The sequence below is a fragment of the Poecilia latipinna genome, unplaced genomic scaffold, assembly GCF_001443285.1.
Source record: "Poecilia latipinna isolate Pla-1442-1.1 unplaced genomic scaffold, P_latipinna-1.0 Scaffold34, whole genome shotgun sequence".
Taxonomy (NCBI): domain Eukaryota; kingdom Metazoa; phylum Chordata; class Actinopteri; order Cyprinodontiformes; family Poeciliidae; genus Poecilia; species Poecilia latipinna.
In genome coordinates, this window is record NW_015112650.1 from 459,033 (window position 1) to 521,937 (window position 62,905).

Here is a 62,905-nt window from a genome sequence, read left to right on the forward strand (position 1 = left end):
ACAATTTTGAAGAGCAATTTTGTTTTCAGAAACATCATAATAATTTTTTTAATGGTTTCACATGTGTGATTGTTTTTTGTTTTTTTTTCATTTTTATTTATTGTTTTTGGTTGTTGTTTTATTTTGGGGTGTTTAAAATGTCTTCCAGTCCCAGTGCCAAGTGACCTTTACAAAATGAAAATGTATTCGTCTTTGAGAGAGGGCGAACTTGCATTACTTTTCCCATTTATCAATAATTTACTCAAAAAAGTTGTCAAAACAACAATATTATCGTTTATCGCAATTTATCACCCAGCAAAATGTTTTATCAAGTCTAACTGTAGCGGTGAAAACGAAGCATGTGCCGTTTTCACTCCACATGCTCCGTCATTCGTTAAGATTGTTTTAGTTTTAGGTGTCCGCTAAGCGTGTCACCGTGTAAATAATCATCTCGCTTTTATTTCAGCTGACTGCCAAAAACATCCAGTGCATGAGGACGCTGCTGAACCTGGCTCACTGCCACGGCGCCGTGCTGGGGACGTCGTGGCAGCTGGTGCTGGCGACCCTCCAGGTACGACACACCTCGCCACTCGTGTAATTTGATTAGGGAGTTGAGGGCTTTACATACCTTACACTTGTACAAATAAAAGAATGGAGACATACATCTCCATTGTTTTATTTCATGAATCTGCTCTGTGATGGATGGCGTCGGATCAACTTTGACAGCTTTTTCTTTCTCTCCCAGCATCTAGTTTGGATCCTGGGACTAAAGCCTGCGGTGGGCGGAGCCCTGAAACCGGGGCGAGCCGTGGAGGGACCGAGTACGGTGAGTTTTGTTTCTGTCTTTTTCACATAGGGAAATTTTTCTTTGCTGCCACCTTTTACGTTGAGCTAACTGACTGAATGTGAACAGGTGCTGACCACAGCAGTCATGACGGATCTGCCCGTCATCTCCAACATCCTGTCCCGACTCTTTGAAAGCTCACAGTAAGAATTTTTCAATCTTCAATGCTGTCAAATTTAGTATTGATTTTAGTATAAGTTTAATATGTTTTCAGCTAATCAGCATCACATTTAGGCGATATGGACTTAAAGTTTAGCACAATATTTAGTGGTACTATTGTGATATCAATAAAAGTGACGAAAAGAACTATTTATTTTTAGGTAACTGTGTGGTTGTGACTGCGTGTCACAGCAATTCTAGCCCCACAAACACAAATACTGCTCTTGAAAAACGTTCCCATTTGCTTCTTTAGGATACCAGTAACACAAAGAAATGTGATTTATATCAGCTACATGAATATTGTAACTGTTTTTAGTCAGATTTTAAAATTTATTGGCATTTACTGAACAAACAGTGTGGAAAAAATAGTAAAATTAACAATTCAGACAGTTTTCGGGGATTTTAAACAATTAATTGGAATTTATTGTGACAACAATAAGTCAAAATTCTTATCATAATTCATTTATCACAATAAATGATAAACAATACGATAAATGTTCACCCCTACTCACATTTATAGTTACAGTTTACCTTTTACTATTAAAGTAAAACAATTTTAAAATATGTATTTTTTTTATTAGGTACCTGGATGACGTGTCTTTGCATCACTTAATCAATGCGCTCTGTTCCCTCTCTCTGGAGGCCATGGAAATGGCTTATGGAAATAATAAGGTAAGAAAAGTTTTCAAACTCACCAATATTTTCTCTTTTTGAGTTTCCACTGGTTAAAATCCAATCTTACATCTGCATTGCCTCACATGTCGTTTCACGCTACTTCCAATACTTTCATACGTCTTGTTTTCTGGCCGTTGTTCAGGAGCCGTCTCTGTTCGCCGTCGCTAAGCTGCTGGAGACTGGCCTCGTCAACATGGACCGCATCGAGATCCTGTGGAGACCCCTGACAGGACACCTGTTAGAGGTAACCTTTACCTGTGTTAAACCCGCCCACTAATGACGGCTAAAAATAGGCCGAGACGCTTAGTGGGAAACAGTTGTTGGAAACATTTCATTATTCCCCCCACAAATATGCCAAATGAAACACCATCTTATGGTATGTTTGCACAAACGGATATTAGAAAGTGATTCTGCAGAAAGCTCAATTACTGTTTACTTAAAATGCCCTGTTTACATTGACAGACTGGAAGGCTGCTAGGACTTGTATACATTTTGCTGATGTATGTCAGCGCCAACATCGTTATTGGCCGATTTTAGTCATTTTTTTGTACCTGGGCAGATATTGATAACCGTTGTTTCTGCCTTCTTTTTCACATCAGTGTAAGTGTTTGAGGTAATTTTGGGGTTGTTTTTCTGTGGCTGTGTGATAATGAGGCAGAATTATTGACTTTTTAGCAATGTCAGCAGTGTGGTGTTTTTATTTTATTTTATTTTATTTTTTATTGAAATGTAATTTAAATATACATGATATATAAAATATTGGATATCGTCCATAACCGCTACATTAATATCGGATGTCGGTATTTGCCCAAATTTTCAGATCCCTACTTGCATGTCAATAAATCTTTACATTTTTTCAAATATTTTCAAACCTAATGTAAACCCATAATAGCCTTTATGCTCTGCCCTGTGAAATAATGCAGGGAGTGTCAATAAAAAGTGAAAAAGTTTTCATACTCGTTGAATTTTTCCACAGTGTGTCCCGGTAAAACCATGATCTTTAATGACCTCTGTTGAGATTTTATGTTAAAGACAAAGTAGAGTTACCTGTGAAGTGGAACAAAGGTGATATATGGTTTTAAAATAGTTTTTTGTTTTCATTTTTGAAGAAAGCACAGTTAACATACACATATCAGTAATCTGCATTAAAGTTTATAGTTGTACCGTGACAAAATATGTCAGAAGTGTTGAGTAACATTTCTACATTTGGACATCTGTCTCAGAGTGTTGAAAGGTTTCTTTACATCTTCCTTATCTCCCCCTCTCTTTTGCACACGTTTGTTTTGCAGAAGGTAAGCTATTATTTTTTTGAACCACTTCTTTTTCTCGTTTATTTTTTCCCCTCATGTCTCTCTCTTCCTCTCTCTCTCGCTGTCCAACATAAACTTGTTGGATCCGAGACGGCGCTGAATGTCAGAATGTGTCCGCAGTTTGTTTGCCGTGTTAATCTGACTCATCACACAGCAAGAATCTAAATGTGCACCTTCAAAGTCTGCCTATCTGAAATCTTTCCCTGCGCGCTTATTCAAATTCCTTCATAGTTTAAAGAAACTATGCTACGATTCATACTTTTACCATGTTTTTTTTTAATTATTATTATTTTCCAAATGCAGATTGTGATTAAAATGTTGAGCTTTATGTGGACACAAAATGATACACATGGATCATCTGGATTCTGAATTTGTCATTTCATTTCTAAAATGTCTACCTGTTTACAATTACAGAGGTAGATCCAGCTGTGTATTTGTTCTGCTACTCATCCAGGCCTCTCCATGTGTATCCACACTCCCAACATTGCCTCGTCTGTAACAACCTAATCTACAGCTGCAGGTTGATCTTTTATGCGTCTGGTGTTTTCGTGTCTCTTGTAGGTCTGCCAGCACCCAAACTCCAGAATGAGAGAGTGGGGGGCCGAGGCCCTGACGGCGCTAATCAAAGCCGGGCTCTCCTATAAACACAACCCTCCGCTCGCCCAAAATCAGGTAGGCTTGATCACGCACTCAAAAGACGCTCTTTTTTTCTTCTTTTCTTGTTTTTGCGCTAAATAATGTCAAACTTTATGGAGAAATATAAAAAATAATTTAAAAAAACAATTTTCCTAGACTTTCCTAATGCACTTTTTTTCTGCATTTGTCCTTCAAATTGGCTGTTTGTGATGCTGACATTTAGAAAGTCTCCGCTGTCACGTAGTAACCATGACGAGCACGCGTCTGCCAACTGCAAGAAAACGAGATAAGATATGTCACCGTCATCTTGTGCTGTGAGACTTGGTGACCTTTACCTCGCTGAAGCAGATACAGGCGACACCATTAAGGCCGGACACAACTGTGCAAAAGAATAGATCTGCAAAACTCAGAGAAAAACATATCAATATTAGTAGTCGATGTGCATGGGTGCATTTCACCGTCATAGATATACATTGCATTTATATTTTAGGCTGATTCTGTAAGACGTTTATGCCCATTTTTGTGGATTTTTCGTAATTTGTGGAGATTTATTCTGTAAACTTAATATGTCAACACTCGTTAATGTAATATTTTGACAAAAATAAGCAAGATTTTCAATTGAAAAACTTTTTGTTGCAGTTATTGAAAAGACAACAAAGATTTTTATGTTTTTAATCTGTTATTTTCATTAGTTTGGTTATTAGTTTAGCTTTCCAGGGTTCAGGAACCTCTGATCATTCTTGTAACCTCTGTCACATTCCTCAGGCCGGCCGTTCAAATGTATTCATTACTTTGAATGAGCCCAATCCTCAATGTTATTATTTGCATCATCATCTTCTAATACCTGTATATCTTATTTCTGAGGGACATGGGGAAATAATTTTGTGGCGTTGCTATGACTGCACCTGCCAGCTTTTAAATTGCAGATTTGCAAATCAAGAACCGATTTTCATGTGCAGGGCTGCAAATAACGATTATTTTAGTAATTGATTATTCTACAGAATGTTTTAACGATTAATCGGATAAGAAAACTTGGCACATTCTGCAGATTTCCCATATAACCTATAAAGTATTCCCCTTAATATGTTGTTTTTGCCAGCAAATGGCTTTTTGAGTCTTTATATTCAATTTATAGATTAATCGATTGCTAAATTAGTTAATGATTATTTGAATAATGAATTAATCGCGATTAATCGGGTTAATCGTTTCAGCCCTAGTCATGTTCTTCCTCTCCCCAAAGCGGCTGCAGCTGCTGCTGCTGAACCCCCTGAAGGAGCTGTCCAACGTGTTACACGCCGACATTCGGCAGAAACAGCTGGAGTGCGTCCTTCAGATCCTGCAGAGTCAGGGCGACAGCCTCGGCCCCGCCTGGCCCCTCGTGTTGGGTGTCATCGGCGCTATCCGCAACGATCAAGGGTAAGAACAATGGACGCGGCGGCGGTCGGCTGCTGGCGTTTTACTAACACGGACCTTTGATTCCTGTTGTTTTCTCAGCGAATCGTTGATCCGAACAGCCTTCCAGTGCCTGCAGTTGGTGGTGACCGACTTCCTCCCCACAATGCCTTGCACGTGCCTCCAGATTGTGGTGGATGTGGCCGGCAGCTTCGGCCTTCAGAACCAGGAGCTCAACATCAGCCTTACTTCCATCGGCCTGCTGGTGAACTTTCACTCGTCATTTCCCACAGTCATGTTCAGTGAACGATGCGCTAACTCGTGTCGTGACGAGGAGATAAATCCCCCTTTTTGTCCTCCGTTCCATGTTCATCCACAGTGGAACATTTCCGATTACTTCTTCCAAAGAGGGGAGGCCATCACCCAGGAGCTGGAGAGAGAGGAGGAGGCTCTGCAGAAGCAGGCGCTGGAGAAGGGCGAGACGCTGAACAGGCCGTTCCACCCTGCCCCTCCCTTCGACTGCCTGTGGTTGTGTTTGTACGCCAAGCTGGGTGAGCTGTGCGTCGACCCGCGGCCCGCCGTACGCAAAAGCGCAGGCCAGACGTTGTTCTCCACCATTGCCGCCCACGGGACCCTGCTGCAGCAGCCGACGTGGCACATCGTGGTCTGGAAGGTAGCGTGCCGCAGGGTTTCCCCCAGTGTATTATAAGCCTTTGTGTGTTTTTGTTTTTATTAAAAAGCAAACATCTCTGCACAGAGAACAGGACAACTCATCCCATGAAGCTCGAGGAACCAAATCAGTCTCTGTGGCGCTTATTAAAAACTCAGTAGACACGAAACGAAAGAGCTACTAAAGCCTCATAAATTTAATTTATCTATGCTGAAACAATTAGATCAAATTTAAGAGCATTGATATTCTCTTAGTTCATTTATACCTTGAAGAAGTATTTGACCTTGAATTTGAAGCAAACAGAGTTTTTCCTTTAATTGCCTCCTCTTTGGCATCTTTCTTTGGTATTTTAGGTTTTGTTCCAGCTACTGGACTGTGTGAGGACGTCCTCCACCACAGCGGACAAGGAGAAGATCGAGTCTGGGGGCGGGAACATCCTCATCCACCACTCTCGTGACACTGCCGAAAAGCAGTGGGCAGAGACCTGGGTGCTGACACTGGCCGGTGTGGCTCGCATTTTCAACACGAGGCGGTATCTCCTCCAGCAACTAGGTGAGCCTGCAACAGATGCTACGCGTTTCACAAAAGCTTCATATGAAAGCGTTGATCATCTTCAGAGGTGTCACTTCTGATACGATACCAATATTGGAGCTTTGCGTATCGACCGATACCGATATTGACCCGATACGATATCAACACAAATCAGATATTTTTTGTTACTTATTTTGTAGTGTGGAACATTAGAAATCTAGTGATGTTACTTAAACGGAGAACAATAGTTTTAGAATAAGTGACCTATTTATTGTTAACCAATGGGTCTGGATGCAGGACGATGTAACTTTTCTTATGGCTGATGTCGGATCAGGACACCCCTAGTAATCACAGCCACTTCTTGTTGGTTCTGACCGTCTCGCCATGTTTCCGCAGGGGATTTCTTTGAGGCCTGGGAGGTTCTGTTGAACCACATCCAGTCGGCCGCCCTCAGTAAAAACAACGAGGTCTCGCTAGCCGCTCTCAAGAGCTTCCAAGAAATCCTGCAGATCGTCACGCCGGTCAAAGACTCGGACAAAGCTGGGGACGCGCTCGCCGCCATGGGCGTGCCCCCCGTCCTGATCGACCCGCTCTCCGCCTCCGGCCCCGGCAGACCCCTGGTGCGCTCAGACTCGCTGGTCGAGAGGCTGACGAGGTACAACGGCGCAGAGCTGCAGGCGCAGCCGCCGGGGGAGGAGTCCGCACTGGAGGACTCGACGCTGTGGTGGTCCGCGTGGAACACGTGGTACCGAGCGGGAACGGAGAGCACCAGGCCCCCCAGCGGCCCGGCCGAGAAGCTGGCCTTCATCCCGAGCCAGCCCTTCCTCACGGCACTGATCCAGATTTTCCCGGCGCTCTACCAGCACATCAAAGCGAACTTCAGCATGGACGACCTGAAGAAGCTGGGAGTGATCCTCCACGGCGCCGTGTCTGTGCCGATAAGCAGCGACGCCTCGCCCTTCATCCTGCCTTCCTACACAGAAGCCACGCTCACTAGCCTGCAGGAAGCTGTGCTCACCGCTCTGGATGTGTTGCAGAAGGTAGGGCGGCGCGCAGCTGGGGCGCTGCGGAATATCGTGATGAAGGGGTTAATTGTGGGAAATTTGAATCTTTTCTGTTCTTTCATGAAAATGTCCCCACGATGCTTTGCATCTCCACAGCTAAACGTCAGTGTTGGGGAATATGGATTTCTAATTTTATCACGATGTTTTATGGTGCTATTGTGAAAACACTAGAGATTGTGATTAAAAAACAAACAAACTACTTATTACGTATTTTGTGGAGAACTGGTTGGTTGTGACTGCAGACACAGCATTCATAGCGCCACAAACACAAGTACAACTCCTGAAAATTATTCCGATTTACAGAGGCATTTACTTTAAAAAGTCTGATTTGTAAATACTGCACACAACAAGTGCATTAAATCATGATTTTGATGCTTTTGTGGAACAAACGGTGGAGAAAATGGTAAAAATAACATTTCCGATTTTATGGTCAATTTTTAAATTTTTTTTATCTACCATCAGGAACTGAAATTTATAATGATAAATCAAAATTCTTATAAGAAATTTTTCACGATAAATGATAAATGACACAATAAATGCCCACCCTCTACTAAACATGTACATCTGGTTTGGACGTGTAGGGAATTCAAAGTATATCAAAAACACCAAAAATACTCAGAGCATGCAGAATTTGTAAATAAAATGTATAATTTTGCTTATTTATTTTGTTGTACATTTATGTCTGCATGGAAAAAGATAACTCAGTATGGCTACTATTTTTTATGAGGGAGCCATGGCCCCCCCTGACCCCCCAATTGTGGTCGCCACTGGAGTCAGCCATGTTGTTTTTGTTTGGACATCCAGTCAGCGATTCAATGATTTTGGGAGTGTTTAACTAAATTAGAGGGGCAATATAAGCTGTGTAGTTGTGTTTTTTTTTGTTTTGTTTTGTTTCAAGTTGGCTATGCAATTATTGATCATTGTAAATATCAGTAATCATCTATAACAGCAATGTTAGTGTTAGAGAGTGATATTCGCTCAAAATGTTCCCATCAGTGCATCCCTAATTGAATCCAAGCAGGCCATTGTTACTGCAACACTCCAAATTGTGCAGCCCTAATTATGGGTTATTATATGATTTATTTTACCTCATATGTCAAGGATTAAAAAAACAATGGTTAAAAGCTCTCTGAGTCAAAAAAGTAATGATATAAATGGTTTCAGCAGGACAGATTTTCAGAGCTGCTTCGGGGGAAGATTGTTTGTTTGCATCATCGAATATGCAGTCCTGCGGTGAATGTCAGCGGTGTTTGTTCCTCTCCTCCCTCCCCGCTGCAGGCCATCTGTGTGGGCCCTGAGAACCTGCAGGTCATGTACCCGGCCATCTTTGAGCAGCTGCTGCTTTTCGTGGAGTTTTCCTGTAAGCCTCCTCAGTACGGCCGGGTGGAAACCAAACACGTGGCCAACGCTAAGTACAACCAGGTACGACCTCCGACTCACCATGCCACCTCCACGCAGGTGTTCTGGATGTTTTGTTTGTTTGTTACATCAAAGGAGGCTGAATATAATCCAACCTCCTATCCAATCAAACTATTCCTCACATGCTTATGGAGTTGTTTTAGAAGCTGCAAGCTATTTCTTTCTGAAAATCCCTCCCTCCTGCATAGATTTGGCTCCCAACATGCACATAGTTTAGCTTGTGTTGTCACTTTTCTTTAGTCTTTGAATTATTGTGAGAGAGATTGCAGTAGTTACAAAACATCTAACTACAGCATCTTTGTTTGCACGCTGGGAAATGACAATTTCTTCAGTCAACAAGTTCTCAGACCTGAGAGACGCCGCGCGTTATCTGCACAGAATGATGCCAACCGCTGAGATTTAAAACCCAAACAAAATGTCGAGAAAAATGCTCGCAGAAAATAATGTGCTGTGTGTTATCCACCAGATTCACGACCGGGTTCAGAAAAATAAGGGCCTCCGGGTTGGAGCCAGTTTTGATGCCCAGTCCCCCTGCCAAACAATAAACAAATACAATATTTTACTCATGCAAAGCTACACATTAGGATGTATGAATTGATGGATGGCTGATTTGAAACATTTGGCAGATGGCTTCATGAAAGATATGCTATGATGTCATCATTTTTTGAGTGGTGTTAAAATTTTGAAAATCCAACAATATTGAAGAAAAAAAAAACGCCACATGTGAAAGGAGCCAGAGAGTTTAATTACATGCATAATACCCCAAAAATAAATTGCTTTTTCTTGTGGGCCGCCCCAAAACCTGGGGCCCTGGGCGACTGCCAGTTTCTAAATTCTAACCCAGATGTTGATGAGAGATGTTCAGATATCTAACTCTACACACAAAAGTATTCTCTTCTGCAAAAGTATTCACGTCACTGTTATCTTTTCGATATTTTGTCCTACTAAGATCAAATCCTTCATAGATTCTGTGTGATTAAGTAACACATCAGTGCATGATGTGTTTTTCACATTTTTACACACAAAACAAACAAGCAGGCAGAGCTGCAATGAATGGTTTAGGTTATAGGTGTCAAAACTGAGGCACATGGGCCAAATTTGGCCTGTTGTTTAAATATATTTGGCCCACTGGTTTAATAAGAGATTCTACCAGCCAGCCACCAGATGGCAGAAGTGTTGCTAATACTACAAATCCCAGAATGCTCTGCTGGTGCCACAGATTTTACTTTTGATTCCATTTGTGTGTAAAGTATCAAACGTTGCTTACTCCAGCATCGATGGGTAAGCAAACTGAAGGATTTTTTTTTTTTTTATGTTTACACTTTTGACAGTTGTGGTTACATCTGAAGAGAAGGGAAAACTTATGCACAGTGAGGTCGTCCATACTAGCTTACCCTTGAAGGGTTGCGTGATGCCTGGCGCTTGATGTTATTTATTTTGACCCTTAGACATAAATTAAGGGTTTCAAACAAAAAGTCTAGACTGAAATATTTTTGCTCTCTTACATAAAATTCCAACTAAATAACTTTGACGGTTTTGGTTGTAAAGCAGCAAAGTTTCGAAAAGACAGTGGACGTTAATTCCTCACGTCTGATTGGCTCAATTATCCCTGACTTATTCTCCCCCCCAACAAAAAAATATATATATAAAATAAAAAAATCATAACAGTTAATTTTCTGCAAAGTCAGCTCCTCTGCTTCAAAGCAGCCGGTTAATCTCAGTCTTTTTCTCATTCTGTTTCTCGGACCCGCTCACCGCGGATAACCAATTTTAGATCCAGCTGTTTGCACCGGTGAGTTTCGCTATCTGCCTCAAGCCCCGCCCCCTCCACCCTCCTCCACCCCGCCCCCTCCCTCATCTATAGTGGCACTAAGCTGATCGGTGATGAGCTCCCCTCTGCGGCAGACGAGGAATCGGTCCGCTCGGTGTTTTCTCTCGTGTCTCATCTGCGTCTCACACTCACTCCATCCCTCCTCCTCCTGCACCCTTCCACCCCTCTCTGCCTGCCACTAACTGGTCGTTGCGCCTCTGTGTGCACCGTCCTTGTGGAGTTCATTTTTTAGTTGACTTTGTGATTTTTGGTGATCCTTTTATTTATTTATTAATTTATTTATTTTTTACACGAGTGTGGCTCTCTTTGTTTCTTAAAGGCACACTTTGATGGTTTGACTCTAACATCATGGGGCAAAACTTATAGCAGCGGTAAAGTTTCTTCCTTCCTGCTTTAAAGTGTGCCTTTAAATCACGCTTTCAGTGTTGCCAGATTTTGAAGAGGGAATCTTTTCTTTCTGATTTTTAGATTTTCAGGTTAATGTAAAATGTTTTTTTTGGGGGGGTTTGCCTCCACAGGCAGAGTGGGTTGCCTTAAACTACGTGCCCTTTGCTGAGCGGTCCTTGGAGGTGGTGGTGGACCTTTACCATAAAACGGCGTGCCACAAAGCTGTCATCAACGAGAAGGTTCTGCAGAATATCATCAAGGTATTTATGCTGAGTAAATATGAGCTAAAATGTGAATTTTAAGAAGCGTAGTCAAAGAAATTCATTCATAAAATCCATGGAGAGTTTTACAAGTTCTGACTTCTGACAGGAACAATAACAAAGCCGTTTTCATCATGTTTGCCTATGATAAATGCTACTATTTAGCCTCAGAGTACATTTCTTTTAAGATTATTATGCAGAATATTTTCAGTAAGGAGGACGTTTAGTTTTGTACCAGATCTGATGCCGTTAAGTCGTCTTTGCTCGTGATTCTTTCTAGTTTTACGTTTGTCATTTCTGTGGGATTACAGTAACTTGCCAGTTTGTGCAGACATAAAGTTTCAAAAAGAACTGATTTGTTATTAACCAACACGTTCAACACAACGTCTGCAGGCAGAATCTGGACTTTAATGTTGAAGCATCCAACATTTGAAAAGTGTCTCGTTGTTTTCTCGGTTCTGATTTGCAAAGATTAAAATAAATTTTTCTCTTCAGAACTCGCTGCTGTCCTGCTGCAAACCAAAGAAATAAAGTTTAAACTAGTTCTCCAATGTCTCAGGAAACATTTTTCTGCCTTAATCGAATCTAATTTTAATGAAAAGGGGAAAAAAGGAAAGAAAAACAAAATGACACTTTTAAAAATTATTTTCAACATGTTTTTTTTTTTAAATCAAAATAAGGAAACAGTCTAGCTACACTTTGCTAAGACAATGAAAAGTTGGTAGCTCCATTGTCCTTTACTTACTCAAAAATAAAATCACTATTGTCTTTTAAGAACCCTAAAAGTCTTTTGTGCATAAAATAGTTTTTCCACAGGCAGTTTCATCCGTTGCCATTCTGTCCATTTTCTTACAGTATGGTGGTTTAATGAAGTCACTAAGTCCGTTTTTATTTTTTTTTCTTTCTTGTCCTCTATGTTCATTTTGAAAAAATATGTTGCATGTGAAACTAGACATGGATGAGTAAATAAATAATTAGATAAACGGTCCTTGTTTTCACATCCTACATGCTTTTGAGATGCTAATCAGTTGCTCCCAGTTGTAAAAAAATAAAAATACCTTGTTGCCACGGTTATGCATCATAATCAACTATCTGCAAGTACAAACATAAGAGCAAAAATCCTGACAGTTGCACAGCATCCAAAACCCATAAAGAGCAACCAAAAAAAAGACTAACATCAGAACAAACGCAGCAGAGCTGCTCTAAGTTTTATACATTTTGTTATTATAGTTCTTCAAACAATGTTCATAAGATTAAAATTGCGCTCTTTTTTTTTCTTTTCCCTTTTTCAAGACTTTAAGAATGCCGCTGGGTTTGAAGTACGCCTGTCCGTCGGAGAGCACCTGGAAGCTCGCCGTGTCGTCTCTGCTCAAGGTGCTGTCCATCGGGTTGCCTGTTGCTCGCCAACATGCCTCGTCTGGGAAGTTCGACACCATGTGGCCGGAGTTGGCCAACGCCTTTGAAGACTTTCTTTTCACCAAAAGGTATGTTTTCCCCTCAAACCTCGTTGACGCGTACGGACGGTTTCAGAATGCTCTCGTGGTGCGCTAACCTTTTTTTTTTTTTTCTTCAGCTCTCCCCCTGATAATCTGTCCATTCAGGAGTTTCAGCAGAACGAATCGATCGATGTTGAGGTATTTTATCCGTTCAAGCGTCCAGTGACGTATCTCAGAAACGTTTTCGCTTCTTTTCTTTCCCCTTACATCATAATGGTCTCCTTCCGTTCAGGTGGTCCAGTTGATCAGCACAGAGATTTTACCATTTGCCAATTTCATCCCCAAAGACTTTGTTGGTCAGATCATGGCTATGCTCAACAAGGGCTCCATTCACTCCCAAGCTCCCTCGTTCACAGGTAAAATTAAGGCTGTCTTCACACCTGGTAGTCCGATAGACTCGGTTCGTTTGGGGACCAAAAGTGCAACATTTATTACATTTTCAGCTGCGATTCGCTTTCATGCTGCACTGTGTAAAATGAACCAAGCACTTTCAAAAACCTGAGGCATCAAGAGGTACTGAAGGAAACGACACAAAGAAAAATGGAGTGGTGTCGGATTTTAGCTGGTGTAGCATTGCTCTTTTGTCTTTGGTAAAAGACCACGAGGCATTTCTCCCACTAGCACTAAACTTGTGCATTGGATTGGTTGTATTTACCCAGAATGCCTTGCACTATAGTCCACATCCTGCTTTTGGAGCGGTCTCCGGTCCGCTAGGTGTTCAGATATGCATTCGAACCACACCAAAGTTCACTTGAATCAAACCAAGACCTAGCTTTTTAGGTGGACTAGCGTTTGCTTTTTTTAGCCTCCATCAGAGTTTGATCGCGCGTTCACACCTCCCCAAACAAACCCGACTTTCCAGACAAACAAACTAGAGTCGAATGAAAGTGGCAGCAGCGACCGCTGAAGTGTCGCAAAAGGATAGCGGTCGGTTTAACTCTATAGATACCAATGTGGTTTTTCTTTCCTCAGAGGCTGAGATAGACGTGCGGATGCGGGAAGAGTTTTCGAAGGTGTGCTTCGAGACGCTGCTCCAGTTTTCCTTCAGCAACAAGGTGTCCACCCCTCAGGAGGGCTACATCTCTCGCATGGCGCTCTCCGTGCTCCTCAAGAGGGCCCAGGACGTCCTCCGACGCTACGTGGAGGACGAGCGGTTGAGCGGACGCTGTCCGTTACCGAGGTATGTCCGTACGCTTTGTCGCAGCCGCCACGTTTCCATCGACCATAAAGTTGTGCAAATTGGAAGTACAGAAATAAATTTGCTTAATGGAGATGCACCCATTTTTTTAAAAAAACATTCAGCCAATCACAAACTTCGGGGTATTTTATTCGGATTTATCAACTAGACCAGCAGTAACTTTTTTCACACTCACATGAAAACGGCATCAACAAAAGAATATCATAAATTTACTTTGCTGTCTTACTCGTGTTTTTTTTTTTTTTGCTTCTTATGATTTTCAGGCAGCAAGTGACGGAGATTATCTTCGTTTTGAAAGCTATAAGCACTTTGATGGACTCGCTTAAAAAGACTCTGCCAGAAAACGGTATTTTCCTCACCGTGCCTGAAGACATCCTTCCACTTTCTGCCTATTAATCTTTCTTCTTTTTCCCTTCATGCAGTGGATGGCAACACGTGGGCTCAGGTGATCGCTCTGTACCCCACGTTAGTACAGTGCATCACCTGCTCCTCGTCCGAGGTGAGCGCAGCCCTGAAGGAGGCCCTGGGGCCCTTTAAAGACTTTATGCAGCCGCCCATCTCCAAAGTCCAGAACGGAGAGTCCTGACCGGACTTACTCTCACACTCCCTGTTTTTATAATAATGAAGAAATCTTGAATCTGGATTCTTATCCCGGGGTGCTTCACAAGTGCTTGGACATTGAACTCCATTTACGACGACGCGAAGCAGCTCCCCCCACCCCGCAGAGAAGGCCGGACGACTCCAGACTTAACATGCATCATTGTGTGCTTTTCATATGAGCTAATGACACTTAAACCCCTCCGCCTCCATTCACCTTCAGGCTGGCTGCAGTTGCCTGTCGACTACAAAAATAAAAGAGAAAGTTGCAGTGTTGCTCTTGGGTTTGGTTTGTTTCATTCTTGCGAAGACGCCGCATTGATGTACAGTGATTATGTTCTTAAGGAAAAGAAAGGCAGAAACTGATAGTACAAATGAAAAACCCAGATTTCTTTTTGGGGTTTTTTCACCATTTCCAGCAATGAAGTTCTTGCAAAATTTTATGCAAATAAAAAAAAACCATCCCCAAATCTTTTAACATTCCATGTCGCCTTCAGCCAGCCGTGTGAAAAGGGATGTACATGACTGTACAATAAACGGGACATTTCTCCAATCGGCTGTCTGCTTCATTACAAGGCATGTTCAGGGGAAACACTTCATCTGTTTCCTACACATTTCTTCTTTTTATTTTTTACTATGATGTGAACCAGAAGGATGAATATACAGTGTTGACAAAGTATTTAAGTAAATTAAAGCTGCAGTGCTTAGCTGCTGGGGCCTAAAAAAGGACCTTAATTTGGTATCTCATGCCTGATGTGATGTCATCGGGGGCATGTAGGTATGAAAGTTTTTTTTTTTTTAATTTTTTTTTTTATGGTGATTTAAATTAAGGGAAACAAGACATCCAAACCAACATGGTACTATGTGAAAACATAATTATCCAATTGCTAGATTACGAATTAGCTTTGGTGTAACCACATTTTTTGTGAGAAGGAGTTGCAGAATCATGGAACCACTTGAAATACAAACCTGTCAGACATGAACATGAAATAGGCTCAAATATTTTAAAACCAAACGCGTTAATCTACAGATTTTCTAAAGTGGATCGTCAATTGGTTCGTCATTTCGCAACCAGAACATTTAGGTTTCAGGTAGCTGGTATGACGAGATAGACTGCATTCATTCATCTTCTTAGGTATTTAATTTAAACCAATACACTGAATATCAATGGGTGTGGTGATCCCCTTTTCGCCACACAAGCATGGGGGGGGGATTAACATACATTTTGAAGAGAAAGCACGTTTGCAGCTTCATGGCCTCCTCTGAACTCTGGCAGCCGTAGCTCGGTCTCCCATCGACAGGTCACATGAGGGGAAGTGAGGATGAGGGCAGGTCTGCTTGGGCGGGGTTTCCCTCCCAGTTCAAGTGTGCGGCTCAGTAGAGGACAGAGGCAGGAGTGCACGGACATCTTCGACTGCAAGGGATTTTCGAAACTGCTCGACTTTTTTTTTTTCTTCTTCTTTTCCTTCTTAAATTTTTTACGGCGTCCAGCTTTTCGTCCGCCTTTAGGCCACGTTACTGGCTGAGGTAGTAGTTTGTGCTGTTGGTTGGGTTGAGACACTGCCCGCTATGGAGATGACTGCGCAAGCTACTGCCTTGCCAGTGCTGGTGCCTCCGCTTCAGCCGAAGGACGAACAGAAAGTCCCCGCATCTTGTAACGCGGTCAGCGGCTCTCCCAGGTAACACACCCCGCTGAAACTCACAGGGGTTTTAATTCATGTAAAAATAAGGAATGTAACTGCTTTTGTGTTGTTTTTTTTCCCTCTAAACAATCTCAGAACTGTGTCGTGTTTCTCACTGTGTTACGTGTTTATTAATAATAAAAAAAAAGTACGAAAAAAAACAAACCACAAGAGCTCTGTCTTATGTAGTTTTTCATCTTTCCTCGTGTAAATTCAAGTATTTTTTCTAAATGTAATATTACTGTGGGAGTATTTGTTCTGGTTTGCAGCCCCACGCGCGGCGGCTGGACCGTGTGGGAACGAGGCATGTAGGTCAGCAGGGCTGTTGCTATGTGGAGAGCCGTGACGTGGCTCGCGCTTCCCACTGAGGTGTCCCACAATACATCTGCTCTCCCCGGGTGTCCTTTGTTGTCAGCGCTGCTGCATACCATCACCATCAGGGCAGAGTGAGCGGCGCTCATTCACTAAATCCACTCTGACTCCCAGAACAACCCGCTCAGATCTGAACGCGTCTTGCCTCGGCGGATCTCCCTTAATCCCCACCACCCCAAAAAGAAAAAGCCCAAAGCTCTCCAGTACAGTGACCTGACCCCACCTATTCCCCCTCAGTTGAGCAGGAAGCAGCTCCGCTGTTAACCTCTGGGACCCTCCCTTTGCTGCCCAGCAGCATCCAGCCGCTCATTGGTCCGCTGACGGGGGTGGGGAGCGGGACGTGTGAGGAGCTTTGATTGGCTGGAAGCCTGGGTCGATGATTCCTGGAAAGGGGGGCCCCCTGCTTTCTTGAGTAAAAGGACCCTCGCAGAGGAAGAATGATTCCTGCTTTGACCTTCCAAAAGGAGCAACTGTGAAATATTTATGAGTCGTGTTCGTCCAGCGTCTCTGTGCTCTAATTGCACAATAAATCCTACAGTAAGGAGCTCATGCTTGCTGCAATCTGTAGCTACGTTTTCTGCTTCTGTTTTTTTGGTCTATGATTGCAGCTCTCCGGTTTAAGAATAAGACTGGATGTCATTAGTGATGTTGCGTAAAGCTCCAACAGGTTTCTCTCATGTGAGTAATGCAGGCTCTCTGGGTGTGGGTGTCATATTCCAGCTGTAGAGAGACGCAGCCAATGGATCACTGAGCTGCACCTGAGCCGTGCTGCACATAAATCACACATATGTACGTGTTATGACAAGAGACGTTGTGTATTTTACTTAGATTTCACGTGAATGACCAACACAAAGTGGTCAAGTGGGGGGGGAAAAATGTTTTTCAGCAACTAACTAAAAACATTAAGGGTGTGTTTTTATACGAAGCCTCCTTCATCATGACTAAATAAAATAAAGAGCATTCATATTCATTAAAGTAGAATATGTGCACACTGATGAGTCTCGGATTGAAAGTAACCCGCTAGCAGAGAAACACTTTTCGATAAGTCCAAATTTCTGTGGAAAAATAATCATACAACAAATACAGATTTTCAAACCTGTGTGAAATTAGTCTACATCATGTTTCACTTTGATAAAGTTCATTTAAAAAAATTGGCTTTTCAATCGCATTTTTAATTTATTAAATTAGTCTGTACAGTCATTTCTCTTCAGATGTCACCTAATTAACAGCCTTCAGGTTGACTGATGCTTGTTTTTCTGCTACTGATATTTGAAATTGAGTGGCAGGTTTGTTATTTAACCTTTTTTTTTACATTATTACTACCACTAAAAAATTACATTTAAACAGTGCAGCAGTAGGCTGAACTGTTGAAGCAGTGGCTCCTTCTGTTACTACTAGTCTGCTGGCAAAGACATTAAATGTGGCTCACTGTAGTTTCTTACAGTCAAGAAAGTAAAGCTTTCAAGAATTGCTTTGGTAAATGTGAATAAATTTGGATGTTTGCTGGTTCTCTGCACTTTCCTAATTATTTGTAAAACAGTTTCCTTCCCCTTCAGCAATCCTGTGTTTATCTGTTCTAAACCGTCACATAAAATAAATAAGATACAATAGAGTTTGTGGGTCGAAGTCAAAGGGATGGGAACACTTTTGCAAGGAACTGCAAATTGGAAATTGTGCCTTCTGAAGGAGTCGGACCATTTTCCCCAGATGGGACCACCGCCAGCCCACGCCCATCATGTCCAGGGCCGGACGTAGAAGGATGGGGGCCCCAGGACCGGAGACGGTTTTGGTGCCCCATCCACCAAAAACGTATTTAACACATACAAATTACAGAAAAGTCGACCAACACGTCGGTGTGTACTAATCAATGCGTTATGCTATATGGTGGACTAGGAATTTATATTCTTCCAATACTATTGATTTAATATTGTGCTAATAAAATCCAACAATTTTTAAACACCTAGCTTCATACGGGTTTGTGAGTTTTCTATGAGTTTACTCAAACTATGAACTCATAAAAAAAAAAAATAAAAATAAAAAACTGACACCCCAAAATCCTTGGCATCCTGGGCTACTGCCCCTGCCATGTGTGCTCACACACAGGCGGCTGCAGATTCCCTAAAGTTTTAGTCTGTGGCAAAAACCAAATTGAATCCTGGGTTGAAAAACATGATTGGAAAAAAAAAAAAAAACGCAGTGAGGTAATGCTTTGCTTCTTCATGTAAAATCAATAAACGTCTCACTCTAGGGAGTGAAACGCTTATCCCCCACTCTCCATCTCACTTCAGATGCGTACATGGGTGGGGTGGGAGTGCTGTGACCTTGGAAAAAATAAGCCACCCACAGCAGTGACTGTGTCATCGCTGCCGTCATCCAATCTGGACCACACACACACACACCTACACACACGTTGAGAGTAGGAGTAGAGTGCCAGATCAGTGCTGGTCTGACTGCAGGCGGATGTGGCGCTGGTTCTGACGGGACCAGATGGTCCTTGGAGCTCCTGCAGAGAAGCCGTGAACGTGTGAGAGTTAAGTGAGGCGGGCCGAACACAAACCCAAACGACAGCAGAACCCAACAAGCTCCTGTCCACCAGCAACTCATCTGTTGAGACTGCAAAACACCAAAGAACCAGAACAATTTGTTTTATTGAGATTTTTTTTTTAATTTGTTGAACCTTTTTTTTTTTTTTTTTTAAACTTTCCTCTGATTTTAAAAATCTTACAAACTGCATGTTTTGGTTCGTCAACAGAAGAGCGTCAGCTGGAGTTTTTATTTACATTTGAATGAATCGACACCGTTTCTGCGTTTTACACCAACGTACACAGCGGCTAACACCAAGACGAGATCTAAACACAAAACAATAAAATAAAAATATGGAGGAAAAAAAACAAAACACAAACACTGGTGCTACACAGTACTATTCACACCCTTTGAACTTCTTTTTTCACATTTGGTCACATTTCAAACACAAACTTAATATATCAAACATGTTTTTCGATATGTTTTACTCTCCATAAGCCAAAATGAAACTTAAGCAGCCACCGACTAGCTTCAGAAGCAATTTGCTGTCGGCGTAAATAAATAAAAAATATTCGACATGCTCAACAATGGCAAAACGAACACGAACAGTTTAAGACTTGAGACTGGAGCTAGCACGACCTAGTCAAAGTCCAGACCTAAATATTAGTGGGAATACGTGGCAAGAGGTGAAAATTTATGTCCACATATCCTCTGATATGTGATGATTTAGCACACACATACAAAAAAAAATAATAAAAATCACCATTAAACACAGTGAAGTTTGTGTGACTGTAACATTTCAAAAAGGTTCAAGGGGTGTGAATACTTTTGCAAGGCACTTTAGTTGAAGTTCCTCTGTACTGCGTTGCACTCACAAGACTCAGCCTGGACAAAAACACGGAAAAACCACAGGATCTGACAACATAGTGATTGTAGAGACATGGAAGGTGATTGTCCACTCAGCTGTCAGCGTCTATGGGCGTCATGTAGAAGTAGTTTATGAAAAACAAAGAAAACATTTGATCAATTCGTGTCGGAGGCACCTGTTAGTCAAAGGAATGAGGAAGAGGAAGACAGAAAGTTCTCAAAGTGCAACACAAAGAGGCCTTTTGTTCTTTTTTTGATTAGAGTCGAACCCGGGCTGGGAATTGTAGTTCTGCTAAGTCTAGTTCACCAAAACGCTAACTGAGGCCTGGCTGACGGAGTCCGTATCATTTGACATTTTATTTTTCTCCATTTCAGTGCCAAGACCTTTTTTTTTTTTTTTTTTTTTTCTTTCCTCGTGCATCATACAAATATTCCACAAATCCCACTTTTGTCAAACGCTGTGCTGGTATTTACACGCATCACATTTATAAATACTGTGCATCGTGAAGTAATAGCGGTCCTGAGACGCACGTCACTGCACCGTCCGCCAGAGAGTCCAAGTTAAAGATGGCTTCTTCGAGACTTAAAAAAGAAAAAAAATAATAATAATTAAAGTCATCAGCAGTTCCTTTCATTGTCTGGTTTCTCGTTTTCTTCTTTACACCAAAGAGAAATCCAAGTTCGGAGAAGAAGAAACGGTTCGGATCCTCCCGGAAATCTGCACGTCTTTACAACAACAACAACAAAAAAAAGACGAAAAAAAAAAAAAGAGGAAAACTTTTGGGTTGCAGTTCTTGTTCCTCTGCTAGTTCTGCTTGTTCCCGTACATGAGGGGGATGATGTAGACGGAGATGTCGTCTCCGGAGCCCAGTCTGTCGTTGGTTATCCTCCAGCCGCGGTCCTTCAGCTCCCCACGCGCCCTCATGACCAGGTCCTGAGCGGCCATTGTGTACCTGTCAAAGCAGACGCGATTAGTGAAGCGCTGCGTAGTCACGCCGTGAGGCAGGTGTGTCAAACTCAAGGCCCGAGGGCCAACATCCGGCCCGCCGTAGCGTCTGACGTGGCCCTCCAGACTTGGGCGGGACGCGCAGATGGAACCTTCCAGATAATGTGTGAGCTTAAATATGATCTTATCAATCAAATCATTGTGGTTTTTATCCGTTTACTGCCAAATTTCATCAATCCGACTGTTTGTTGCGATTCTGTGACAGCAGAAATTCACTCAAAATCGACAGATCCTCACACTGTTTCGCACCAATGGATGATTGCAAGTTTATCGTAGATTTTACACAAAAACGGTGTGTCTGATGACGTTTTGGTTAAAACAAGCTTGTTCTTTATTTGGTGGAGTTTCTCGCAATCCAGACATTTTACTCAAATAGGAGTAGCGTTATCTTGTAATTAAATTACTCAAGTAAAAATAAAAAGCACTTTTAAACTACTCCTGAAAGAGCTATTTTGCCAAAAAGTTACTGGAGTAAATGTAACCAAGTTAATGCCAAACTCTGCACACTCCCACCTGCAGGTGGCAGTATTTCTTACTTCTACTAGTCTGCTGTCTCGGCCTTATTCAATCGATACGGGGTGATTGCATTAGCGCAATCACCACCCCAAAACTAGCGACTTTGATTATAGAAAATATTGCAAAAAACAATCGGAAAATCTTACAGGAACAAAAAAAAAAATACTGTCTAATTGTACGAATGCGGACATCTATTTAATAATATTGTAACAGTTTGTTAACTGGTTTTTATCAATATTCTCTAGCAAAACCAGTCCGTTAAGAAAATTCATGATCTTGATGTGGCCAAAAATGAAAAAGAGTTTGACATCTAAGGTGATATCCTGTTAAAAATATAAAAATACAATTGTTTTACAAAATAAATAAATACAAAAATCACATTGAATACTAAAAAAATAAGTTAAAAGGGCAAAGCTAAGCTTAGAGGAGTAGTCTAAAAAGATGGCAGAGAAATGTTTTTTGAGTGAGCAGGAGTTCAGGCCTGACTGGCTGCAGCTGCGCTCGCGTCAGGTCGGGTCGGGCCGGGACAGGACGGGGCACGGAGGGGAGGGGTGGAAGAACGTGCCTGTGCTGGTCGTCTGGGTCGCAGTTTGCCAGGAAACCGGTGACCGCTTCAGCCACTTCCTGGTTAGAGAGGACGTCCCACAGGCCGTCGGTTCCCAGAATCAGAACGTCATCTGCTCCGTGCTCGAACTGCGATAAGGGGTAAACTCTGACCTGGAGGCAGACGAGGGGGGGAAAGGCAAGAGTGGAGATTGAGCAGTTTTATAACAAAACTCAATAGAAATACAGTAAACAAGCTCAAGATTATGTTATTTCCCGTAGTAATAACATAACCTGAGTGGATTTCCTTCCCATATTATGTCCGGTGGAGATATTGTCTTAAATTTGGCTCAAACCACCAAACAACAACGCATGCTTCTAATGCCTACTGATGCATGTTGAAGTCATGAAAAATGATTTACAGGTCAGATTGTCTTCAGAAACAGTTGCTGTGTTTAGTCCAAGGTTGCTTTTGAGGAAAAAAAAAAAAACTGGAAAAAATAAATAAATAGATAAAAATCACTGGATGTTTGTGCACCAGTCTACTAATACATTAAGTGAAAAATATTCTTGCGTTTTCAATTTTAAGAGTTAAATTTGTCAGTGAAAATTTCCAAAGCCCCCACAAAAAAAAATAAAAAAATAAATAAAAAAATTAAATAATTTCCTAAATTGTAGAAGGCTGCACAAAATCACTCCAAGATCTGCAAAAGGGCCCAGGAGCCACACTTTGGACATCCCTGGTAAAAGGTTTAAAGTGTCAATGTTTTTTAATTTTAAAATGATAAAAACTAAAAGACCTTTGGGGGATCCTACTGCATACAAGTATCATATTTAGCATGCTGCACAGCTTCCAAACACCTCTGAATTCAGTTTATGAATTCATGTATGGGAAATAATGGGAGCCTTATAAAAAAAAAAGAAAATGATTTTAACTCTGTAAACTTTCTGCCCACATGACCTTTGTCCCTCTGATACAGTGGGAGGGTCACAGCAGACAGATGACCTTGCAGCCGAGGCTGCTGGGAAAAGAGCCACTGTGAGGATAACTAAAGAAATCCGACGGCCCTCTGTCTGGGTTACACAGTAAACCTCATGACTTCAGTCAGGCTTCCCAGAACAAAACACAGATGACCCAATAATTCCTGGATTTCTCAATACGGCAGCAGAATGCTCTCTGGAAGAGTCAGATTGAATTTTATACTCAAATATAAAAAAAACATTAACAATTTAAGGTCAACCTGAACACTTTATGCTGACTGTTTTTAAGTGCCAATTAAAACGTTATTCTGATTCTTCAGAACGACCTCCCTCACTAAAGCGTCTCAACTTGTCGCAGATGAACGAGGCGTGACCTGCGCCTGAACCCGGCAGCAGTGCAGCGAGGACGGCGAGAGTTCACAACGTTGGTGACTAATGCGGTCATGTGCAGTCGTTGCTACGAGGGGAGAGGACTGTGGGGAGGGTTAGAGTCCGTCTCCCAGAATGCACTCTTCAATACAAAAGGGCCTTTTTAATTGGTACTTATGGAGCTACTTTGGAGCCACAGATTTTGTAAAAAAAAAAAAAATGTTGAAAGTGAAAAAAAATTTGAAATTTAAAAATATTTTAAAACAAAAAACAGTTAACCCTCCTGTTGTACTCGGCTCATTTTGACCCGAGGACAGGAGGGTTAAACAAAAGTTCCAAAAATACTTTTCAGATTCAAGTTTTGGTTCTTCTTCTTTTTTTTTTAACCAATTTTCTGGTCTCAGTGTAGCTCCGTAGTTACCTTGGGTATTATGTTTCATCAAATGAGTGCACATCCTGTCAGTACAGTATTGTTTTTCAAAAATCTGAAAAATTGAATCTGAGAATTTGATAACAGACACTCAGAGAACAGCTAAAGCACCAAAACATGAAGTCACAAGGATTCATGACAGACAGTATTAATGTTATTATGTAAGTTAATATTATCATAATGAAAAAAAATCTGTTTTCATTATGAGACTGGTTGGTTACAATTTTACCTTGACACAAGTTTTATTTTTAAAGGAATGGGGCTACAAAAAAAAAAGAAGAAAATTCTGATTTTAATTTGTCACACACAAAAGTAAAAAATAAAAAATTTAATCCAACATGTTCCTCCAGTAAGTTGATTTCTTCCACAGTCACAGCGGTAGTTACAAACTGATGAGGTGATTCATCGGCCTGACTCTACAGGTTGCTAACGCGCTCTAAATGATAAGAGACGTGGGAAATCGGCATACCTCTGGGCAGCAGGACAGGAAGGGCTTGATGTAAATGTTGGAGTCGTGAACTCTCAGGTTGTGATCCCCGAAGCCTCTCGTGACGCCGATGGTCGCCAACACTCGAGCCTGCAAAAGGATCAGAGATGTACGTTACTTGGCCACGTTCTGGGATTCGTTTCCTTAATCTCCTCATATTACGGCCTCTTTCTGAGGGAAAAAATTTAAAACTTAAAACACCTCAGAGCCATCTCTACTGTCAGAGAAAGGCTCACCCGTCCAGGAAACGTTTTACTCGTGAACTGATTATCAAAGCTTTGGATCTGGTTTTTGACGGTCAGGATAAATTACGCGGAAAAAAGAACAGACCACAAAGTTAGGAACTAAGTCGCCAGTGGTCGTTTATTATTTAGGAATATTAAATTTTAAACAAATTCTTCGAGAATACAAATGTAAACTTATCATATACTATATGGCTATTTTTTGTGGTCTTTCAAAGCAGCGGCTAAAGCAGCAGATTCACATTTGTCTCGTCTGGCTTTGACCTTTTCAACACATCTCAAACATGACGCTGCACTGTACTCACAACGTCACAGCCTGAAGGGAAAACCAACGGGGAATGAACAATGTTATGATCACATGACTATGTTTTTTTAATCTCTGTGCCAAAGTACCGATAAAATTGCTCAATACTTTTGTTATTTAAGGTTTTCTTTCTAGTAGCGCTGCAACAAAAATCTTCTTAGGGGTGACAAGTAAAAATCTTAGGCTCACACAAGTAAAATAAATAAATAAATAAATATACTTATAAGTGAAATAAACTGCCGGTGGAAGTAGTACTTTTCAGTCAATGCTAAGGGATTATTTTTCAATATATTTATGTATATTTTGTTTTAAATATTGGGTATTATATTGATGTATTGATTGATCAACATGACTCTCTATGCCTTTGAATGAACTTAACATGGCAAGTGAGGTAGGCAGCTTTTTTTTTTCAGTGGGGCTCTGGCCCCCTTTTACCCACCTTTTGGGGACACCACTGTCATATTCCAATAAACCTAAAATCCCTGGGTCATTTTGTTGATCAAAATTTCCTAAAAAAAAAAACCTGTCCTTACAAAACTTTTTATAGGAAGATTAGATTAAACGCAGGCTGACAACATTTACTAATTAAATCTCTTCAAAAATGAAGTAGTTGGAGTTTATTTAGGTGCTTCAGAACAAAGTGGTGGTTCTGCAAATCATCGACAAAGCAGGACTGAACACAAGATTTAAGATTTTGAAAAAAAAAAAAAACAACTATCTTTTCTTGAACTTCCGAATTATGGCATAAAATCCGAAAACAAATTGATTAAAGTTTTCGGCTGTGATTTGACAAAAAGTTCAAATGGCCTAGATGCATGTATAAACCCACATAGGCGAAACATAAGTCACATTTCTCAAATTTCATTGGTTTTTCTCTGCAGTACACATGAAAGTCCTCTCATTCTGGCTCTCTTCCAGTTACATTATTCCCAAGTAAATAAACACTGTCCTGTCAGGTGGCAACTGATGTTGGGAAAACAGGCCCACTAATGAGTCCTGCTGCCCCGTACAGTGGCAGGATGGGGGCTGACTGAGAGGTTTGATTACAGACGAGGCTTTCACGGCCGCGGAAGTAACTGTCAGCGAGTGGCTGCCGAGCAACGCTTACCTTCTTCCCCTCGCCGTAGATCAGAGGGAACTTCAGGTCATCGTCTTCTATGGTTTTATACGCCCTGAGCAGGAGAAAGACGACACGTTAATGGCTTTCTTATGGTTTACGGCAGGGGCGTGCTTATAGGCTGAGGACGCGTTGATTCCAGCTCTAGAATCACGACTGCCCGGGTGGACGCAGGATAAGAAACTAGCATAACCACCTTTTCTTTTTTACAATAAATGTTCATGCTAGCTAACACGCTATTGTTAGGTAACACAAGGAAGTTACTTCATCTACTTATACTAACAACTGGCTAAAACGTAGCATGTCAAAATGTACAACACTAACACAAGCTAAAACGCTAACATTAGCTAAAATAATAACATTAGCATGTCGGCTAACTGCTTAAGCTAAGGCCTGTCACCTGAGAGAACCCAACTAGGGGTTGAATTAGCTTTATGTTAGCTTTGACATTAAGCGCATTGTTATCCAAGTCACTTTGGATAAAAGCATCTGCTAAACAACATAACATAAAGATAATCGGCAATACAAGCCAGTAAAAATGTATTCTTTCCATTTCACATATTAAATACAACAGGAACATGTTGAAATGTGAGTGAGTAAGAATCATTTGTTTGGGAACCCTGTGGATTCTCAAAAAGCTAGAGTGGATCACTGTGGCTCAATTGCTTAGCAACCAGAGCAACCCACGTTTTTTTTCTTTTCTGAAAAATGAGCATAATGCGACCAAAAACTTGAAGAGGGATGTTGAGAAAACTGTAAAAGATATGAAAAATCTGAATCATGCAGTAGTAGCCAAAGAGCACGACTACATTAAAAACTTTGAATGCTGTTTCTAATTTAAAGTATGTGGAAGCAGCTCAGCTGTAAAAGAGCACAAAGCTCTGGCACAATTTATGAGATGTGCCATTTATTTCTAATGATCAAAGAAAGCTTAATATATCATTGAACGTAGCGGATATCAATACCAAAAGTCAGAGGCAGAATTTTCTGAACGAGCAGAACGTTTTAGAAATATAAAAATCGCTAAAAGTCCAAAAATTAGCAACCAGAAAAATCCGATGCCTCACAGCATTCACATAATAAAAGCAACATGTCGATCATAATCGAGTCGTCGTCGTACCAGTTTTTAACCGCCTCGGCAAAAATGCATTTACGCTTGAGCAAGACTCTGGGTCATTCCAGTTTTTTGGGTCAAAAGAAGCTGGAAAGTTTGGGCCTCGCTGTTATAAAGAAACTACACCGTGCCGTAGCCTCCCCCCTCCCCATACCGAATGCATTTCAGCTGCTCAGAAACACAAGACCGGGATGGTTTTCACATCACTGCTGGTTTCACTCAGAGAGGCCATATGTTTCCACCTCAGGCGAGCGCTAAAAACGCTGCACTCAGCAGTTCTTGGAGCGGCGCAGGCCATCAAGGCGAACGCAACAGACTGAGACTGCTCCGAGCAAAAAAGGAAAAAGTATACGTTACGTAAGGCTGACATTATCTACTTTAAAAGGACCGAATTTTTCCACTTAAACGTGTCAGTTTCATACAGACTCCCTCAACGAGGAGCTTCCCTGGAGAGCTTTTTGAGGACGGCGTCCTGTTTGAGACGTGGGTCCTGCGAGATGAACCCTGACAATCCCTTCACCGAGCGGAAAACCAGCAGCACAAGTTGCTGAGCAGCTGGGGAGTCAGTCCGACCACAACACCGAGCGTTTTCACACCCCACGGGCCACAGCAGCGCGTAACTAACCAAGAGGTGGGCTGAGTGGGGAGGAGGGCTGACCGTCTCCTCGGTGGGCGACTTCGGGCCGGAGGGAGAGAGGATTACATCTAGTTAAAATCTACTCCATTATAATTACCGTTCCATCTTACAGTGCCATGTCTGTTCGACGTTTCCGTTTAAGAAGCACAAACTCGACGCACATCTGCCAAGTTTGCGGCAGAATACGACACAAAGCGTTCAAAGGCGGCCTCTACCATCGGGAGATTAGATCAGTTTAGCTATTGACTGATTAATCTGTGGATTATTCTAGTGATTAATTGGATTTTTAAAAATTGGATTGGATTTTTCATCTAAACCTTTTTATGTAATATTAGAAATAAGTTTTTAAAAAGTGCAAATAATGAAATAATTAAATTACTTGTTTTTATATGAAAGAAACATTTTTGCCTAAAATACAGTGAAGTAGGGTTCGTTTAAACTTGATCATTTGTAACATTAACGTTCTAACATGAACATATATAAAACTAAATAAATAAATAAATCAGCTTTTCCTGCTTGATTTGATATCAATACAGTCCACAACTGATCTGGTTAATTTATGGATTAGAATATTAACCCATAATAATCCACCTTTTACCATTTAATTACTACTAGTAATGTTTTTCTTTCAGTGTTTTTTTGCGTTAACGAGTTAATCAATAACAAATTAGTTGATGATTATTTCAATAAGCGACTCAACACGATTAATCCGATTCATCATTTCGGCCCTGCTAGAGGTAGAAACTTTCTGCCTCCACAGCAAAATGGCTCCAGCTCTTCTTGACCCGTTTGCTGTGTTTTTTGGTCTTCATGATGCTCTCTAATGTTCTCCAAACGCACAACACCTGTATCATACCGAGTATCTGTCAAGTCTCCCATTTTGGCCGGGAACATTAAGTCCCACCATGCTCCTGTATCCTTATTTTCCCGTAAATATTTAGGAATCCACTTGTGAGTTTGACTGTGACCTCACAGATGAGACATTTATATGTCATTGGGGTAATTTTGACAGCCCATGAAGGTATCAAAATTCTTGGAGTAATTTGAGTCCAAATTGCTCTACACGTGACTTTTTGTTGACCTTTCCAGACTGATTAACATCAGCCATGCTGTTTCTCATCAGTTCCTGAATTTGTTTGATCAGGACATTTTGCATTTTGAGCAGTTTTAGCCTCCGTCATGTTGTCAGACCGGTTACATTTGAATGATTTCTGAATTTACAAATCTGGCAGTAATCAGGGTTGAGTGAAATTGAGTACAAAAATATTCTTTAATCACAGGAAATTCATGATTTAGCAAAGGCCATGTTTTCTTCTCCCCCAGAGTCAGGTTGGCTAGGAGTGCTTCTTTCTCCCTTTATGAATGAAAGGATCATTTAAAAGCTGAGGAAACTCAAAAATGGAAGAGATCTTTCATCAATCATTTGCGTTTCTGGTTATTTTTTTCCAGGGACCCCTTTTAAAGTCAAGTCAAGTTTATTCGTAAAGCGCGTTTCAGCAACCAGAAAGTTCAAAGCGCCTTACGTGATGAAATCATAAGACAGTCACCAATCACGAAACAAGCAACACGCAAGAATAATTGTCATCGGATTTGCTGAGTAACGTTATAGTTTTGAATAATCCACATCTAAACAAGTCTTGGCTTAAAGGAAGTCGGCGTTTCGGTAGTTCTGTAGTTTTCTGGAAGTTTGTTCCAGATTTGTGGCGCGTAAAAACCGAACAGAACCTCTTCATGTTCTGGTTCTTGTTCTGCAGTCTTGAACCAGAAGCTCACCTAACTCCACCTGAGCCGTCATTCTGCTGACATTTCTTTACTCCTCTTTCTTTTCTGTGGGTTGTTTCTGTGGCCTCCCCGGTCTCACTCGGACTCCAGACTAATCCCGTCAACGATCTCCGACTCTCCTCCTTCCTCTGAGTGCCTTGATCTCCAGCTTTACATTTGTCCGTCTTTGGAGATTGATTCAACCCACTCACTTCTTCGCGTTTTGGTTTCCTTCGCTCTCTCCTCCCCGTGTTTTCTTTCTACCCGACGCCTCGCCTCGGCCGACCGGTCAACGTCCATCATTCTGTGCAAACGAAACCGCCCGGTTCCTGTGTCAGCAACAACCGTTAAAAGTCTCCACCGCCAGATTTTTACCCCTCTGGCCCGACTGGCAGAGATGGAGGAGGCGTAGAGAGTGAGCGAGGACGTCTGCAGGTCAGTGAGGTTTCGCTAAAGTGGAGATCTGACCGTCCAGGCGTTAGAGGAGAGCAGCGCACATCCAGAGACAAAAAGCTTCACAGTCATTAGGAGGAACTGAGCCTGTGGGGGATAAACAGCGAAGCCTCTTACACATCAAAGCAATCAACCTCGCTAGCTTACGGGGGTTTTAAAGTCGAAGCCCAGACCGAATCTGGGCGAAGCTGCGGCAGAACTGGGTCGAGGGAAGAGCCTGATTAAAAATACATCACAAAACGTCTGTGCTGCGGAGACGACGAGCAGGCGGAGAGCTCTGGGCCCGGCAACGCTGACCTACATGAGGCGAAGCCAAGCCACGGAACGGGAGCGGCGAAGAGAAGGGGCCGGAAATAATCCCGCTCATCTCCCGTCATCTCCTCCGTTCTGCCGCGGAGTGTGTTCCTGCAGGGGGAACACACTCCGCGGTCTTTGTTTGTCTGCATTTTCACATCTGTGTCTCACTTTTTACAGAAAGCACTAAAAAAAATTTGTATCACTCCTCCAGAAAAGCGAGCAAAGATGAACGAAGTTTTGTCTTCCTGGTGTCCTCACCTTGAAAACACCGTATATTATGGAAGGATTTTTACTGCATCTAACTACACAATTCTAGTGCATATAAAAGGCCTTGTTAGCATGAATCACAAGTGGAAAAGGAGCCGGCCCACAGCATCACAAGTTCTCCGCTGTACTTAACAGGGTGGAAAAAGTTTGTATCCGCATATTCATCTTTTGTTTTGCACAATATCCGAAAAGTTTAATCATAGTTTCATCTGACAAAACGTGTTTTGCAATCGACCTATGAGCAGTCAGAGTTCCTACACTCACTCTGACCTTTCCAGAATCTGAATCACTCGGTTCAGTTTCTCAAAGTATCAAAGTTCACAGAGAATTTGCTGCCAAGGTCAAGATGGAAGAAAAAAGGGGACGAGCAAAAAGAAATGACCAAGGAAGAAAACAGGAATAAAGAAAAGCAATGTGGACGGAAAGTAAAAGATGGAAAGATGGAAGGAATGGAATAAAGAAGAACAGGAGGAAGGAAAAAGAGAAAAGAAAAAGCAGGGAAGGAAAGACAAAAGTAGAAAATGAAGCAAAGAAAGGAAGGATAGAAGGGGCAAAAGGAGGTGAAAAGGAGAGAAGAAAAGTACAAAGGGAAGATAGAAAAAAGGAATGAGGAAAAAGAATCACTGACGGAATGACAAAAAAGGAAAGACCTGGCAGAAAGGAAGGGCAGAATGGGAGGAAGTATTGCAGAAAAGAAGGAAGAAAATCTAGAAATAAAAAACTCTCCAACTTATCCAGATCCTGGAAATTATTCCAATTCTAGGTTTTTCTTGCCTGCGTTAAGCAGAGATTAGGCTCCTCACATCCATCTCTGTGGCTTTTTCCTCCCAAAAAAAAAAAAAAAAAAAACAGATGGCACGGCATAAAAATAGCATCTAATATCCATTATGGAAACCCCAGGATGCCTTCAGCGCCTCGTCCTCCTGACTGGACGGAGGCCAGACGAACGAGCGTCTGCATTGTGCTCCGTCCTTCTAATTTTATATACGAAGTAACGGATCCTTAAATGGTCGGAGAAAAATGAACCGACTTGAGAAAAATAAAAGCAGGAATTTAAACTAATTCGGATTTATCTCACATTTGAATAAATGTACTCAAATTCTGCACATCCTCATCGAAGTGTAAGCTAGCTCTTCTGAGGAACAATCATTATATGGGCGAGTCTTTAAGCAAACCCACCATCCCGACATGGTGAAGTCCCGGTACAGCATCCTCTTCCCCACCTCCTTCCTCTGCACCCGCCGTGGGAACTCCAGGTGTGTGAACTCGTTCCCCAGCAAGTGTGGCTGCATGTACGCCTTCAAAACGAGAGGAGAGAAAAGCTTTAGAGAGCGGAAGACGCACCGGGGACAGGAAAAACTTTTAGAGTCTCCTTGAAGATGATTCAGCGAATGAGGACGCATCGGAGGAGACCGCAAAACCTGATTTGTTTGAACTGTTTTGATTCAGTTGAGCTTTCAGAGACGGTAGCTTCATCTAAACCTTCAGCCTGTATGCCGTAGCCGATCGATGCCTTTGATTAGATCTCAGATTTTAGATATGATTTATCTAAACACATACTTTTCACAATCAAGATATCTTAATACATTACAATCTTCCTCTGTTGTCTACAAATATTTGTCCAACAGATTCGACTTCGGTCACGTAAATGATAAATGTACATTTAGATTCCCGCGTTACTTGTGGAGTACCACAGGGTTCAGTGCTTGGTCCATTTCCTTTTCCTGACCATTCTATGTTCTCCTACTACTGTCTAATTTTTCGATCTTTTTTTTTCTTCTTTTTGCTGTTATTTCAGGGTGCAGGTCAAAAAAGCAGGAACTGGACAATAGTTCAGGGGATTCTGGGTAAATACAACCAAAATAATCGCGAGAGCCTAGCACTGGCGGGAGGAATGGCTTCTGATCTTTTAGGAAAGACAAAAAAAGAAATCAAACATCCGCTAAAATCTGCCGCTTCTGTATTTTCGTCTACATTTTGAGAAGAAGGAAGTTGAGATCATGTCTTCTTCAGAGGTTTTTATGTCCTTTCTTGGAGCAGCGCCACCGCAGGCAAGGATGTGAACAGGTGAAGGGTTTGGTTTGGTTGACACAGTGAGGTGGGAACGCGAACCGCACCAGCTGAAAATGTAACAAACGTTGCAATTTTTCGTCTCCGGTCTAGCAGCTGTGAAAACACTCTCAGATTTTAACTTTTTGTTTTGAACTCTTCATAGAACAAACATCTGTTTACCTGCAACACCTTCCTGAAGGGGGGAGATTAGCTAACACTGTGCTGCCAACAACTCCTTCCACAGATGACACACTGTATCCCGTCTTTCAGTGTTTAACCCTCCTCTCTCCTAGGCAAAGCTATTGGCCGAACCTTTACTGCGACTAACTATATATACTCTTTCATTCTGCTGCTTTTAAAACCAGCTCGGAGCTTTTTCTGTTTAGCTGTGTCGCTCAGCTACATGAAGCCACTAATGGAGCTGACTGTTGGATTAGTGCGTCTGCGTGTGTGTGTTTTTGTGTGTGTGCGCGCTCTTTGTATTCCAATCTCCAGTTGGTTGTAGCAGACGGCCACAACACAACGCAAATGATTCTCTCTTGACCGCAACACGCTCGTCCAGGAGGAGTGAAAGCCGAACGTTGGTGACTCTGGTGGGTTTTCTTTGATAAAGAACTTGTGCTGTAATTGCTAGAAAGTAGCTTGGGTCGGTTCCTTCTTACCAGAAACTGCAGCCGCTGTCTCTCTGACTCCGGCGTGAACTCTGAGGACATGGGAATGACTTCCCCGGCTCGCACAATGATCGCTCTGAGGGAGAGAAGCAGACATAGTTCTGTTCAGCCGGACGGACGGAGACATGGCTGGGTGAAGTGCAAGCAAACATGAGCGCTCGTCGTGGTTTGTCGGAGGGCGTGAGTCGCACCTGCTGTCCCCTGCGTTGCCGACGTACAGCTTCCCCTGCAGACAGGCGACCATTAGAGCGGTGCAGCCTCCTGAGATGTTGAAGGACGCCTTCTCCTTCTCGATCTGCACGTCCTGACACACCATCACAGACACAATGTGAGCTCATCATTTGGACAAGTTTCCCTGTTTTATGCTAAACATTCATTTTTCAGACAAAGAGAGTGAAGAATTAAAGCTGAACAATCAACATTCTGTGTCAGCATTTCTACAGTTTCTGTCAAAACTCCATGATGGATGGACGGACGAAATCCAACCTCTCCTAGACTGTGTAGGAACCCAGCTGTTGTAAAATTAAAACTACCTCTATGCGTTTATCATGTAATTAATTTATTCATTCGTTCATTTATTCATCAGTCTCAGTCAAGCAGCAACAGAATAAAGGGAATCCAGAGACTGAGAGTTTACATAAAGTGCTGCTTATTCCAGCAGTTAATTAGTCTTTATCAATATGATGCTAATTAATCCCAAAATAATTTTAAAAACACACATACGATCAGTCTATTAATTAGAACTATAATTGCCCTGCCATTGGTCTAATCAAAACACTGGCACATATCTGAGCCACAGCTACCTCGTCAGCCCTCACTGACGCCTTAATCATTCCCAAACAGAAGCAGAGAGACGTCCCAGGAATATAATTGGGCCCCCGGGGCGTTTCTGTCCCGTCTCTCTGTCACTATCGGCAGTTTGAGAAGGACTGAAAATGCTTCGGAGAGCAGGTGACGGCACTGCCGTGTTTCTCCCACGACACAGTTAGAGCGAACCGCCCTCTGAACCTCTGGTAGATGAGGAGTGTGTCACGGCACATTAACGTTCCCCCGGATACGGAGGCCGTCTGTGTGTTTTGGTTCCACCGTACTGACAAAAACTCCACCGCCTGGGGGGTTAGAGGTCGGCAGGAGGTGGTGGTGGTTTGGTGAACGAGTGTGTCCTTCAGCCCGGGTGAATTATGGATCCACGGTGAGCCATACATATTTATCTTCGCTGTATCCCAGCACCAGCACCTCTTGCTGCAGGCGAGGCTTTCATAATGGAAACGGCTGCACAGACATCCACACCTTTATCCTCACAAGTTCAGCCAGGAACAATTTGACAGCAGAGACAAATAACCAAGAGGGACAGCTCTCACACACACACACACACACACACACACACACACACACACACACACACACACACACACACAGTATTTTGCAGCATCCTTTGCTAAAAATGATCAAGCGTTCACTAAAGACTCACTCTGTTGCATTTTAGGCAACAGAATGTTTATTTATTTTCTTGTGTAAAAAAAAAGAATCGAAGGTATTCATTTGCATGTTTTAATGTATTTCTAATAAGAAAAATTTTAAGTGGTTGAATGAAAAATCTACAGAATGTAGCAAATCTTTAAAACTGATTAATCGATTAGCCGTCTGATGGTAACAAAGTCAGGCTTTACAAATATTCAGCCTGCTTCAAGTGTCAAGTTGTTCCTGTGAAAAATAAACTGGGTATGGGGATTTATCATCTGCATTTATTATGCTGTTCCCAATCGCAATATACAAAAATAGTCTGCAAACTGCAATATTACAGATCACAAGTCATGTGGCAAACATGCAACAGAAGCACATCACTCTGAACCCGGCATCCCCACTGCTAAACACGGTGGTGGCAACATCATACTGTGGAGATGCTTTTTCTTCTGTCTCCCTGTGACATTGTAAACAACTGGATCCATGTGGGAGGTAGGAAGCGTTGCACTTCCCCAGATCCTGATGTGAGAGGCCCCCTAGTGGCCAAAGAAGCTCACTGCGCTTTAAGAAGGCAGGAGTCCAACAGAGACGCTCCGGATCATGAAGTACTCCCAGAAAACTCCACTTTTATCCATCTACTGGCTCATAACCTGCCTGCATCATGGTTTATTAATACAGGGACGAACTGAGATTTTGAAACATTGAGAAAAAGAACATCCCAGCTCTCAGAGAAAAAAAAAGACCCTGAACTTGAGGAACATACAAAAAGCATTTAGGATTATGAACTGATTTCCACCAATTAGTTAGCAGTGACTGATGTTGGCAAATTTTCTCTGTTGATTTGCTTTCACAACTTAAACACTGAACATTTTGATTCTTTTTCTCCTGCTCATTAAATGCAAAAAGTTTTCCAACTCGGTATCAGGAGGCAAAACCCTGATCCGGGCATTTCTATGTTAAATGGAACATTTTCATAGTAATCCAATCATGAGCTGATCTGATATTTCATAGTTTGTTGATTCTACATTAAGGTGGGATTTTGTACCCTCAAAGGAACGTTTAAGCCATTTTCTTTCTGTCTGAAGCTTTGATAGAAACCCAAAAGCTGCGAGCCCCAAAAGCAGGAAATGGAAAGAAATGTCACGTAAAGGCGAGAAACAGCTGTCAGTAAATGATGGAAAACCCAGGCGGCGGACAGAGTGGCAGGTAATTAACTGAATTAATCATTTTTTCACTAATTAGTCAAAGTTGAGACATAACACAGGCAAGACAGACGGCCCCGAGGAAAGTCTGGTGGAAAACTGGAAAATGCCAGATTATTAAAGGCTGCTAAAATAACACAGACATCAGATCCGACCTGAGGGTCTGAACATAGCCAGACCGCTGAATTAACATGTTTGCTTTTCGGTCAGCTTTCCAAGTTTACCCAATTTTTCAGTGGTTTTATTTGTGGAAAAAAAATAAATAAATGAATTAGGGCTCTTTATCATTCTCCCTCCACTTTGCAATTATGAAATATTATTTTTTGGTCCATCACATAAACTCCAAATAAAACGCTGATTGGTAAAAAGGCCAGAAATCATCTTCATTCTGCTTTTTAGGTTTACTTTTCTCAGCGCTTATCAAATCAAATTACATAGATTAAAGTATGAGTTAGAGGTGAATCTTGCACAGAAACTTGAGAGCTGTGGAGAAAACCCCAAAACTGTGCCGATACATTCCCTTGCACTTATTGCCTCTTTAAAATATGTTTAAAATACTGAAGTTAAAATGCTTTGTTTCCAGCCAAAATAACTTAAATTTAGCCTGAAGCTGCCTGGAATTCTGAAACTAAAATGTAAAACCTAATAACAGCGAGGGGAGAATTGATGTCTCCCGACATGGAGAACACAGGAAGCAAAACGACAGAAACTGAAAGAAAGACAGCATGCTAAATGCCTATTTATTTGACTGTACTTCTTTAAATTATGACATTACTGCACTATAGATTAATATATTTTGAGCAAATTATATCAAAATCATCCTCGCAAACACAAACAAACCAATCAACCCAGTTTTTTAGTTCTCATTTTCAACAAGCACGAAGAATTAATTCGTCATCTTCGTCAATCTTGTTCTGAACTACCGGTTCGGTAAAACGTTACTGTGCACTGCCATCTAGTGGCCAAAACAAAGAAGCACATCTTTCTGCTCCTGGAGGCCAGAAGAACTCGATCTACTGCTGTAGGGGTTTATAAGTGCAGCTGGAATATCGAAATGTAGTATTTGCCCTTCGAGTCGGCGCACCTTAAAACATATTTATTGATACTTTTAAATCCATAGGCAACAAAATATCACCTGAAAGTTACACTGTATCGGAAATCCATCCGAAAGCCAGGTGTCGGACTTCAACGTGCAACACTAGAAATATGTAATTACTTAACCCTTGTGTTTACAAATTGGGTCCAACTGACCCCACACCTGTATCACTTGTATCATTTGCCTCAGTCCTCGCACGCACAAGAGTTAAGCAGAAAAATCAGACAAACAGCTAAACTTCCAATATGTTGTTTAAGTGGTCGCAGCTGCAGATGTGCACATGAAAGATGTTTGAAATGGTTTTGCGAAATTAGCTGGCAAAAAATATTGACATGGTATTTTTCAGAGGCATTTCCCATACGGGAAAAACAATTCTGCTTTATCAAGATCTGACCTGCAGATCATCAGTTATATTGGCTCAAACTAACTTGTCAATTCCAATCATAGTGATTGGGACATCACTCATTCCTTTAAAGTAATCAGTAAATTAAATACCTGACTTCCTACTCACGACGAGGAAAACTCCACTAGCAGGACCACAACATGCATTTGTCATCAACCTGTAAACTCACCATGTCTTTGAAGGCGTTCTCTATGGCTCCGATAACCAGGCTTTCTTGCGAAACTTTCTTCTCGGTGAAGAAGCGCGTTGGTGGCGGGGCGCTGGGCGAACCCGGGGCGCCCGCGGCTCCTCGTAGCGACGCAGCCCTGGACAGGGCGCGGTTGGACGTTGCGGACAGGAGGTGATTGACGGGCTCCTCGTCCAGGCAAGTGGGCGGCTGCAGGTTGGGTGTGCACAGAATCTCCATCACCTCTTGAAGGTGCAGCGCAATGTGGTGATGGAGAAGACGAGACGCCATGACGGCAGCCCCAGAACCAGCGTGGCCGTCGAACAGCGCCCAGTAGTGAAAGGTAAGATCCTCTGAGCCATCCTGGAGGCAAGGAAGAACAATGATCGTCACATCAGTGATAATTTAGCATTTAAATCTTGTAATCGTCAATCTTTCATTCCACAGACCTACTGGAGAGATCTGGAGGTTTTGGGCAGGATTTTGGCTGATTTTTTTTTTAAATAACATGCTTGGTAAGGTGTTGTTGTTAGCTCTCTTTAAATAACTTGTTTCTGTTTCTTTAAGATATTTTGTGTCACACATCAGCTGCCGTCAAGTTCAAGTGCAATCGACCTCATCAGAGGATACAGAACTTTACAAATTTTACCTCATAAAGTCCCAACAAGGAAAAGTACTTCTCATAGAAACAGCTGGCTCAGTTAATGCAGTTTGTTTCTTTTTTATTATTATTTGAAAAGAAATTGGCCAAACTTTCAGAACTCCAGACTTATTAAAGAAAAACAAATTAAATTGAAAGACCTTCAGAAATGGTCCTGAATCGGTTGGTCAGTTTTTCAACTACTCTGCCTCCCACATAAGGTTTGAACAGAGTCTCCTGTGCGATGCGGCTCACTCATGTTACCCTTTGAGTCGGCCGTCTTCACAGAACACAGTAAATCTAAGATCTTCTGACACAAACTCTTCTGTTTCCGCATCAGTTCTGGTACAGACCAGCCTCTGAAATGAAGTCGCCTGGCGCTACACAGCCCTCAAAGACAGAACATGACTTTGCACCGCAGAGTGCTCTAGCCGTAGTTTGAGTTTTATGCTCTGTGTTTATCCACAGAGCAAAAAGCAGGGTTTTCTAAATATAGCACAGGCAGATTCTACAGCATGATTCCAGGAGGCAAAGAGAGGCTCTACAGTTCTCATATCGGTCCGCAGGCACTGCAGGAGTGAGTCATGAGAGGCTCTTACATGCATTTGCTGTTGGCTTCTGGCGATCTCGTGTGAAGTAAGGACAGACTGAGAGAAAATGTAACGCAGGGCTACTTTTCTGTTGCTACAAAACCAGACAAACTGAAGAACAGAGACTGCGTCAACTCAAGTCAATGAATATCTGTCAAAGCTGCTCCACAAAAACAAACAGCAAGGACTGTCTAGTGCAGGATGATACACATCTTTTTGGAGTTCTGTCCACAATGCACCTCTGACTGCAACGAGATCAGACTTCAGGGCTGATTCGCATGCAAGAGCTGCTGACCGCTGATGGGATGTGGAAAGGACGTGTTGGTCTACGCTCCAATGAACTGCGTGTTGGACTGATTGAGGGGACAGTCGGGCCTGCGGACCGGTTTCACTCCCACTGATATATGGATGTCATGCCAGCCACTTCTTTTATGTACTTCCTGTAGCTTTCAACCCTCTTACACTCACATTGCAATAGCCAGAATTGACTTGCTATGCGTCCAATCTGAGTCAAATTGCTACTGATTTTTGGGACATGTTACGAGATTCTGTGGCGTGTGCGTCACGACTCGGAGATATTTACACCACTGCTTTGAAAGGAATGTGACTGCTATCCAGTTACTGCAGTAACGACTGAAAAATAACATGTTTTAGGGTTTTTTCACACCCAGTAATCTGGTAACCTTTGTTTGACTGCGGACCAAAATTGCAACATTTGTTACATTTTCAGCTGGTGCGGTTCACTTCCACACTGCACTGAGGCAAATGATCCAAACCCTTTGTAAAACAAACTCTGCACCAAGAACCACTGAAGGAAACGACATTAAAACCTCAGAAGAAGACATGAGCACAACTTCCTTGTTTGAAAAATGTGAACAAAAATGGAGTAGCATAAAATTTTACCAGTTTTTTCTGGAGCAAAAGACCATGGTCTTTTTCACCCACAAGCGCAAATGTTTTGGTTGCATTTACCCAGAATTCCCTACGCTACAATCCACTTCCTGCTTTTGGAGCAGCCTCCTGTCCGCTTGGCATTCACATATGCATTCAAATCATGCCAGTTTACTTCGAACCAAGCCGAACCGAGACCGAGGTTTTTAGTTGGACCAGTTCGCTTTTTTGGTCCGCGTCAGAGCGGATCACTTGAGATCACTTTCACAGACTACAGAACTCTGAACTTTTATCTTGAGACTTTGTGTGACATATTAGAGATCTCTGTTCGTCTCACTCACGCTGCCGTCCCGGAGGCCGAGGCCCTCTCCGTTGGGCAGGGAAGACCTCCGACGGGCTGCGGGGTTTCGGTTTGGCCCTGAGCTCCCCAGAGGCCTCCGTTTGAGCATGAGCACCTCGCAGCAGGCCTGGTCCTCGTTTAAGGTGCTCTTCCCAGCATTGATCACCCTACATGGAGACAGAAGAAGGAAGGGAAGACAGTGCTTTAGGACACCATGATGGTCAAACACACATGAACAATAAAAACTCAGCAGAAGCAAGGATGTAAGAATATATGTGATGGAACTCCTTTAAATAAAACATTTACTCTTTTAGAATTGTTTAGCACTAGCCAGAACAAAACCTATCAATAAATACATTCATAAAATGTAATTATATTTTATATGGTACATTTGGAAAACATATAGTCAGACTTTTTGAATTTCCATGATATCCAACAGCCATATCTGCAGGTAGCGAAGCATTGTTATACATTAAATTGCTCCATTGTACCAATCAAACAATTCACACAATTGTGCTTTTTCCCCCAAGATCAACACTGACAGAAAAAGGGTTATGCAAACTTTTAATGACCAAATTTGGCTTCAATTATTATTTCCTTATTTTAATTTTTATTTAGATAGAAATGCTATTTTCTGTCTAAGGAGGCCCCTTGTCATGTCCTGCAATCCACAAAACTCACCCAAACATAATCTGAGCCTTTATTATTGTTCTTCACACAAGAAGCGACACAATCTTAGAAAAAGAAGAGAAATTTCACTTACAAAACATTCCCACTCATGCAGGACAAAGGAAACAGAAACCTCAAACACTGCAGACTGTGAACAGCTGGCAGATGCTGCAGCTGACTACAGCTGGGATCTGCTGCTGCAGCCATGGAAAAGCACTGGGTCACAGTAACTCTGCATTCCTGCTGGATCTGTAAATATGCTGTAGCGGCTTTTCAAACTGGTTCACCAGGAGCTGAAAGAACAAAACTTTACGAATCAGTATCTGATTTCATTTTCTTAAATTTAGCTCGACTCCAGATAATCAGTCTTTATCTTTAGGACTATATTAAATTATTGTGATATGAAATAGCAACCATGCACTGCAAAAACACAAACTCTTAACAAGTATTTTCTGTCTAGTTTCTGGTGCAAATACCTTAGTGCACATGGAATGAGACAAAACTAACTTGCAAGTAACTTTTCAGCAAGATACGGGGCATTAATATTGACTAAAAAGTACTATTTCCATTGGCAGATTACCTCACTTATAATAAGACATTTTTCCGATGTTATAAGTGAAATCTGCCTGTGGACACCAACAATTTTGTAAGATTTTCAGGTGTTTTTTTTTTTTTTTGCAGTGTATGGATATGTGATAGTCAAATGTTATCGTGGCAACAGAAATGTTAAGCATTGTTTGCACAAATCGAATTTAAGCATTCATTAGCGGCCGTAAGGATAAGATCCAATGAGTGGACATTCTCTGTCTGCAGCTGAGAAAACACTCCGGGTCATCAACCTAACGGAAAAATTGCTGCGCTGCCCTTTCTGTCAGTAAAACTGATTTTAATTGGTGTCAGAGTCATGGCAGCTTAGAAATGATTCACTTCCCTTTGTTGTAACAACTAACACGGTAAACTAACACCTGAAAAAACAACTTATGATGCACATTGTGTTTTGTCTAATAGTAACCCATGTTTCTTTAGGATAATCTCTCAGCTTTTCGCCTCAGTGCAGAATGAAGATCAGGACGAACTCCTGACAGCCTTTTATAACAAATTATAAATTCAGAACTATTCCTTGAGAGCATGCAGTTATAATACAATAGGAAACACGAAGCCGTGTCGTAGCCAGGAAAAGCAGCAGAACCCCGTGGCTCTGCGCCACGTTTTGCGGGTTGCGTAAGAGCGAACCTCCGCAGGGAGCGAAGCTCAGCTGACCCCGCGAGGTCACGAGATCAGCGCCGGCCTTTCTTCTCCGTGAGAAGACGAACCGGTCGCATTGGGTTATCCCGCTTCCTCAACTCGACCCCGATTACGTCCTCAACAATCATGCAGTTGATGCTGCAGGGGAAGTTTTTGTCCTCCAGATTTGTTTTATTTTGTTCCTCCAATCAATTTATACCAAGTACGAACATCAACAAGAGAACTACTTCTGTTTTTACATCAGCATTAATAGAGTTTAAACTTTTTCACATTTTGCAAGATCAACATTCAAATATTACTAGGAATGCATGATGTATCGGCGCTAAGGAAAGAGACGGGAGATACGAGCCGAGATGGAAATTTAACTTAAAACGACGTTTAAATATTACTTTTAAAAGTATGTGCATCTCTGTTGCCATGGTTAAGCTGTAAAATAGTTAGCCAGAAGATCTTAACACAGTTTAAAAAGGGAATTAAAACGTTGAATGATTGAAAGCCTTAAAGAAATCACGTCTTTGGTTGTAACCTGACAAAGTAGCAAAACTTAGAAGGGGTGCAAATACTGCCAAGAATACAACAAGGAACGAGTTGAGCAGCTGAACGTGGGGTAAATACTTTGACATGCAGTGACTTATTTAACGCTGTTTGTCAAATATTAAAACGCCATGTTTCAGCCATGTTCGGACTTGCTGCTCATTCTGCCTTCATCCACACAGGTTGATTTTCCTTTAAATTTTCCACTGCTGCTTTGGAAGGCGTTCAGCCCGTAGGAACTACATGGGAGCTTTGTTTGACATCTTGCAGACTGTGAACTTCAAAAACATTGGAGGCGGATCAATTGGTGGCGGATGTTATGAATTACAGGCTGCCCTGGATCACTTTTTTGCTACTTGCTGCACAAACAAAAGCTGGGGTGAACAGCCTGCAGGCTACGAATGCTGACAATTATAGGCTTTTGGGGTTAGTTATGAAAAAAAAGAAATCATCATCCTTGTTGTCAAATTGCTTATAACAGATTTTCAACAGTCATCATTTAATCTTTAATTTAGCCCTGCTGAAAACATAAACCTAAAATGTTACGTTTTTCAGTTTTAGGTTCCAGGTTGAAATGAAATCGGTCAATCGCTCCTTCCTCCTTCCCGCGCCGATGCAGGTGGTGAGCATGTGAAGAGTCTTGTGACTGATGCTGTTCATGTGCCTCCTCTTAGCCCCCTTCTACTATGTTGCTTCTTTTGATGAGAACACAAAATATGTACGAGTAAAAAAATGAAAATAAAAAAAGAAATGCACAAAAGCAGAAGGCAAAGAGCCAAGACAGATAGAAACTGCAGTCAGAGCTGAAGGATAAACTCTCTGCGGTGAGCTGGAAACGCTGGTGCAACCAAACGAGAAGGTGGAAAGTTGGCCCTCGTGTTTATATTGCAGAGAAACCTATTGATTGGTTATTGATCTTACAGCTGCTGAGGTTGTGCATTAACCGTTGTGGATCGGTAGGTAAAAAAATAAAACAAATATAGGAGCAGCAGGAGGACAAAGCTCTGTGACAACTGATCTTTGCTCCATCGATACGACGGCTCTGCTCGAGATGAGGTTTGGACTGTACAGCTGTCTGGGCTAAGGTTAAAGAAGCAGAACGAAAAACAGCTCAACCAGAGTGTTCAAGGAGGAACACGAAGGCTGCATGTAACCCGTGGTGAGCCCTGGTGGTGGCGCTGTGGAGAGGTTTTAATTTTTCAGGTAGCACAGGAAGGCTGGACAGCTGGTGGGAAAATGGATGGAGTGAAATTTGAGGGAGTTAAAATAATGAAAATCAGTCATTAGCAGACTTCTGTATGATAAATTAAATCTTGAATGACTACAAGATGACTTTATAAATACTAAAAGATTGAAGGAACAAACAGCACATGTTTGGACTCCCTAATCTACAGCGATGCTGGATTACAGGCACAGATGCATCGATCCGATATTAATATTGGTACCGGTCCCGATACTGGAAAAAAAAAAAAAAATCCAGATCGAGCATTGGTGGTAATGAACCCAACTCCCCGTTCCGCTCTGCAAACAAACAAACAAACAAACAAAAAAAACAGCAGTAGAGGTTGATTTTTCTCAGTGGAAAAACAACTGCGGGGGTAGAGGAGATGCAGAAGAAGCAAACACTCTGCAAAAGTTGAGAGCGGGGCTTGTATGCACACTTGAGACAAGAGTGAGCAATAACCACTGGTCCATCTGAATGATCCTGCTCACTGGTCCAGATCCTCAAACAGGCATCAGAATCATCCTGATAACAGCAGAGCTGCTCTTCCTGCGTCTCCAGGGACTGACGCAGGAATAACCTCACAGCCTGGCTTCACTAAAGAAGAAGAAAAACCAACTCTGATTTTAATTCTCGCAGATAAAGACTGATTTGATCTAAATATTTTAATTCAGAACAAAAGTTGTTAAAATTTGTACTTGTAAATGCAGAATTAAATGAAAAATTATGTACGTTTTCAGATTCAGGGAGGTAGAGATTTGGACATTTTTTTGTGTTTCGTGACCCTGGTAAGGTACAAACCCACCTAAGCTGGAACTTGTTTGGCTCATATGCTTCCATCTCCCCTTTGGCTCGTTAACTCTTTTTCGGGAAAGACGAGAACGACCTCAAGCGAGAGAAATTGAGGACTTTATTTTAAATTTTGCCTTTTCCATCAACCTTAAAGCGTTGTGTAAAAAAATGTCGATGGAAACACAGTTAGCAACAGTGATCCTAAACGCCTCCCGGTGAAGCAGCGTTTTTAATCAAAGCCCTTTACAACTTACATTTTAATGAACCAGATTATTTATCCAAGTGACTTCCTTACTTTTTTTTAAAATTTAATTTCTTAATTTTTGTTCAAACTTTTTAGAGTGATGCAATCTTTCTGTTTTGTTCACATCGCCTTACAAGCAACGTTGTCAACTCACGTTGAAGACCAAGTTGGTCACAATGCTTTGGCTCTGCTATATATATCAAATATGACTTAAAAGTAATTTTACATCCTGATTTCACACCTTGAAATTTGGTGTGCGTCTCTTTAAAAACTCCTGCTTTTTCTGAAACTCCGCCTTCAGGAAGTCATCACAACATGGCTCCTCTATTAGCTGCTTAGCAACGTTTTCACCAGGGTTGCACTGAGGAGTAGCGCGTATAATGAGCTCAACGTGGCTGAATTAAAACAAATCTGACGGCATTTAGCAGCACCAAGGATGGTCACTTTTAGCTTGTGACTAGACTTGATTTTTATGAAACAAGAGTCGAGGTGTTTGTTGAAAATAACAAAACTCGCCATTTTGAGTAATTGTTGGCTTCTCATTTATTTGTACATTCCTAATTGATAATTTAGCTTATTCTACAGCAGAAGGTTGTTTCCTGATAGGCCGTTTTTTCAGTCTTCCAAAGACTTGATGAGGACCACGTTGGTCGTGTGTTTCTACGTCTTCTTTTACATATTAATTTGTCAGTTTTGTCACAAGTAGACATAGATAAAGCCTCCTTTTAAAGCTGTGCAAGCAAGAATATCAAATGATCTCTGGATCCGTCTGAACTGAGAGGATTAGGAATTTGGGCTTTTTAGTTTGGAAAAGAACAAGCTACAACATGCGACCCTGTGACTTTGGAAACCGTTTCTACGTCCAATGCTCAACGCTTAAACAGGAAAGTATCCAAAAGATTCACTGGAGACGTCAAGTTGGACCCTTAAGGTTATTTTGCACTTCTTCTTTTTTTGACATTGTTCCGCTGCTGTCTTTCTAATGACATTCATCTCACACCTGGATGGCTCAACTTAAAAAGATTAGCTAGAGAAAGACTGGGGGGATTTCTGCAGACGCTGCTTTTTACCAAAAATAAACAACTACGAAACAAAGAGAGGGAAGGAAACGCACTCGCTGCGATCATAGCAGCCTTTGAAGAAAATGTCAGTGTGGGAAAATAAAGGGTCAAATGTCAGACTGAGCTGGCATCTCTCTGTAACGAGGTAGGAGCTCGGGCCCAACGCGGGATGTCGGAATATATATGGAAAGAGAAAGGTGCCGATGAAATGCTCCGAATGGACGATCACTCGTCTTCATCAGCCACTAAAGTTACAATCACACCTCTGAAGCCTCTGACAATCAAACCCCAAAATGATTTACATTTATGAGGTGAACTTAAAAAAAGAACTAAAACTCTGCCAGCTGATGAAAAACAGCCAAAGTGAAACTCATCAGACGTTTGCTACAGATAACGCAGAAATCCAGAATTCACATAAAATGAGGTCTCAAAAATGATGGATGGATGGATGTAAATAAACAGCTAGATACAAAAACCTTAATAAAATGCCAGATGTTTCCCCCTGATGATTATATTTCTATCACGTTTTCCAGTTTCTCTTTAAAAAAGTACAAGCTCTATCAGTGAAGCACAAGCTGCATATTTTAGACAATGTTAAAAAAAGAAAAAAAAATACTAGATCCTCTAGATTTGGAAACATTTCTGCTTCCTTTTGTGCCTCCCACAGGCAAAGTAAACACATCAGGCATTATTACCCCGCAGGCAGAAAGATGGAATATATCGAATATCAGTAACAGAAAAAGATGAACAACGAAGTCTGGATTCATTTTTTTTGTTTGTTTGTTTAAAGAACCAAGCGGATGATGTGAAATAAGTAGGTTATTAGGTCAAGTGCTGATGATCATAAAATTATTTTTTTTTCAACTGAGCATGGAGAGAGAGAAAAGATAACCCGCATCTTTCGTTGCAATGTCCTTGCACTTTATATTCAACACAATCATTTCTAATGTTACATCTCGATCCCAATGGATTATGAAAGAGCCGCCGCTCTTTATATGCACATCTAAGGGCGCACACACACATACAGCAGGCCGATGATAAAAGCGTGCTGGTGTTTGTGTTTATACCCGCCCGAGTGATCTCACTTTCCAAAGGATGCAAGAAAAGATGGACGCGCAGGTTACTCACTCCGCGTAGCCGGTGGCCCACGGCAGCCGCTTGGTCTCCTTCAGGATCAGGATCGGTCGCGCTATGTGATCCGCCGAGCACTCGACCTCGTCGGCAGACATACCCAGGAACTCCGGTCTGCTGTACGGAAATTTGAGCGGCAGATCCGGGCCGCCGGGATGGTCTCCGTTAGATCCTCCGGCCATCACGCCTCCCATTAGGCTGGCCACGGCCGACTTCACTCGCGTGAGCATGGCTGCTGCGGGCGGCGGAGCGATGCGGGTGGGCGACGATGCCCGCACGGGGACGCGGTTTCTCTGCGTCAGGCGGCAGCAGACACAGAGCTGCTGCTGCTGCTGCTGCTGCTGCGGTGGAGGAGGCGGTGTTGGTGGTGCTGGTAGAGACTCATTCAGTCGGTGTGGGTGAACGCGGAAATAGGAGCCAAACACACACAGGCAGACTGGGCTTCACGCTGGTCGTCATGTGACAAACCGGTCGCTGCTTGTGTGTGTGTGTGTGCGTGTGCGCGCGCGCCTCAGTGAGCCGCTTACTGCTGGAGGTCAAAGGTGCTTAAATCACCTCGAGGCTGTGTAACTAGTGCAGAAATCTGATAAATACTGCAGGCGTGCTGTTTCCCACATTGACTTCACTGAACACAACAAGCCTGTTGGAGGTCATAGTTCTCTGTTTTAAACTTCTGCACTCCCCAGGGACTTTTTTATGACTTCCTTTGAGGCTTATTTGCGCAACCGCGAATGAGCTATAGAGTTTATTAAGGACATTTATTGCCATGCAATAACATCCACACATTTTGAATACTGTATTCAGAGTTTTCACCTCACACGAGTCAATGCTTTGGTTATGTCTCGACTAATTTTACACGTCAGCATCAACTATCAAGCTTTTTAAGGATCTTAAACCAGGACTGCCATGTGTTTGGCTTCATCAGTTTTCTCATAATTTCTGACCAGTTTCCTTGTCTCCGCTGGCAAAAATGTCACGACTCCGCTGCCACCTCCATGTTTCAAGACTGGGAATACAGCATTGGATGAACATATCTGTCCAGAATACATTAGATTTTTATCAGACAGCTGGTATTTTTAAAAAAAAAAGAATTAAAAAATCACTCTGAAATCACGTCTTGGAACGTCAAAGTCCCATAGCGATGATCGTGTTGCCCTTTGCAAGCTCTTGTTTTGTAGTTTAATATTTCTTGTCACTCGTTTCAGAAAGTGAAACTTATATATAATATTGTGTCATTACACACAGAGGGAAATATTCCAAGCCTTTATTTTTTTTTGTCATTTTGATGGTTATGGTAGCTGGGTCTCCGTTACAAATTTGCGCAAAAATATGCGCAATTGCAGCATTTCCATTAAATTAGAAATGCAATTAAAGTCATAAGATGTCATTAAAAAACATGGCACACCATCGTCCTCATGCTACGTCCTGTTGTCTTCGTCTTTCCCGGCAGCAGTGACATGAAGTTGTTGATCACATAAAAAATATTTTTATATATTTCCTTTGCAGTTTTGTTTTGATGCAGCTTAAGAACCACCTCATTCCAAAGTTTCTTGTAAAAAAAGTTTTGGGTTAGGATATCCTAACCCTCTCCAAATTGACGAGCTTCCATTGAGCAAATTTATTTTTGAGATTTCATTGACAGTTAAATGAATGATTGAATTCATTTAATTCAATTTAATTCAATTCAATTCACTCAGCTACATAGAAATGAACACAGTTTTAAGAACTTTGACATATTATCCTTAAACTAATATTGCGTGTTTCTTTGAGCTGCAGTTGTATTTCTGAAAGAGACACACAAAAGACATTGGGAAGCAAAAACTGATAAAAGCATGAATCCTCTGTCAGAAAGAGAAAAGACGCAACAAAAACAGAAGCAACTCAGAGTTTCTCTCCCGCGTGGTTTCTAAGCGTGCTGCGCTCGAAACGTCTTCCTCAAAGCAAGCCGACAAATTCAACTTGTGAGGATCAAGTGTGGCAACGTTCATTGGCCTCGGTCAGCAGAGTAACGGCCCCAGAACTACGGCAACGCTTCAGTCAAATCAAATCACGCGGCCGTTGGTATCCCTATTGTTGCTTATCAGCGCCACACTTTTCCAGTTCCAACTGGATTTTGGAGAAGTGTGCCTCGATTTGTTATACAATGCACAGTCAGCAGACGAGCCGAACCGCACAGAGAGCCTCGAGGCTGCTTTCTATTGGCGAAGCTGAAGAGAGCTGAAGTGCAAGACACTCTTTCAGATTTGAGGAAAAGAAACAAAAACATTATTTTGTTGTTATCATTAAAAGTAAAAAAAAAAAAAAAAAACTTCCCCCTACAGGCCTGGAAACATGATGATTCAAATCCAACTCAAAGTTTTGCTGCCTGAATACATTCAGTGAAACTCTCGTTTCTATTTTTGATCAGATTAGCCTGTAACTCACGGCGCTTTGATGCTGACATTAGTCGACGTGAGCATCAACAATCCAGTGATGTCACAGAGTGATTTGATTTGACCTGAATATAACTGGGACTTTGCAAACGGGACACAAACTGCAAACGTGTAGCTGTGACCAGGGGATAAGAGATGGCGCCGAATTCACAGTCGGTGGCTGAGTTCTTGGACTTTGGCTGGACCGTTCAAACATTTGAAGACACAAAAAAATCTTTTTTGCAATTTAGAAAATGAAAAGTAATTTATACTGTTTGATTAAAATCATATGCTGCCTCTGATACTTTTCAACTATAGACGGATGTGCAGGGTGATCAATAGAGTTGATTTTCACAAGGAAAAATGATTTATTAAAATATGGACTCAGTGTTTTGCTTGGCAACGACAAAAATGTGACTTCTGATAGTTTTTCTTTCAACAATCAATTCCTGCCACTCTTGTACCAAGGCCAAACTCATTTGGATTTTTTTTTTTTTGCCTGATTTTGTTATTTTGTAATTATGTTACAAAATGAATTAGTTTAATTTTGGTCCTTAAATAAAAAAAAAAAAAAAAATCCACATAACTACATAAAAATCATAATTTTGAAATATGAAATGATTGATTGATTGTGTGATAGAGTAGCCTTTTTACACAAACACATTTTTACTCTTACTCGAGTCATTTCTTGGACGGCTACTTTTTACTTTTACGTGAGTAAAAATATGCAGAAGTAGTTCTACTCTCATCGAGTCAAATCTTTTGGTTGCTCTACTCAGTCGACCTCTGCTCCGGAGCCACCAACAGTGGATGATGATCGTTCTCTAATGATCTTCCTAATGATCGTTAGACGAGCTTCTTGTTTGCGTTCAATAACAACAATCATCTTCGCTCTTTAAAAGGCAGCACAGCCATTAAATCTGAGAGTGCACTCATTAAACCGAGGCTCTCCAGTGACGGCGAGTGGTCTGATGATGGACTGCTGGCAGACTACAGCTGATCAATAATTTAAAGTTTGTCTGCACAGAGTTCCACTGACCCGATTACGCCCACGGCGCTGACACGGCACGCAGAGACGAGGTTGATAAATAGGTAGCAGGACTCTTAAGCGCTGCTCCGTAACAAATTAATCTGTGTGATATCAATGAGACAGATTGGTGGCTGCTTTTCAGCTTCCAGAGCAACTCTAATGAAGAATTTTCAGCAAAATTAGACCCTGGTTCGCTCGGTTCGGTCGTCAACAACATCCAGACTAATTCAGTTTGATGGAGTTTAAGTGTTTGACCTGTGCTGTCCGGTCCGGTTGGCCTGATTTCACTTCATGCTCAGCTCAGAAGCAGGGGCATCATTATCACTGACCCCCATGAAGAGTCGCGAAGTGACTCTGAGCTTTCCGGGGCGGACGGAAACGGTGTAAGGTTTGATGCGACTGGCGATGATGTTCGCACTTCCAAAAGTTCAAACTCATGAGACCTGAAAGGTTAGCAGAGCTTGGTGTCTCTGCAAAACTGAAACTTTGTGTCGGCTTGTTGCATACCACTCTACTTGGTCTCTACGGAGACACGGTGGTCTGTTGAGAACGGGGAAATCTGGGAACTTTTTTATCACAGCAAAACTCCAATGAACTGAGATTCTTTACAAGACACCAAATGCAAAACTAATTGAATTTATCTTAATATAGAAAACTGACGTTTCCACTTTCATCAGTTCTGCAGTATTTTGCAGCTTCAAAAGCTTCATCTGGTGTCCTCGAGGGCCGACATCCTGCACGTTTTAGTTCTCTCCCTGCTGGTAGTAACAACCTTTTCATTGGAGTTTTACTGTGATAAAAAAGTTCCCAGATTTCCCCGTTCTCAACAGACCACCGTGTCTCCGTAGAGACCAAGTAGAGTGGTATGCAACAAGCCGACACAAAGGTCAATGTTCTTCTTAGACCTTCTTTAGCCATCATTTGATCCAGGTTCGTTAAACCAGGGAGAGAACTAAAACATGCAGGATGCCGGCCCTCGAGGACCGACTTTCGGGACCACTGTTTCAGAGACTTTACTTGTAGTAAAAAAAAATAAATAAATAAAGGTAAAACTTAAAGTCTTTGCTTGTTACTCAAAACGAAGCAGACAAAAACGTCAAGATGAACCATAAATCACATCCAGCGGGTTGCTTCTGTGCCTCTGCCGCATTGCATAATGCTGCAGTGTTAGTCAGCGATGACTAGATCTAATTTAACTCTGCTGGATTCAATCATTTTCTATTTTTGGTTCACTTCATGCACATCGCCACCCTTCACCTCTGCCTTCTTCTTCTTGTTTTTCTTCTTCTTCTTCACATGATTACGACATTGATGACAGGGGTCAAGCTTGCTTAAAAATTACATTTAAAAAAATCTGTTGTCCTTTTTGGATGGATGCCTGTGTGTGGGTTTAATAAGCCGGGCCTGTCTGACCGACGACTGACTCACTCACACAGACACACAGATGGCTCCCACACACACTCACTGGGGAGGATAGACAACCCGGAGGTGGCGGCGCGGTGTGTTCATGCGGAGGTTTGCGTCTGTCCGGTAACAAATGTGTGAGACAGACAGTGAGGCGATTTATTAGACTTAATGTCAGGGTGAATTATGCCGGTTTTGTGTGTGTTTATGATGGAGATTATGATAACGACTCTCACTGCAGCGTTTGTTTTCAGGGTGTCATCAGGAGTGAAATCTAATACCATCTGTTGCCACTAGAGGAGCTGCAGTCCATGTTTTCACAAAGGCAAACTGCTGCACCTCAAGTTACAGCTGAGAGAAATCTTTTTTTTTGGGGGGGGGGCTTGTTTGGACAATTATTCCCTCTAGTTTTGGATGCTGTGCAGCTGGAAGTATTTTATTTTTATTTTTTTTTTTGCTTTCGGACAGTTGTTATGATGTGAAGCCGTGGCAACAAGGTATTGTTTTTACAACTGGGAGCAGCTGCATTGCATCTCAAAAGCTAAAAATAAGAAAAAGAAAAAAAATCCCAAATCCTAGAGAAGTTGAAAAGGAGGCTTCATGGTTCAGATCCCTCACTCCATTGTTTCTAATTTAAATTATTTTTAATTGTCTTTTGTTAACATACGATGCAAATATTAAATGTCATCAAAATGTTAATTCGTCCCAGAAAGTCGGTATAAAAGGTTAAACTTCTACATTTTGCGGTTAAGCTTCATACGTTGTGACATATTTAATGTTATTAAAGCTGCAGTAGGAAGCTATTATTGCATTTTTGTCTTTACATATTTATGAAAACTGTCACTATAATGACAATGTTTAACACGAGACAGATAACCTGTGAAAAAATTAAGCTCTCTCCTTCCATGCTAGACAATAAAAATTTATGTGAAACCTGCATACTGGCCAATCAAGTGGTCAAAAAAAGTAGCTATTGGTACCTTGACAAACTCTACTGGGTCTTAAACTGGAATCATCGGAGCAAGAGAGATTTTCTAAAACACTTCTTGGGATTAAAAGGATTAAAGTATACAAACGTACTTAATTCCCACCATTTGATATGTTGATACATCTCTATTTTTACTTTCTCATTTTTTTTTTTATCTTTTCACAGAATGCTTTTGAGCCCTAACAAAGCTTTCAAGTCTGATCAGGGATCGTAAGTTCACAGTTCATAACCATCGGCTGCACCAAACCGGGATCAGAAAGTCAATCAACGAAAATGGTACGCAGTAAAACACAGACGATGTACAAAAACTTTTTTTTTTTTTTTTTTGTGGGATTGGATCTAGAATGGGTCAAATTGGGGCTTCAATTGATCTGAAAAGGAGCCATGAACATTTTAAATCAAACCTTGTAGTTTGGCTCTTTGACCAGCAGATGGTACTGTCAATCTGAAAATCTCCTGGAGGACGATTCAGACTGAATCTGTGAAACCTTGCTTGAGTTATTGTTTTTGTTGTTTTTTTTGTTTTGTTTGTTTGTTTGTTTGTTTTTTTGCATTTTGCTATTGATAACAATGTTGCCCAGACTTCCTGAAAGAATGAGGGAGAAGAAAATCATCAATCAGAATGAATTTCTTCCACAGAGCCGGCAGAGGTGCCGCTGCCACCGCCACAAATTGGTTTGCATATGAAGCTCCTGGAGACATTTCTCCCCCGTCTGAGGGCTAAGATGGTGGTCAGACGCTCCACAGGAAGCCCCTGCCCGATTTGTTTGTCTCTGTTGCTTCTTTCCTCACTTTGTGGTAAACAACTGTTTTCCTTTGTTGAGCTGAGGTCAGAGTCTGCTGGCAGGAGAGAAGCATGAAAGCACAGGGAGGGGGGAAATGTTCAGGTTGTAAACATGTTTTTGCAGGAGGATGCTCTTTGATCAAACCACATTAAATTTTTTGACATTTTGAGACACGCCAAAGATCTTTGTTTTATTTTGTTTTGACTTTTCTTATTTGTTTTTTTTGTTTTGTTTTTTTTTGTCTGAGAAGATCTGATTAAATTATCCAAATTGAATTTTTAAAAAATATAATTTAATCTGGGGGACTTTGGTCTCAGTTTGCACAGCACAACACATGCAGACCAAACATGCATTATATGACTGAATTATATGACTGAATGCTTCACTTTCCTGCAAAACAAAACAAAAAAAAAAGAAAAAAAAGGAAAGCAGGTCAGAAAAAAAGTGCCTTTATTCATATTCTCAGGACTTTTCACAATTTAATATATTACAGCAGCAAGCTTCGACGTATTTCACAATACTGAACCAGGTGGTGCAGGCCACTCTTTTTACATGTTTAATACCATATATCATTTTATTGTGGGCTACGTTGCATTTCCCCACCAATAAAACCCAACTGATTGTGGTTTTGATGTGAGGGGTGTGAACACTTTTGCAATTTGTGGCAGCCACACAATTTTTATTTCATTTTACTGACATGATACAAGAGTAAAATGTCCCAATAACAAGTAAGAAGATTAATAACAGAGAAGGATTTTCAAATCCTTTGAAGCGAGATGGAATTATTTAGCCTTTGCGTGAGGATGCTGCTCACGACCTCATCCATCAGCAGAGAATGTAAACATGTTTGTGCTTCTCAGAAGGAAAACTCTTGTCTTCAAAAAAAAAAAAAAAAATCATTTTATGAAACCTCTGATAAGCTGCTCTGCTTAAACATTCCTGTCTTGTAAAACTGTTTACAGAGCCGGTTACTTGTACCTGTTTGTTTGAGGGCAGCAAAAAGTTCAGCTCTGACATTTCATTAATCACAGACACAACCTAACTCGGTATTTGCTGCTAGGCAACAACTCGTGCCATCAACACACCGCTCTGCGCTCCCCGCTCGGCCTGTTTTCAGTCCGTTTTCGCGTCAACAACTCGGTGAAATGTTTTGACTGGATTTTCATTGGAAATCCTTCCAATCAGGAAGCCCAATGACTCAGAGAGGCCCCCCATAAACATGGCCGACACCTGCGTTGCGTGTTCCCGGTAACCACACACCTATACAATGACGTCCAGAGGAAAAGGTCAGTGTGTCTGGCGGCCTCTCAGCCCGCCTCCCTGCCTCTGCCTCTGATTGAAACCGGGTCTGTGCATCGTAAGGTTCTCATCTGTAAGCTGACTTCAGGTGAAGTCATGCTGCGATCCGGCAGCGGATCAAAGCACACGTTTGATCAATTCTGCACCAGCGTGCGACCAAAGCCTCTTCCATGGGAAACGTGACCGCAAGAATTTGCGTGCAATTAAAAACACACTCAGTGTTTTGTTTTTTAACAAAGAACTGAAGTTAAAGGGATTTAAATAACTACACTGCAAGTGTGTCTAGTTTCTAGAAAATATATCTTAGAACACTTGAAATAAGACAAAACTGACTCACAAGTAACTTTTCTTTTCAGCAGTATATTGGAGATCATAATTCCTTAATATTGATGATGTTATAACATTATTTCACTTATAACATGGGAATAATGTCTTGTTATAAGTGAAAAAAAATCTGCCAGCAGATTTAGCACTTTTTCATCAACATTACAGAATCGTTGACTCCTGCGTTTTGCTGAAAAGTTCGTTTTGTCTTATTTGAAGTGAGCTAAGACATTTGGTACAGAAACTAGATGAAAATACTTGCTAAGTTTTTGTGTTTTTGTACAGTCTTATATTGTTTCTTTGCCTTCTTACTTGTCCATTGTTATCAAGATGAGAAGATTTTGCAGGGGAAATATATTTAACCACAGTCCTGCCCGCACTCATCTGTAGACATGTTTTCTAAATAAAAACAGATTTAACCAAATGATGCACATTCCTTAAGTGTTTTTTTATTTTTGTTTTTTTTTTATCCCTAAAACCAACAAGCATCCGTTTCTCTTCACCACTTCCTGATAAGATCTGAGCTTTTTCTGACCGGGTGGTTCACCGTTTGCCTTTCTCACCTCTCCATGACAGACAGGATGAAAACTGAACCCGTTTGTCTCAAGTTCAGTCAGATTGAGTGAAACACAGTGCAGCTAAAATAGCTTCTGCTTATGATGAATGCACAAATGTGCAAGCAGGAACAGAGGTGATTCTTGAGGGCACGTTGCAGGTCTGACTCGGCGAAACAGACAGGATGACGAGTGACTGGGAAGATGATCAGGAAGTAATTGATTTATTATTTTTACCAGAGTTCAAACCTCTGTCCCTGTCTCAAATCTTGTGTCGTCATGTTTGTTGTGTCCCATGCTTTATTTAATCGTAATTTTATAAGCAGGAACATCTAAGGTTTGTTTTTTTTTTTATGACAAACTTCTGAGGTTTTCACCGAGCAGATTTTTTTTTTTTTAAATATATTGAAATCAAATTATACAACAACTGGTTGTGGCAAAAAAAAAATGATTGAGGGATATTAAGGCGGCTGAATATACGTGTGTTAAATTACTGTTTTTAATATTTGTAATTTATTATAAGAGGTGTTGAGATATTACCATTCACTTCAAGCCCTTCCGGCTACACAGACCACGTTTGAGTCTCACATCAAAAGACGGCCTCATGTTTTATTCCATCCCTTTTTCCGTCTTTCTTCGCCGCGGAGGTGATTGTGTTCTTCCTCCGAAGGGAAGCAGTAAAGCACAGGTTCACTACGGTTCCTGGCGAGGGGTCATGGACCAGATTAGAGGTTTTAAAAATCCACCGCTCCGTCCTTTGATGGCCTCAGCAACAAACTCCATGATGAGACCCCCATGCTGCTAGGAAACAATTACTTGAGCTGACAGAGGAAACCCGGCGACAGCCGAAGCCAACACCGGACAATAACACACACAGTTTCCAGGATGCAAATCAGTTTTGTCATAAAATATGGTTCAGTGCAGAAGTTTTAAGCTACTTAGCATTTGTTTACACTTCAAGAAGTTTGACACTTTCAGATGAACGTGGCTTCATCTTTGGAGATTGACGGCTGCTTTTCCGGGAGGTTTTTTTTTTTTTTGTCTTGTTCTTGTTTTGTGGCAATGTGTTCTGTAAGACGAGACGAAACATCAGCAAACTACATAGCTGTAAGATAAGACAAGACAAGACAAGATAAGATAAGATAAGATAAGATAAGATAAGATAAGATAAGATATTATTGATCCCTGAAGTGTGGGGATTTGTTTGTCCCAGCATAGCACACAACAAAAAAAATAAGTAAATAAATAAATTATAATTATAATAAACATACAACAATAAATAATGAGCAGTAATAGTCTTAAGGACACACACATATAAACACTCAGTATATTCCTAAAGATTTAAATATAACATTAACTTATATTCAATATATGCTGACTTGGTACACAACACTGAACTGAGTTGAGCTGTTTATACTTTAATGCAAAACGGGTTCATAGTCTGAATTAAAGCCCCTTTAATACCAAAATCATCCCAGGGTTAGTGTTAACTGGTTTCATTTAAGACATAATCCACCGGAAAAGTTTACAAAACTTTGTGCAATGTGCAAAAAGTAACTTGGGTTACAAAATATCAATGAGAGCAAAAGAGTCTTTGAAGGAAACTAGAAAGAAATTGCCATGAGGATCTCGAACTTTAAAGAAAACCAAAATCTAATGTTTTATGGAAGATCGGTCTTGCTAAAAATTGCATCAGCCGCTTCTGACGGTCGGTTTTCATCTACAAACCATGTAAAAAGAACCAAACAACTTATTTATCAATGCTGTTATTCAATCGTCCTTTTGACCGGCTGCTTTTATGTAATGTGTGAAGTATCAAAACAATGTTTTAACTTCTTCCGGCTTTTGCATGATAGTATTTTTGGATTGGCTTGTTCGCATTGGCTGAGCGACCCCGCGGGGCCGATTAGCCGTCACAATAGCAAACTGAGGTATGTGTTATTTTCAAAGGGAGAACAATGGAGCAGGAAAACGGAAGCGGCGTGTAGTAAAGACGCTGAGAGAGCCACATGTCGTCTCCTCTACCGCCGACCAACCACGGCTGAATTAAGACGAGGCGTCGCGAGTGTCTCTCGCTTTGTGGCATCCATTTTTTAACCAACTTTGAAAATGGTTACCTTCCTTCTCCAATGCTTCCTTTGGTTCCTCGCCTGCTTGCTTCAGTTTCAGAGGCCGGCGTGTCAGGTGGACGGTAAGCCAGGTGATTGTTTGGACAGAAACCGAAAAAGCAGATTTGTTTCCTGTGAGAAAAACACAATGTGAGTTATTTACCCATCAAAGAAAGGAAGTGTGGATCTTCGTGGCATCTGTCTAAAATGACGCAAAAGATAATGCAGCCCTGAGCCCAAGAAGACACTGGATAGTCAGGGATTTCTGTTCTAAACTCGATGGGATGACCTTGAATGAGAACTATCAGAATCATCTCATAGATTCTCCAAAACTTTGCGCTGTGACTGAATCCAATCTGACACAAGAATACGACACTTAGGGAGTTTTGAAAAGAGTTGTTTTTGTCAAAATAATCACAGCTTCTGCTTGTTCAAGTCATGGCAATTTGTCTGTGGAAGTAGCACACCTTGTTGCTCCCATAGCGGCATTTACACCATTTGGTAAAGGCTAGCTTAGAAACCGATTCTCCTTCCTGATGTGTTGATTGAATTGCTGAGTTTGCCTGAATTCACACCACATTATTTATACCTCTATATGTCACAAACTGTGTTTCCCCTTGTAGACACAGAAGCAAACAAAAGAGGAGATGCTAACCCTTTTTTTGTACATGCTAGGCTACATGACGGTGAGACAGTTGTTCCCATGGTTCCTAATAATTAGAAACGCACCTTCTCCATAATAAAACATTTGACTGGAACTTATATCGTACTTACTTATGAAGTAAATGACCGTTCTTCTTCTTATCCAGTAAAAAGTGTTTACTCCACATTCTTGCGACTGACAGCTGCTGCCAATTTCCGCCGTAAAAGTTACACAATAAAATGACAAGTTTGGTTTGCCTGTTTCTGCCGATGCACGAACCGCCGCAGGGATGATGCGGACCGAGGCCCTTTGTTCATAGGATCCGATTCGTCTCGGCAGATTCGTCTCTCTTGATTTACGAGAGTACGCAGAAGGATCAAGAGACTTTTGGGTGACAGTGATTTTCTTATCCTTTATACCGAAGGATAGTCAAGTTGAAATAGAAAAGTGATGCAATAGTAGAATTACTGCATGCCTAAAAGAAACTAGTAGTTTTTATTTTATTATTGATATCTCACAGAAAGAAAAAATTTAGTGTTGGCATTGTGAATGGATAAAACAGGGGTGTGTAGATTAAAAAAGGAACTTTACTGGTCATCTTACTGGTTTTATGAGTTTTAAGATAAGGTACATATATTTTCCACCTTGCAGCTACTGAAATACTTGCCCAGGTCATCCAGACATGACGCCAATTACAAATTGTTCTTCTAGGTGATGCTATGAGCTGATACTTTAGAGCACTTTTCTGTTTCTGCGCTGCTGTGAATGGAGCAGATCACTGTTTGATCTCAGCGGATTTTCCTGTATGAAAAAAGTCTCGGAGCTGTGTTTTAGAGGGTCACAAGGCGAGAACCACAAACTCTAGAGTGAAATTACATCTGGAGGTATTCTGAGGGAAGTTGGGAGGAGAGAGTCAATATGAACAAACTGTTTTGAAACCAAGTGTCAGCGTAACATGTGGGTGGTGGAGCAATTTTTCCCTTCACAGTCTGAAAAATGCTTTTTGAATCAGATAAGGATGCTATGAAGCTAATGCAGTTATCTGGATTAAGTCACATTTCTGCTTCATTGCAAATATTCCATTTTAGAGAGGAGAAGGACATTTTCACGAGCAAGAATTTGACCAACGGAAATATTTGATTGGATAACAATCTCACAAAGCGTCCAATTTTAATTAGAAATAATGAAATTCACTTTGCCGTTGTCTTGCAAAGTCCTCAGTGATGGAGCTCATAGAAATTTATCAAGACACTGAAAGCAAGCCAAGAATTATTTTTTTTTACTTTATTACTGGTCAAATAAGCTACATCTCAGCACGTCAATAAATAAAAGTATTGGAGATCACCAGGTACGGAGTTCTTTGCATATTTTTGATGACATGCTTTGGTCAATATTTCTTTGAGAGGATTTTAGATGTTGAAATCATTCCAGTTTAAAAAAACAACAACACTGTTAGCCTTCAGAAAGGCATCCTAGTTGGTGATTTGTGGTGCAAAATAACAGAGACTCCTCCCTGAAACTTTCAGTAGGAGTGAAAAACTTTAGAGTGGCACGTCATTAAAGTATAAAACAAGATATGTAGAGAAAACGTAAGAAAAATTAAGAGGAAGTGTATTAGAGAGCTAATCTTTAAAGATGTTTTCGAGATTTAAACATTAACAAGGTTTATTTTACATAACCCAGTATGTGTTTTAGTTTGGTTGTTATTTTTGGATTTTTGTCTTTTCAAACTACAGTAATATAAAATCTAGGAAGTAAAACCCCATTATTTTTTGTCTCCTTTCCCCGGCTTTGATTAGGCTAATTTCTTGGCGGAAAATTGGCTAGCATCTCCTTATTTGATCAACTTCACAGGCAGGAAAAGACGTTAGCTTGATGCTGCTAGCATCTTAGCCTGTGAGAAACTACAACTTGTGGTGTGAACAGTTTAGTTTTACAAGTAAAAGATGAATATTTGCGAGGGAGTTTTAAAAGGTTCATCACTTTATACTTAATCATTTATTTATTGGTCATATAATGTTCCACTGATAAGTGGTGCTTTGGTAAGTCAAATCAAACAAATGCGTCTGAAAGCAAGGATGTTTTTAATGTTAGCAGTCAAAAATCTGGACTTTAATGTCCAGAGACATTAAAGCCTCTAGACAGATTGCTTTGCAATCTGTCGCTTTAGCAATCTGTGCTAAAGCCACGGATTGCTTTTCTACACAAAACACTAACAGCGTTATTGAGGTTCTAAACCTATCCTCATGGAGTATTTGGAGGGTTTTGTTGTCACCGTTTTCTGAAAAGAGCTCTGTTTTATCTGGACTTCCTATTCACACTATTTTCAATGGAAAGGTTGCGTAACACTAGATATTGGCACGATGCAAGCGCTCAGATTGGCTAGAGATATAAGTTCAGAAATTGTGCTATTCCAACACAAACAACAGACAGATTTCTGTGGCTGTGCAGCAACTGCATAAAACAAACAGTGAAACCTCCAGTGTTATGACTATGAAAACAGACAACAGAGTCATTAGTGTTCATTACATCAATGTGTATTTCAGCATAAATCGCTTCTTTTAAGATGTGAGCACAAAGCCATTTACATATATTACTTCTATTTACAGATATTCAAGTGCCTTTTTATTTACAAATATACATTAGGCTACACTTTTAGAACACATGCGTATGCACACACACAAAGTAATATATATACAACTTTGATTAATTACACGTTTGTTGGACTCTGTGGTTGTGGTCTGAGGGCCGTTAAAATGCCGTAAATCATATTAAAGTGCAGGAAATTCTTTTTGTCTTGTGTGCAAACAAAGTCAAAAACACAGAGCCCACACAGAGGATGTCAGAAAAAAACACTCGGGAAGTGAGCTGACGTGTTTTGTGAGGAATGTGTGAGCTTCTCCTTGACATTCTGTGAAAGTCATGAGAACGGTGTGCAAAGGGTGGGTCGCCATCTGAGAGCCGTCAGGATCACCTACAGTCTGTGTCCCCGCCGGCTCCGTGTGTTTCTGCCTCAGAACTGAGAGCCGTTATTTGAGAGAGGAGAGCCTGCATGAAACAGCTCCTTAGACATTTATATTAAAAACAAATGTTCAAATCTTTTTCTTTTTTCCCTGTTAATGCTTTCATGTTCGGTCATGGTTTGGTTTTATTCACATTTTTACATAAACCGCTGAAATGTGGTTGTAAGAAAAAAAAAAAGAGAGAGAGAGTAAAAAAAGCGAAAACAAAATGGAAATTCAAACACAAAGGATGTGGTGGCTGCCTTGGTTACTTAGAGACCAGAGGGCTGCTTTTACCCATGAACACCTTCAGGCCGCAGTGACTTTTATCTCAGTGAACACTCAGAAAAGGAAGAGAGTCGGGCAGCTCTGCTGGGAGACCCAGACAGCAGCAACAGCATCAAGACAGCTGAATGTTTTTGAGAGAGGGGAGACTAAGAACAGGGCAGCATATTACTGTAAAAAACTGTCTACGTCTGGATACAAGCATAAAAAATTGTATGCACAGCTCTCAGGTTGTATGTTTTTAATATTTCCAATTAGCCACTTGAATGTCAGGATGTAATTTTACAAGATGGCTGCCATTTGAACCTTTTAAATCAATTATTGCCATAAAATGTTACCCATTTTCATGACTTCAATTAACTTTGTCACATGATCATATGTTTTAGACTTTGGTCAATCAGCTTTAAAGTAACAATATGTGGCAAATTCTGAAACTGAGAACTTTTCTATTTGTGAATCTCAAACCAGTCGTCAACTGGAGATAAAGGAGATAAAGATGTGAGACAGACTGAGAGGCAGTCGTCTTAAAGGTTAGCATTAGCTTCTGCTTATTTTTTTCATGGTTTAGCAGTTTAGCATTAGCTTCCACAATTTTTCTGTTTAGCGGTTTAGCATTAGCTTCTGTAATTTTTTTATGTTTGGATTCCTACAAGCTTCCACAAATTTTTTTCATGTGCTTAGAGGTTAGCGTTAGCTTCCACTAATTTCTTGTGTATTGCAGTTTAGCAATAGCTTCTACTAATTTTTTCATGTATTTGGTTTAGCGCTGACATCTGCAGTTATTTTCTTTTCAATGGGTTCATCAGTTTAGCACTATAGCGAAATACACACCTGTGATAAATCTTGGTAGTATTTTCTTTGACCACCATGGTGACCATCTTGAATTTTTCAGTGGCTAACATTTTCTCTTTTTTAAATATATCAAGCTCCCTCAGGAATATCTGTGCCTCATCTAGGTTCTGGTGTCAGCATGTGAAAGATTTAGCTGAAATATTCAATTATCTGCTGCACCAGAATGTTCACAGGCGGGTTGAAAGTGGTGACGCAAAAACTACATCCCCTCCTTTCGCAATGTACTTCTGATGAATACATATTAGAACTTATATAAACAAGATTTAGTACGCACATGGGACTGAGCAAAAAGCTCATATATATATATATATATATATATATATATATATATATATATATATATATATATATTTTTATATACACTCTCTATATCTTTTTTCATTATTGATAG

At 41.2% G+C, this 62,905-nt stretch overlaps 2 protein-coding genes and 1 long non-coding RNA gene across 3 annotated transcripts in view; 1 reads left to right on the plus strand and 2 right to left on the minus strand.

The window, feature by feature from the left end:
* The window catches only part of mon2 (MON2 homolog, regulator of endosome-to-Golgi trafficking), a 56,270-nt gene extending 41,363 nt beyond the window's left edge, over window positions 1-14,907 (plus strand). The window contains exons 15-34 of the mRNA XM_015042295.1: window positions 440-550; window positions 725-805; window positions 893-966; window positions 1,564-1,654; window positions 1,800-1,901; window positions 3,529-3,639; window positions 4,844-5,019; window positions 5,098-5,260; window positions 5,375-5,668; window positions 6,019-6,217; window positions 6,593-7,236; window positions 8,539-8,682; window positions 10,454-10,471; window positions 11,029-11,157; window positions 12,451-12,641; window positions 12,731-12,791; window positions 12,886-13,009; window positions 13,626-13,833; window positions 14,115-14,197; window positions 14,274-14,907. Of these exons, the coding sequence (XP_014897781.1) occupies window positions 440-550; window positions 725-805; window positions 893-966; window positions 1,564-1,654; window positions 1,800-1,901; window positions 3,529-3,639; window positions 4,844-5,019; window positions 5,098-5,260; window positions 5,375-5,668; window positions 6,019-6,217; window positions 6,593-7,236; window positions 8,539-8,682; window positions 10,454-10,471; window positions 11,029-11,157; window positions 12,451-12,641; window positions 12,731-12,791; window positions 12,886-13,009; window positions 13,626-13,833; window positions 14,115-14,197; window positions 14,274-14,437 (3,168 nt within the window). The 3' untranslated portion in view covers window positions 14,438-14,907. The remainder of the gene's footprint in view (window positions 1-439; window positions 551-724; window positions 806-892; window positions 967-1,563; window positions 1,655-1,799; window positions 1,902-3,528; window positions 3,640-4,843; window positions 5,020-5,097; window positions 5,261-5,374; window positions 5,669-6,018; window positions 6,218-6,592; window positions 7,237-8,538; window positions 8,683-10,453; window positions 10,472-11,028; window positions 11,158-12,450; window positions 12,642-12,730; window positions 12,792-12,885; window positions 13,010-13,625; window positions 13,834-14,114; window positions 14,198-14,273) is intronic.
* A 5,651-nt stretch (window positions 14,908-20,558) lies between these two features.
* Window positions 20,559-47,321, minus strand: ppm1h (protein phosphatase, Mg2+/Mn2+ dependent, 1H). Its single transcript, XM_015042538.1, has 10 exons — window positions 46,827-47,321; window positions 39,933-40,098; window positions 37,474-37,833; window positions 33,331-33,443; window positions 33,131-33,215; window positions 31,596-31,714; window positions 25,879-25,942; window positions 24,207-24,314; window positions 21,980-22,131; window positions 20,559-20,845 (listed from the first exon to the last, which is right to left on the minus strand). Exons 1-10 carry the CDS (start codon window positions 47,057-47,059, stop codon window positions 20,698-20,700), a joined length of 1,548 nt encoding a protein of 515 aa, XP_014898024.1. The 5' UTR covers window positions 47,060-47,321; the 3' UTR covers window positions 20,559-20,697.
* An 8,687-nt stretch (window positions 47,322-56,008) lies between these two features.
* LOC106953650 (uncharacterized) lies at window positions 56,009-58,593 on the minus strand. The gene is made up of 3 exons (XR_001426240.1): window positions 58,507-58,593; window positions 57,742-57,864; window positions 56,009-56,729 (listed from the first exon to the last, which is right to left on the minus strand). It is a non-coding gene; the product is annotated as an uncharacterized LOC106953650 (long non-coding RNA).
* Window positions 58,594-62,905: the final 4,312 nt, after the last annotated feature.

Coding starts and splice junctions, on each gene's coding strand:
- ppm1h (XM_015042538.1), bottom strand. CDS start 47,059: ATGCTCACGCGAGTGAAGTCGGCCGTGGCCAGCCTAATGGGAGGCGTG. Junction 37,834..39,932: donor TCGGCCTCCGGGACGGCAGC/GTGAGTGAGACG, acceptor CCTTGCCTCCAG/GATGGCTCAGAGGATCTTAC. Junction 33,216..33,330: donor GGCAACGCAGGGGACAGCAG/GTGCGACTCACG, acceptor TCTCTCCCTCAG/AGCGATCATTGTGCGAGCCG.